The following is a 72,089-nucleotide window of genomic DNA, read 5'->3' as shown; positions in this document are numbered from 1 at the left end:
TGGGGTATCATCCTACACAGTACCCAATTGCTTTATTCCCGAAGTCCTCCTCAAGAGTTATCAGGCTCCAAAACATCCATGTTGTATTGTTTTTCCTCTGGAATCGTGTTCAATGCGCATAATAGGTTGACTGGTACAATATACATGTGGCTCAATTCACAGTGATTTCAGAGTCCCGCAATAAGAGCTACGACGCTAATGTTCTCGGAGTAGACTGATACCCCATGTGATTGATCCACAATCCATACTGTAGGTAAGACTGTACAGTGAAATAAGTATGCCCCCAATGCAATTTTAAAGTCTAATACATCCAGTGTGATTGACATACTTTTGTCAAATTAACAATTGTATTTTGTTCAATTTATATAAGAACATTCCAATCCAACCTCGTTTAGCATGGCATGATTACACTTTTTTGTGGATTATTTGAATTACTTTCATTGAGAGACTTTTATTTTGAAGGCAGCAAATTCCACTATTGTGGCTAATCCTTATTGTGCCTAGCTTCACATAGGTGGGTCCGGCCACCATTAATCAAGTAAGAACTGTCTTGTAAATTAGGAATATTTTAGATGATGACACTTATCTAGATAGTTAGCTAGCTAACTATAGCTACAGAAACAGATTATGTAGTTTTGCTATGTTTTTGGGAAAGAACATTGTTTGCATCCATCAGCTAACGTTAGCTAGCTTATTTACGGCCAGCACTGTCCAGAACTTGGGGAAGTGTTTCTGGGCTAGTGCGACAGCGACACGGGCCCCAGACAAAACTTTACCAGTATCATAGCATACGTATCGGCAAATCGTTGTGACATATGAAATACGAGTGTTAGTATAATCAAAGTTAGTGCCATTTATTTAAACTTGTCCTGTTAACAAGTACAGTGCTGTCACGTTCTGACCTTTATTTCCTTTGTTTTGTCTTTATTTAGTATGGTCAGGGAGTGAGTTGGGGTGGGCAGTCTGTTTGTTTTTCTATGTTTGGTTTCTGTTTCGGCCTAGTATGATTCTCAATCAGAGGCAGGTGTCGTTGTCTCTGATTGAGAATCATACTTAGGTAGCCTGGGTTTCACTTTTGGTTTGTGGGTGTTTGTTTCCGTGTCAGTGTTTGTCACCACACGGTAATGTTTCGTTTTTCGTTCATGTTCACATTTATTGTTTTGTATTTCTTAGTGTTCAGTTTATGTTTTAAAATAAATGATATGGGCACTTATCACGCTGCATCTTGGTCCGATCCTTACTCCTTCTCAGAAGAAGCTGAGGAATTCTGTTACAAGTGCCTTCGGAAAGTATTCAGACCCCTTGACTATTTCCATTTTTTTGTTTTAGCCTTATTCTAAAATTGACTAAATAAAACATTTTCCTCAGAAATCTACACACAATACCCCATAATGACAAAGCAAAAACAGGCATAATTCTGATATTAAGTTTGTATTTCATAGTTCTCAAAATGCCACTTGCGTCCAATTACAGTACCAGTCAAAAGTTTGGACTCACCTACTCATTCAAGGGTTTTTCTTTATTTTTACTATTTTCTAATTCAAATCAAATTTTATTGGTCACATGCACATGGTTGGTAGATGTTAATGCGAGTGTAGAGAAATGCTTGTGCTTCTAGTTCCGACAGTGCAGTAATATCTATCTAGTAATCTAAAAATTCTCCAACAACTACCAAATACACACAAATCTAAAGGGATGGAATAAGAATATATGTAAATACATATAAATATATGGATGAGCGGTGGCCGAGCGGCATAGGCAAGGTGCAATAGATGGTAAGGAGTAATGAGATTAATATTGTAACATATCTTACATTACTCAAGTGGCATTGTTCAAAGTGACAAGTGATCCATTCATTAACCTTGCCAGTGATATGAGTCTCTATGTAGGCAGCAGAGTTCGTGATTGCTGTTTAGCAGTCTGATGGCCTTGAGATAGAAGCTATTTTTCAGTCTCTTGGTCCCAGCTTTGATGCACCTGTGTTGACCTCGCCTTCTGGATAGTAGCGGGGTGAACAGGCAGTGGCTCAGGTGGTTGTTGTCCTTGATGATCGTTTTGGCCTTCCTGTGACATCAGGTGTTGTAGGTGTCCTGGAGGGCAGGTAGTTTGCCCCCGGTGATGCGCTGTACAAACCTCACCACCCTCTGGAGAGTCTTACGGTTGAGGGTGGTGCAGTTGCCGTACAAATTTCTTCAGCCTCCTGAGGTTGAAGAGGCATGCCTTCTTCACCACACTGTCTGTGTGGGTGGATCATTTCAGTTTGGGCCCTTGTGTTGAGAATCAGCAAAGTAGAGATGATGTTTCCTGCCTTCACCACCTGGGAGCGGCCCGTCAGAAAGTCCAGGACCCAATTGCACAGGGTGGGGTTGAGACTTAGGGCATGCAGCTTAATGATGAGCTTGGAGGGAACCAAGGTGTTAAATGCTGAGCTGTAGTCAATGAACAGCCTTCTTACATAGGTATTCCTCTTGTCCAGATGGGATAGGGCAGTGTGCAGGCGATTGCATTGTCTGTGTACCTGGTCGGGCTGTATGCAAACTGAAGTGGGTCTAGGGTGGCAGGTAAGGTGGAGGTGATATGATCATTGACTAGTCTCTATAAGAACTTCATGATGACAGAAGTGAGTTCCATGGGGTGGTAGTCATTTAGATCAGTTATCTTTGCCTTCTTGGGTACAGGAACAATGGTGGCCATCTTGAAGCATGTGGGGACAGTAGACTGGGATAGGGAGAGATTTCATATATCCGTAAACACACCAGCCAGCTGGTCGGCACATGCTCTGAGGACGCGGCTAGGGGTGCCGTCTGAGGCCAGCAGCCATGCAAGGGTTAACACGTTTAAATATCTTACTAACGTCGGCCACAGAGAAGGAGGGGGGGGGCATCATTTGCGGGCCGCGACTGTGGCACTGTATTATCCTCAAAGCGGACAAAGAAGGTGTTTGGTTTGTCCGGAAGCAAGACGGTGTCCATGACGTGGCTGGTTTTCTTTTTGTAGTCCGTGATTTCCTGTAGACCCTGCCACATACGTCTCGTGTCTGAGCTGTTGAATTGCAACTCCACTTTGTCCCTATACCGACATTTTGCTTGTTTCATTGCCTTGCGGAGAGAACAACTACGCTGTTTATATCCGGCCATATATCCCAGTCCTCTTTACATGGTTTCATTTTTGCGCGAATGCCGTCATCCATCCATGGTTTCTGGTTAGTGGAGGTTTTAATAGTCACAGTGGAAACAAAATCTCAAACGCACTTCCTTATAAAACTCACTCACTGCGTCAGCGGATAGATCGATGTTATTCTCTGTGGCTGTCCCAGTCAACGCAATCAAAACAATCTTGAGGCGTGGATTCCGATTTGTCAGACCAGCATTGAATTGTTCTAATCACGGGTACATCCTGTTTGAGTTTCTGCCTATAAGACGGTAGAAGCAAGATGGAGTCGTGGTCGAATTTTCCGAAGGGAGGGTGAGGGAGGGCCTTGTATGCATCGCGGAAGTTAGAGTAGCAGTGATCAAGTGTATTGCTCGCGCGAGTGCTGCAATCAATATGCTGATAAAATTTAGGTAGCCTTGTTCTTAAATTTGCTTTGTTAAAATCCCCAGCTACAAAAGAAATGCAGCCTCAGGATACATGGTTTCCAGTTCACATAGAGTCCAGTGAAGTTCCTTGAAGGCCGTCGTAGTGTCTGCTTGAGGGGGTAAAATACACCGCTGTGACGATAACTGATGAGAATTCTCTTGGGAGATAATATGGCCGGCATTTGATTGTGAGGAATTCTAGGTTGGGTGTGCAGAAGGACTTGAGTTCATGTATGTTGTTATGAATACACCATGAGTCGTTAACCTCTCTGATCTCCCCATCCCGGATCCGGGATCGTGAATACAGACTCAAGCTCATTACCATAACGCAACGTTAACTATTCATGAAAATCGCAAATGAAATGAAATTAATCTATTTGCTCTCAAGCTTAGCCTTTTGTTAACAACACTGTCATCTCAGATTTTCAAAATATGCTTCTCAACCATTGCAAAACAAGCATTTGTGTAACAGTATTGATGGCTAACGTAGCATTTAGCGTAGCATTTAGCGTTAGCATTCAGCAGGCAACATTTACACAAAAAAACATAAAAGCATTCAAATAAAATAATTTACCTTTGAAGAACTTCAGATGTTTTCAATGAGGAGACTCTCAGATAGCAAATGTTCAGTTTTTCCTGAAAGATTATTTGTTTAGGACAAATCGCTCCATTTTCTGCGTCACGTTTAGCTACGAAAAAAACCCTGTATCCAGGATTGTGTAAATCTATCAGCAAGCTCATTAGCATAACACAACGTTAACTATTCATGAAAATGGCAAATGAAATGAAATGAATCTATTTGCTCTCAAGCTTAGCCTTTTGTTAACAACACTGTCATCTCAGATTTTCAAAATATGCTTTTGAACCATAGCTAAACAAGCATTTGTGTAAGAGTATTGATAGCCTAGCATTGCATTAAGCCTAGCATTTAGCATGCAACATTTTCCACAAAAACCATAAAAGCATTCAAATAAAATAATTTACCTTTGAAGAACTTCAGATGTTTTCAATGAGGAGACTCTGTTAGATAGCAAATGTTCCGTTTTTACAAAAAATATTATTTGTGTCGACTAATCGCTCCGTTTTGTTCATCACGTTTGGGTAAGAAAAAAAAAAAAAAAAGTCATTAAAACGCAAACTTTTTTCCAAATTAACTCCATAATATCGACAGAAACATGGCAAACGATGTTTAGAATCAATCCTCAAGGTGTTTTTCACATATCTATCGACGATAAAATCCATCGTGGCAGTTTACTTTCAATTCTGAAGAAATGGAACATGCATGGACCTACAGATTACGCACACAGGACACCGGGCGGGACACCAGGTAAATGTAGTCTCTTATGGTCAATCTTTCAATGATATGCCTACAAACACATCACAATGCTGCAGACACCTCAGGGAATAACAGAAAGCGCAGGCTCATTCCTGGCGCATTCACAGCCATATAAGGAGACATTGGAACACAGCGCCTTCAGAATCCGGGGCATTTCCTGTATGAAACTTCATCTTGGTTTCGCCTGTTGCATTAGTTCTGGGGCACGCACAGATAATATCTTTGCAGTTTTGGAGACGTCAGAGTTGTGTCTTTCCAAGGCTGTCAATTCCATGCATAGTCGAGCATCTTTTCGTGACAAAATATTGCGCTTAAAACGGGCACGTCTTTTTATCCAATAGACACAGCGTCCCTATAGGTTCAACAGGTTAATCATGAAGCATACACCCCCGCCCTTCTTCCCAGAGAGGTATTCATCTCTGTCGGCACAATGCATGAAGAAGCCTGATGGCTGAACCGACTCCGACAAGGTATCCCGAGAGAGCCATGTTTCCGTGAAACAGAGTATGTTACAATCTCTGACATCTCTCTGGAAGGCAACCCTTGCTCTAATTTCATCTACCTTGTTGTCAAGAGACTGGACATTGGTGAGTAGTATACTCGGAAGCAGTGGGCGGTGTGCACACCTACGGATTCTGACCAGGAGGTCGCTCCGTCTGCCTCTGCTGGCGACGTTGTTTTGGGTCAACTTCTGGGATTAGATCCACTGTCCTGGGTGGTGGTCTGAACAAAGGATTTGCTTCAAGAAAGTCATATTCCTGGTAGTAATGTTGGTAAGTTGGCGTCGCTCTTATATCCAATAGTTCTTCCCGGGTGTATGTAATAACACTTAAGATTTTTTGGGCTAACAATGTAAAAGATAATACATTTAAAAAAAATACTGCAATAGTTTCTGAAGGACCCGAAGCGAGGCGACCATCTTTCGGCGCCAACCTGCAAAAAATAAGTACAAATTAATTTACAAACAAATGTATATATTTTTAAATGTAAAACAACTAAGAAAAATAGTTGAATTATAATTTTGTTATTTTTTATTTAACCAGGTAGGCCAGTTGAGAACAAGTTCTAATTTTCAACTGCGACCTGGCCAAGATAAAGCAAAGCAGTGCAACAAAATAAACACAGATTTACACATAAACAAATGTATAGGCCATAGAGGCAAAATAATTACAATTTAGCATTAACACTGGAGTGATAGATGTGCAGATGATGATGTGCAAGTAGAGATACTGGGGTGCAAACGAGCAAGAGGATAAGTAACAATATGGGGATGAGGTTGGGTGTGCTATTTACAGATTGGCTGTGTACAGGTAAAGTGATCAGTAAGCTGCTCTGACAGCTGAAAAATTAGCCTCAGTGATTTTTGCAACTTGTTCCAGTCATTGGCAGCAGAGAACTGGATGGGAAGGTGGCCAAAGTAAGTGCTGGCTTTGGGAATGACCAGTGAAATATACCTGCTGGAGCACGTGTTATGGGTGGGTGTTGCTATGGTGACCAGTGAGCTGAGATAAGGCAGGGCTTTACAAAGCAAAGACTTATAGATGACCTGGAGCCAGTGGATTTGGCAACAAATATGTTGTGAGGGCCAGGCAATGAGAGCATACAGGTCGCAGTTGTGGGTAGTATATGGGGCTTTGGTGACAAAACGGATGGCACTGTGATAGACTACATCCAGTTTGCCGAGTAGAGTGTTGGAGGCTATTTTGTAAATGACGTCGCCGAAGTCAAGGATTGGTAGGATTGTCAGTTTTACGAGGGCATGTTTGGCAGCATGAGTGAAGGAGGCTTTGTTGCGAAATAGGAAGTCAATTCTAGATTTAATTTTGGATTGGAGATGCTTAATGTGAGTTTGGAAGGAGAGTTTACAGTCTAACCAGACACCACAAGTATTTGTAGTCCACATATTCTAAGTCAGAACCGTCCAGAGTAGTGATGCTAGTCGGGCGGGAGGGTGCGGGCAGCAATCGGTTGAAGAACATGCACTTAGTTTTACTTGTATTTAAAAGCAGTTGGAGGCCACGGAAGGAGTGTTGTGTGGTGTTGAAGCTCATCTGGAGGTTTGTTAGCACAGTGTCCAAAGAAGGGCCAGATGTATACAGAATGTTGTCGTCTGAGTAGAGGTGGATTAGAGAATCACCAGCAGCAAGAGCAACATCATTGATATATACAGAGAAAAAGGGTCGGCCTGAGGATTGTACCCTGTTGCACCCCTGACGGGATGAGGTCAATATCCTTCCAGGATACCCAGGCCAGGTAGATTAGAAAGGCCTGCTCGCTAAAGTTTTTTAGGGAGCGTTTGACAGTGACGAGATCCTGGTTGAAGACAGCAGAGGTGTATTTAGAGGGCAAGTTGGTCAAGATGATATCTAAGAGGGTGCTCATGGTTACAGATTTAGGGTTGTACCTGGTAGGTTCCTTGATAAATTGTGTGAGATTGAGGGCATCTAGCTTAGATTGTAGGATGGCCGGGGTTTTAAGCATGTCCCAGTTTAAGTCGCCTAACAGGGGCGATCAATTCACTTATGGCGTCCAGGGCACAGCTGGGGGCTGAAGGGGGTCTATAACAAGCAGCAACGGTGAGAGACTTGTTTCTGGAAAGGTCGATTTTTAAAAGTAGAAGCTTGAATTGTTTGGGCACAGACCTGGATAGCATGACAGAACTCTGCAGGCTAACTCTGCAGTAGAGTGCAACTCCGCCCCCTTTGTCAGTTCTATCTTGTCGGAAAATGTTATAGTTAGGGATGGACATTTCTGGATTTTTGGTGGCCTTCCTAAGCCAGGATTCAGACACGGCTAGGACATCCGGGTGGGCGCAGTGTGCTAAAGCAGTGAATAAAACAAACTTAGGGAGGAGGCTTCTAATGTTAACATGCATGAAACCAAGGCTTTTACAGTTACAGAAGTCAACAAATGAGAGCACCTGGGGAATGGGAGTGATGCTTGGGTTTGCAGGGCCTAGGTTAACCTCTACATCAACAGAGGAGCAGAGGAGGAGTCGGATAAGGGTACGGCTAAAGGCTAAAAGAACTGGTCGTCTAGTGTGTTCGGAACAGAGTGTAAAAGGAGCAGATTTCTGCGTGAGGAAGTATAGATTCAAGGCATAATGTACAGACAAGGGTATGGTAGGATGTGAGTACAGTGGAGGTAAACCTAGGCATTGAGTGATGATGAGAGGTTTTGTCTAGAGGCACCATTTAAGCCAGGTGAGGTGACCGCATGTGTGGGGGGTAGAACAAAAGGACTAACTAAGGCATATTGAGCAGGGCTGGAGGCTCTACAGTGAAATAAGACAATAATCACAAACCAAAACAGCAATAGACAAGGCATATTGACATTAGGGAGAGGCATGTGTAGCCGAGTGATCATAAGGTCCCGTGAGTTGCTAGGCGAGCTGGAGACACGGCAATTCAGACAGCTAGCAGGCTAGCAGATGGGCCTCCGGGGGACGTTGAAATGGAAGAGCCTGTTGAAACCGCCTCGGACGGTTACGTCAGCAGACCAGTCGTGATGGTTCGGCAGGGCTCCGTGTCGGCAGTAAAGGGTCCAGGCTAATTGTAAAAATAATAGTGAAGACATCGAAACTATGAAATAAGACATATGGAATCATATAGTAACCAAGAAAGTGTTAAACAAATCAAAATATATTTTAAATTTGAGATTTTTCAAAGTAGCCACCCTTTGCATTGATGACAGCTTTGTACACTCTTGGCATTCTCTCAACAAGCTTCACCAGGAATGCTTTTCCAACAGTCTTGAAGGAGTTCCCATATATGCTGAGCACTTGTTAGCTGCTTTTCCTTCACTCTGCGGTCCAACTCATCCCAAACCATCTCAATTGGGTTGAGGTCGGGTGATTGTTGAGGCCAGGTCTCCATCACTCTCCTTCTTGGTCAAATAGCCCTTACACAGCATGGAAGTGCATTGGGTCATTGTCCTGTTGAAAAACAAATTAATGTCTCAATAAGCACAAACCTGCAGAATGCTGTGGTAGCCATGCTGGTTAAGTGTGCCTTGAATTCTAAATAAATCACAGACAGTGTCACCAGCAATGCACCCCCACACCATCACACCTCTTCCATGCTTCATGGTGGGAAATACACATGTGGAGATCATCCGTTCACCTACTCTGCGTCTCACAAAGACACAGCGGTTGTAACCAAAAATCTAAAATTTGGACTCATCAGACCAAAGGACAGATTTCCACCGGTTGAATGTCCATTGCTCATGTTTCTTGGCACAAGCAAGTCTCTTCTTCTTATAGGTGTCCTTTAGTAGTTGTTTATTTGCAGCAAATCGACCACGAAGGCCTGATTCATGCAGTCTCCTCTGAACAGTTGATGTTGAGATGTTACTGTTGCTTGAACTCTGTGAAGCATTTATTTGGGCCACAATTTCTGAGGTGCAGCAGAGGTAACTCTGGGTCTTCCTTTCCTGTGGGGGTCCTCATGAGAGACAGTTTGTTTCATCACATCGCTTGATGTTTTTTGCGACTGCACTTGAAGAAACTTTGAAAGTTCTTGAAATTTTCCGGATTGACTGACCTTCATGTCTAAAAGCAATAACAGACTGTCATTTCTCTTTACTTATTTGAGCTATTCTTGCCATAATATGGACTTGGTATTTTACTAAATAGGGCTATCTTCTGTATACCACCCCTACCTTGTCACAACACAACTGATTGGCTCAAACGCATTAAGGAAAGAAATTCCTCAAATTAATTGAAATGCATTCCAGGTGATTACTTCATGAAGCTGGTTGAGAGAATGTGCAAAGCTGTCATCAAGGCAAAGGGTGTCTACTTTGAAGAATCTCAAATCCAAAATATATTTTCATTTGTTTAACACTTTTTTTGGTTACTACATGATTCCATATGTGTTATTTCATAGTTTTGATGTATTCCCTATTATTCTACAATGTAGAAAATAGTAAAAATAAAGAAAAATCCTTGAATGAGTGTGTCCAAACGTTTGACTGGTACTGTATATCAGTGCATTTGAAACAACCTAAACATAACAAAACGTATATTCGATCAAATAGGTCTCATGCAGCAAATGAGCAATTCCATTTTTTGTTGACCTAATCCTCTCATTGACCTCCATAAAAAATTCCTCACTTCGTGGTCTTATTTTCGTGGAGAGATTTTCGTTTCCCTTCTTTCGCTTTGGTTTTAATCAGGTATTGGGTGACGTGAATATATTTAGTATAGTTTCAACTAAAAATGTTAATGCTTTAAAAGAGTTTCTCAGGTACTTCATCAGTGGTGGAAAAAGTAAATACTACTTGAGTAAAATACTACTTGAGCAAAAGTCTAAAAGTATTTGGTTTTAAAATAGACTTATCAAAAGTAATAGTAAACGCATAAACAATTTCAAATTCCTTATATTTAGCAAACCAGACGGCACCATTTTCTTGTTCAGAAATAATTTACAAACAAAACATTTGTGTTTAGTGAGTCCGCCAGATCAGAAGCAGTAGGCATGACCAGGGATGTTCTCTTGATAAGTTTGTGAATTGGACCATTTTCCTGTGAAAATGTAACGAATACTTTTGGGAGTCATTTTTAATGTATGGAGTAAAAAGTGCATTGTTTTCTTTAGGAATGTAGTGAAGTAAAAGTAATAGTTGATATAAATAGTAAAGTACAGTTACCCAAAAAAACTACTCAAGTAGTACTTTAAAGTATTTTTACACCACTGCACACTCTCTCTCTCTCCCTCCCTCCCTCTTTCCCTCCTTCCAATTTAAGGGGGCTTTATTGGCATGGGAAATATATGTTTACATTGCCAAAGCAACTGAAATAGATAATAAACAAAAGTTAAATAAAAAAGGAATAGTAAACATTATGCTCACAAATGTTCTAAAAGAATAAAAACATTTCAAATGTCATATGTCTATAATGTTGTAATGATGTGCAAATAGTTAAAGTACAAAAGGGAAAATAAATAAACATAAATATGGGTTGTATTTACAATGGTGTTTGTTCTTCACTGGTTGCCCTTTTCTTGTGGCAACAGGTCACAATTATTGCTTCAGTGCTAAAAAAATAACCGTTGTGTCTACATTTCTTGGGCTGGTTGAATTGGAGGGGGGCGATGCCAGATCAATAGTAAAAGCGGTAGTTGAGTTTCTTGAGAAACTTTTTTTACGCTGCTGCTACTCTCTGTTTATCTTATATGCATAGTCACTTTAACTATACATTCATGTACATACTACCTCAATTGGCCCGACCAACCAGTGCTCCCGCGGCAGGGTAGCCTAGTGGTTAGAGCGTTGGACTAGTAACCGGAAGGTTGTGAGTTCAAACCCCCGAGCTGACAAGGTACAAATCTGTCGTTCTGCCCCTGAACAGGCAGTTAACCCACTGTTCCTAGGCCGTCATTGAAAATAAGAATTTGTTCTTAACTGACTTGCCTGGTTAAATAAAGGTAAAATAAAATTGGCTAACCAGGCTATCTGCATTGTGTCCCACCACCCGCCAACCCCTCTTTTTACGCTACTGCTACTCTCTGTCCATTATATATGCAGTCACTTTAACCATACCCACATGTACATACTACCTCAATAAGCCTGACTAACCGGTGTCTGTATATAGCCTTGCTACTCTTATTTTCAAATGTCCTTTTACTGTTGTTTTACTTACCTATACACACACACACACACATTTTAACTCCGCACTATTGGTTAGAGCCTGTAAGTAAGCATTTCACTGTAATGTCTATAACTGTTGTATACAGCGCACGTGACAAATAAACTTTGATTTGATTTGACAGATCCTGTCAAGCTTTTGGACAATCTGGTATACCTCTTAATATAAATTTGCAGCAGAGTAGTCAACCCTATGGCAAAAATGTATGTCCTGAAGGATGCCATTGATGGACATCTCAGTCCATCACTATTCCTCGCTGCCCTCTCCTTGCCACACTCAAATGCGGAGGTTGAACGGCTGTTCAGCCAAATGAGTGTGTTCAAGTCAAAGTTAAGAAATAGAATGTCACTGCACACTCTCAAGTCCATACTCCTGGTGCAGTGTGGACTGAAGCTTGCTGGTGATACCTGTTACCAGCATAAACTACCAAGTGAAGTTCTGCAGCAATTTGGCACCACAGCAGCATACAGCTTTAAGGCCACTCAGTCCTCTACTGCTGGTTCCAGCTCTGTGACAATGCATTTAGACAGTGAAGATGAAGAGGATTTCCTTGCCAATCTATGATTCATCATATTTACAGTACGTATGCAAGGAGTGGACTTTCTGAAACTGGCGGAGACAGTGGCAGTGTGCACTGCAGTGTGAGCGAGAACAGTGGCAATATCTGGAGGAAACCAGTGAGCAGCTAGCCAGCCAAGCAGCACAACAACCTGGAGAGATGCCTAGCGCACACATCAGTATTTGAGTTAAGCTGCGTGTTCAATAAGATAGCATATATACCTTGTTATTAGCTTGTACCTATAATTGTTGATCAGTTTGGTAGCATGTTAAAACTATAATTGTTCAGAATGTGTAGGTTTACTAGTTAAAAAGAAAATAAATAAAATGCAATTGTTCAATAATGTGTAATGTGTAATTGTTCAATAATTCAATGTGTTGTGTTTTAAAAAAGCAGGTAATATAAAATGTGTTGTGTTTATATTATTCATTTATTTTACCTTTATTTAACCAGGTAGGCAAGTTGAGAACAAGTTCTCATTTACAATTGCGACCTGGCCAAGATAAAGCAAAGCAGTTCGACACATACAACAACACAGAGCTACACATGGAGTAAAACAAACATACAGTCAATAATACAGTAGAAAAATAAGTCTATATACGATGTGAGCAAATGAGGCGAGATAAGGGAGGTAAAGACAAAAAAAAAGGCCATGGTGGCAAAGTAAATACAATATAGCAAGTAAAACACTGGAATGGTAGATTTGCAGTGGAAAAATGTGCAAAGTAGAAATAAAAATAATGGGGTGCAAAGGAGCAAAATTAATAAATAAATACAGTAGCGGAAGAGGTAGTTGGTTGGGCTAAATTATAGAGGGGCTATGTACAGGTGCAGTAATCTGTGAGCTGCTCTGACAGCTGGTGCTTAAAGCTAGTGAGGGAGATAAGTGTTTCCAGTGTCAGAGATTTTTGTAGTTCGTTCCAGTCATTGGCAGCAGAGAACTGGAAGGAGAGGCGGCCAAAGGAAGAATTGGTTTTGGGGGTGACCAGAGAGATATACCTGCTGGAGCGCGTGCTACAGGTGGGTGCTGCTATGGTGACCAGCGAGCTGAGATAAGGGGGGACTTTACCTAGCAGGGTCTTGTAGATGACCTGGAGCCAGTGGGTTTGGCGACTATGAAGCGAGGGCCAGCCAACGAGAGCGTACAGGTCGCAGTGGTGGGTTGTATATGGGGCTTTGGTGACAAAACGGATGGTACTGTGATAGACTGCATCCCATTTATTGAGTAGGGTATTGGAGGCTATTTTGTAAATGACGTCGCCGAAGTCAAGGATCCGTAGGATAGTCAGATTTACGAGGGTATGTTTGGCAGCATGAGTGAAGGATGCTTTGTTGCGAAATAGGAAGCCAATTCTAGTTTTAACTTTGGATTGGAGATGTTTGATGTGAGTCTGGAAGGAGAGTTTACAGTCTAACCAGACACCTAGGTATTTGTAGTTGTCCACATACAGTGCCTTGCGAAAGTATTCGGCCCCCTTGAACTTTGCGACCTTTTGCCACATTTCAGGCTTCAAACATAAAGATATAAAACTGTATTTTTTTTGTGAAGAATCAACAACAAGTGGGACACAATCATGAAGAGGAACGACATTTATTGGATATTTCAAACTTTTTTAACAAATCAAAAACTGAAAAATTGGGCGTGCAAAATTATTCAGCCCCCTTAAGTTAATACTTTGTAGCGCCACCTTTTGCTGCGATTACAGCTGTAAGTCGCTTGGGGTATGTCTCTATCAGTTTTGCACATCGAGAGACTGACATTTTTTCCCATTCCTCCTTGCAAAACAGCTCGAGCTCAGCGAGGTTGGATGGAGAGCATTTGTGAACAGCAGTTTTCATTTTTTTCCACAGATTCTTGATTGGATTCAGGTCTGGACTTGGACTTGGCCATTCTAACACCTGGATATGTTTATTTTTGAACCATTCCATTGTAGATTTTGCTTTATGTTTTGGATCATTGTCTTGTTGGAAGACAAATCTCCATCCCAGTCTCAGTTCTTTTGCAGACTCAGGTTTTCTTCCAGAATGGTCCTGTATATTGCTCCATCCATCTTCCCATCAATTCTAACCATCTTCCCTGTCCCTGCTGAAGAAAAGCAGGCCCAAACCATGATGCTGCCACCACCATGTTTGACAGTGGGGATGGTGTGTTCAGCTGTGTTGCTTTTACGCCAAACATAACGTTTTGCATTGTTGCCAAAAAGTTCAATTTTGGTTTCATCTGACCAGAGCACCTTCTTCCACATGTTTGGTGTGTCTCCCAGGTGGCTTGTGGCAAACTTTAAACGACACTTTTTATGGATATCTTTAAGAAATGGCTTTCTTCTTGCCACTCTTCCATAAAGGCCAGATTTGTGCAATATACGACTGATTGTTGTCCTATGGACAGAGTCTCCCACCTCAGCTGTAGATCTCTGCAGTTCATCCAGAGTGATCATGGGCCTCTTGGCTGCATCTCTGATCAGTCTTCTCCTTGTATGAGCTGAAAGTTTAGAGGGACGGCCAGGTCTTGGTAGATTTGCAGTGGCCTGATACTCTTTCCATTTCAATATTATCGCTTGCACAGTGCTCCTTGGGATGTTTAAAGCTTGGGAAATCTTTTTGTATCCAAATCCGGCTTTAAACTTCTTCACAACAGTATCTCGGACCTGCCTGGTGTGTTCCTTGTTCTTCATGATGCTCTCTGCGCTTTTAACGGACCTCTGAGACTATCACAGTGCAGGTGCATTTATACGGAGACTTGATTACACACAGGTGGATTGTATTTATCATCATTAGTCATTTAGGTCAACATTGGATCATTCAGAGATCCTCACTGAACTTCTGGAGAGAGTTTGCTGCACTGAAAGTAAAGGGGCTGAATAATTTTGCACGCCCAATTTTTCAGTTTTTGATTTGTTAAAAAAGTTTGAAATATCCAATAAATGTCGTTCCACTTCATTATTGTGTCCCACTTGTTGTTGATTCTTCACAAAAAAATACAGTTTTATATCTTTATGTTTGAAGCCTGAAATGTGGCAAAAGGTCGCAAAGTTCAAGGGGGCCGAATACTTTCGCAAGGCACTGTATTCTAAGTCAGAACCGTCCAGAGTAGTGATGCTGGACGGGCGGGCATGTGTAGGCAGCAATCGATTGAAGAGCATGCATTTAGTTTTACTTGTATTTAAGAGCAGTTGGAGGCCACGGAAGGAGAGTTGAATGGCATTGAAGCTTGTCTGGAGGGTTGTTAACACAGTGTCCAAAGAAGGGCCAGAAGTATACAGAATGGTGTCGCCTGTGTAGAGGTGAATCAGAGACTCACCAGCAGCAAGAGCGACATCATTGATGTATACAGAGAAGAGAGTTGGCCCGAGAAATGAACCCTGTGGCTCCCCCATAGAGACTGCCAGAGGCCCGGACAACAGGCCCTCCGATTTGACACAATGAACTCTATCAGAGAAGTAGTTGGTTAACCAGGCGAGGCAATCATTTCAGAAACCAAGGCTATCGAGTCTGCCGATGAGGATGTGGTGATTGACAGAGTTGAACGCCTTGGCCAGGTCAATGAATACGGCTGCACAGTATTGTTTCTTATCGATGGCGGTTAAGATATAATTTAGGACCTTGAGCATGGCTGAGGTGCACCCATGACCAGCTCTGAAACCAGATTGCATAGCTGAGAAGGTGAGGTGGGATTCGAAATGGTCGGTAATCTGTTTGACTTGTTTGTTGGCTTGTTTGTTGGCTTTGGAAGACCTTAGAAAGGCAGGGTAGGATAGATATAGGTCTGTAGCAGTTTGAGTCAAGAGTGTCCACCCATTTGAAGAGGGGGATGACTGCAGCTACTTTCCAATCTTTGGGAATCTCAGATGACACGAAAGAGAGGTTGAACAGGCTAGTAATAGGGGTTGCAACAATTTCGGCAGATCATTTTTAGAAAGAAAGGGTCCAGATTGTCTAGCCTGGCTGATTTGTAGGGGTCCAGATTTTGCAGCTCTTTCAGAACATCAGCTGACTGGATTTGGGAGAAGGATACATGGGGAAGGCTTGGGCGAGTTGCTGTGGGGGGTACAATGCAGTTGAGTTTAGGTAGGGGTAGGGGTAGCCAGGTGGAAAGCATGGCCAGCCGTAGAAAAATGCTAATTGAAATCCTCAATTATAGTGGATTTATCGGTGTTGACAGAGTTTCCTATCCTCAGTGCAATGGGCAGCTGGGAGGAGGTGTTCTTATTCTCCATGGACTTTACAGTGTCCCAGAACTTTTTTGAGTTTGTGTTGCAGGAATCAAATTTCTGCTTGAAAAAGCTAGCCTTGGCTTTTCTAACTGCCTGTGTATATCTGTTTCTAACTTCCCTGAAAAGTTGCATATCACGGGGGCTGTTCGATGCTAATGCAGAACGCCATAGGATGTTTTTGGTTCTAAATTTCTTGAATGGGGCATGCTTATTTAAGATGGTGAGGAAGGCATTTTTAAAAAAATAACCAGGCATCCAATACTGACGGGAGGAGGTCAATATCCTTCCAGGATACCCGGGCCAGGTTGATTAGAAAGGCCTGCTCGCTGAAGTGTTTCAGGGAGCGTTTGACAGTGATGAGTGGAGGTCGCTTGACCGCTGACCCATTACGGATGCAGGAAATGATCACTGAGATCTTGGTTGAAAACAGCAGAGGTATATTTAGAGGGCAAGTTAGTTAGAATGATATCTATGAGGGTGCCCGTGTATACGGCTTTGGGGTGTTACCTGGCAGTTTCATTGATAATTTGTGTGAGATTGAGGGCATCAAGCTTAGATTGTAGGATGGCTGGGGTGTTAAGCATGTTCCAGTTTAGGTCGCCTTGCAGCACGAGCTCTGAAGATAGATGGTGGGCAATCAGTTCACATATGGTGTCCAGAGCACAGCTGGGGGCAGAGGGTGGTCTATAGCAGGCGGCAACGGTGAGAGACTTGTTTTTAGAGAGTTGGATTTTTAAAAGTAGAAGTTCAAAATGTTTGGGTACAGACCTGGATAGTAGGACAGAACTCTGCAATCTATCTCTGCAGTAGATTGCATCATCGCCCCCTTTGGCCGTTCTATCTTGTCTGAAAATGTTGTAGTTAGGGATGGAGATTTCAGAGTTTTTGGTGGTCTTCCTAAGCCAGGATTCAGACATGGCTAGGACATCTGGGTTGGCAGAGTGTGCTAAAGCAGTGAATAAAACAAACTTAGGGAGGAGGCTTCTAACGTTAACATGCATGAAACCAAGGCTATTATGGTTAGTGAAGTCCTCAAAAAAGAGCGCCTGGGGAATAGGAGTGGAGCAAGGCACTGCAGGGCCTGGATCCACCTCTACATCACCAGATGAACAGAGGAGGAGTAGGATAAGGGTACGGCTAGAAGCTATGAGAATTGGTCATCTAGGACGTCCGGAACAGAGAGTAAAAGGAGGTTTCTGGGGTCGATAAAATAGCTTCAAGGTATAATGTACAGACAAAGGTATGGTAGGATGTGAATACAGTGGAGGTAAAACCTAGGCATTGAGTGATGATGAGAGAGATATTGTCTCTAGAAACATAATTGAAACCAGGTGATGTCATCGCATGTGTGGGTGGTGGAACTGAAAGGTTGGATAAGCAGGGCTAGAGGCTCTACAGTGAAATAAGCCAATAAATACTAACCAGAATAGCAATGGACAAGGCATATTGCCATTAAGGAGAGGCATGCTTAGCCGAGTGATCATAAGGGTCCAGTGAGTAGTGAGGTTGGTTGGGGTCACGGCGATTCAGACAGCTAGCCGGGCCATGGGTAGCAACCTGGCAGAGGACGGAGGTCTGTTTTTAGCCACCTCGTGCTTTTGCGGCGGTAGATTAGTGGGGTTCCGTGTGGTAGAGGGGACCAATCCAATTGGCAAAATAGATATAGTTATAGTGACCCAAGAAAATTGTCCGATAGACCTATTCAGATAGCAGCCGATAAGACAGCTAACGATTAGCGGGCCGCAGATGGGCGTAATTCTCTCGGGCGGATAACGTTGGTAGTCCAGTCGTGAAGGCCTGGTGGGGCTCCGCATCGGAAGTAAAATGGGTCCGGATAGGTGATTGTAGCCCAGGAGTGGCTGATAGAACTCTTCAGCTGGCTAGCTCCGGAATAATTGATGTTTGCTCCGGGACCAACATAAGCCAATAGTCACTCGGATAGCAGCTAACTAGCTGCAAGAACCAAGTGTAAATGTCCAGAGCTTGCGGTAGAAATCCGGGGATATGGAGAGAAAATAGGTCCAGTATGCTCCTGTCTGAGTTGCGTGGTACAAAACTGGCGATAGCTTTTCGAGCTAAAGGATAGCTGATGACCACCAACCGTGGCTAGCTTCTATTGTGGATTTCAGATTTGAGGTGAATAATACTTTTTTTTTGTTTAAATTGGTGAGGTGAGGAAAATATGTAAATATATATACATGGGTCAAGATTTTACAAATCAAAATATGTGACAATAAACAAACAAATCTAAACTAACCAATGTCAAATCATATTTTTCGCTGAGATGGCCAGTCAATTTGAGTAACGTCATTGTGTATTTACGTAACGACGCGGTTTTCGTTATTACGCAATGACATCCCAACGTAATTTAGCAACTTTTAGCAACAAATCGACCTGCCTCTAGCAATTTCCCCTTAAAATTTGTTGGCAACACTGACCAGCGAGCAGTGTGGGTGCAATGATTGAATAACATGTATGTGTAAATGTATTTTGCAACGCTCGCGCGCGACGTATCCGGTCTGGTCAGCATGTCAGTCGCCAAAGTACCCAATTGTCTTACCTCAATAAATGTAATACCTTAATTAAGTATTTCAAGGTCTCAGACGGAGTGACGTCACCAATTGAATCGCTACTAGTGCGCACCGCTAACTAGTTAGCCATTTCACACCGGTTAAAAAGGCAACATATTTTTTTTTATGTCAGGTGGTCGCTTTCATCTTTCTGTAGTGTTCTTTCCAACTCCACTGAAGCAAAACAGGACTATGTATCATGGTCTTATTGTTTAGCCTAGTCTGCAAAACCATGGTGGCCAAGGTTTGACCTTTTGCACATTCATTCATCCTAAATAGGAACCTATAGACTAGTCCCTACATAGTGCACTACTTTTGAATTGAGTCCTACCCTGGACAAAATTAGCTAATGCATAGTGGGAATTGAGTATCTTTTGGGAGTGCAACCTTTTACTTTATTGCGGAACGAGGAGCTGCTGTGACTCATTTTTATAACATGGAACTTGTCATTTTTACTGTAGGGACGAGGTAATGATGCGTTATACTGACAAACATGTGACTCCTCTGTAAGACTTCGATAACTTGTTATACCTCCTATAGGCTAATTGTAGCTAGAGTTACCTTGTCTTTTGCATTTCTGTTACGCCAGTCGTGTTTGCACTTGCAAGAGCGACTTAACAACAATATGTCAACATGGGGACAACGGGTCAGAACATTCGTTACCGTGGAGCCGGTCATTTTTTTCTACATGACCAGCACGTTCATCGTGACGCCTGCGTATCAACAGCTGGTCATCGCAAAGGTACAGTGGGCCAACGATCTGCTCGCGGCATTATCAAACACACCTATTTACTTACACATGTTCGCGAATTAGGCTATTCATTAAACTATCAGAACTATGGTTGATATTTTCAGTAGCATCGGCTATACTCGATTTTTGTTGCTTATACATGTTCAACTAGACCAATGTTTCGACCAAAATGAGGTGAAACAGTCCTGTCAGTTCCAGTGACATATGAACAGTAAAAGTCTAAATCAATCAACCTGACATTGAGATTAAAATAGTAGGCCTACCATTAGATATGATATCCCGAAATTTAGAGTAGAGTGTATACAATTTGGGCACAGTTAATTATTATTTTTTTTCAATGGAACTCAAAGCAAATGTAAAGCTCAGACATAGGACTGAACCGATATAGGCTACTGTATGCTTGTGGGTTACAAATAGCATAGACATGCAAATATCTGATTCTCACAGCTCCTTGCCTTTTTATTAATACACAGTCTACTCCCTCCTCTCTCTCCTACTTCTGCTGAACACAATTCAATATCCATGTATAGGTGAGGCAGCACATACATATAATACACTACAGAGTTCAACCATCAAACAACTTCTGTATGTACTGTACATAAAACTCTGTAGACAATGTGCCTCTTGCAGCGAGGGCCATCATTTCTCTGTGTCGTTTTTCTCTGTTTTTATGGTTTATATTGTCCAGATTTATTTAATAATTTCAGACTGACATCTTATCTGTCTGTTTGGGCTCATTAATGCTGCAGCACTTTTCATGTTGCAATAGCATGCATAGCAGATGAAATGGTTCCCCAAGAGTAAGTTCAGCTCTGCAGGTTCGGTTTTATCCAGTAAAATGTGAATGATGAATGTAGACAGGGAAGCAGAAGTATGGTTTGAATTAAATGTGTTCTTGAGTCTGTGCAATGGGAACCGTGGGATTGACTAAGGTCATTTTACATGCCTCAACACTGCATAAGTATTTTGAGCTGAAGCCTAGGCATTAGCTCTGGGAGTCATTATGAAATTATATTATGAAAAAAGTGTATAATAGCAATAGTCTCTAACATGAGTACCTAATAAATTAGGGAACAATTCCTGTGTCCAGATTACGCCTTTTCCTGGACAAAAATGGATTAAATAGATTCTCTATTGTGCACGCTTTCTATTCGAGGACTAGGCTTAATCTTGATCTGGAAACCTTAAAGTGTCTGTTCCTCTGTCCAGGTGTGCTATGAGCTGTTTCAAGACTCTTACATCTGCAGCAGCCCGGCGCACCATAAGGATGAGGAGGAGCTGATTGAAAGTCGTTCCTCCTACATCCTCCTGATCTACACATGTGTGACCAGCCTACTGTCCATCCTTCCAGCCATGCTGCTAGGCTCCTGGTCTGACCGCTCCAGCCGCAAGGCTGTCATGCTGCTGCCTTGCCTTATGTCTCTGGTCAGTGGTGGTGTGCTCATAGCAATGTCTCTACTGGAGGACATTAGTGTGTACTGGTCTCTAGTCGCCGCAGGGGTAACGGGCCTCTCTGGAGGATACGTCTCAGTATTCCTTAGCTCGTTTAGTTACTTAGCAGATGTCACAGCCGGGTTGGGGAGTAACCGTACTCTGCGTATGGCGGCGGCAGAGTCGATGATCTACGTAGGAGGGATGGTGGGGTTCTTGTTAGTTGGTTTCTTGATACAGGAGTTTGGGCTGATGTCTGCATTTGTGGCATACTGCTCCTGCCATGTTCTCTCAGTGCTCTATATTCTGGTTTGGTTACGGGATCCTGAACGCTCAGTCCCACCTCCACCCTCAGGGGAAGATGGAGACAGACTGCCATGTGAAGCTGGTGACACTGACACTGAACCATCATTCAACCTGTTGTGTCTGTCTGATGTCAAGAGGTCCTTCAAAGCCATGTTCAGGAGGAGGCCAGGACAGCAGAGGCAGAAACTCCATCTTCTTATAGTCTGCACATTCATCAACAACCTGGTAGCTGTAGGTGAGTAAACTCCATCTGTTGTTTGATCATTATTGTCTCAACACAGCTGTTCAACTGAGGGTTTGCAAATGAGCTATTAATGCCATTGTTTTCCTATTTGAAACATACAGTATGATAGACCTTCACAGTATAAGCAATACAGCATCTGTGCACTCAACAATGTTGAATGTGGTTAAAGAGCTCAGAATCCAGATCGAAGAGGTGATGCTTTCCCATTTAGTCTGTGTCGGCTCGCTGCTCCGCATGGTGCCACAGGGGCTCTCAGAACGTTCTGCTGCCTTTTGTTCGGCTGACTCTGAGGCAGGCAGCGGCATCGATTTGGAGGAGGAGGTGTATTAAGTCCGTAGTCTATGGGGGATGTCTGAGTGTTGCTTCTTGCCCTGAGGGTTTTCAATCGAGCTGTCATATTGTTTTCTTATTTGACACATACATTATGGTAGGCCTTTACAGTATTAGCAGTACAGCATCTGTGCACTCACTGTCACCAAGAAACAATTTTGAATGTGGTTCAGTGTTTACATTCCCTGTCTCATGTCATGTAATATTTTCTTTTGAATACTGGAATATGTAAGCCTACTTCCTGCATGTTAGATAATGTTTCTTAAACACCATTGAGTACCTCAATGTCAATGTATAGTTTGTCATCCATACATGAACACATGATTTTTGAATTCATGTACAGTTATGGTACACTTCATAATAAACCCAATCCATTTTTGAAATGGCCAAGACTGTCAGTTATATAGTCACCATTATAGTAATTCATACTTGGTTATGAATACATTACAAATGTACTTCAGAGCTCATGTCTATACATGCAAGAGGCCATGAGTTCAAGCGATGTCCTAGAACCCTAAATAGTGAATAAAATGCCAGTATCTCAAATGTCTTATAGAATCATTCCTAGCAATTATTTTATGAAATGGAAAATGAGATGTACCATTTCAGTGACAGTCTGTATTTACAGAAGTATGTGATTGCCCTGTACACCTACATGTAAAATTACCCATTTAAAGACAGTCATGAAAATCTATGGTTCACGTACAGTACCTGTCAGACGTTTGGACACACCTACTCATTCCAGGGTTTTTCTTTATTTTTACTATTTTCTACATTGTAGGATAATAGTGAAGAAATCAAAACTATGAAATAACACATGTAATTATATAGTAACCAAACAAGTGTTAAAAAGATCCAAATATATTTGAGATTCTTCAAGTTGCCACTCTTTGCCTTGATGACAGATTTGCACACTCTTGGCATTCTTTCAACCAGCTTCATGAGGTAGTCCCTGGAAGGTATTTCAATTAACAGGTGTGCCTTGTTAAAAGTGAATTTTCTTAATGCGTTTGAGCCAATCAGTTGTGTTAAGGTAGGGGTGGTATACAGAAGATAGCCCTATCTGGTAAAAGACCTAGTCCATATTATGGCAAGAACAGCTCAAATAAGCAAAGTGAAATGACAGTCCATGATTACTTTAAGACATGAAGGGCACTCAATCCGGGAACATTTCAAGAACTTTGAAAGTTTCTTCAAGTGCAGTCGCAAAAATCATCAAGCGCTATGATGAAACTGTCTCTCATGAGGACCGACACAGGAAAGGAAGACCCAGAGTTTCCTCTGCTGCAAAGGATAAGTTCATTAGGGTTACCAGCCTCAGAAATTGCAGCCCAAATAAATGCTTCAGAGTAAAAGCAACAGTAACATCTCAACATCAACTGTTCAGAGGAGACTGCGTGAATCAGGCCTTCGTGGTCGAATTGCTGCATAGAAACCACTAAATGACACCAATAAGAAGAAGAGACTTGCGTGTGCCAAGGAACATGAGCAATGGACATTAGACCGGTGGAAATCTGTCCTTTGGTCTGATGAGTCCAAATTTGAGATTTTTGGTTCTAACCACCGTGTCTTTGTGAGACGCAGAGTAGGTAAACAGATGATCTCTGCATGTGTAGTTCCTACCGTGAAGTATGGAGGAGGAGGTGTAATGGTGTGGGGATGCTTTGCTGGTGACACTGTCTGTGATTTATCTCACATTTAACCAGCATGGCTACCACAGCATTCTGTAGCGATACGCCAACACATCTGGTTTGCGCTTAGTTCCACTATCATTCTGATTTTCCACAGGACAATGACCCAACACACTTCCAAGCTGTGTAAGGGCTATTTGACTAAGAAGGAGAGTGATGGAGTGCTGCATCAGATGACCTGGCCTCCACAATCACCCGACCTCAACCCAATTGAGATGGTGTGGGATGAGTTGGACCGCGGAGTGAAGGAAAAGCAGCCAACAAGTGCTCAGCATTTGTGGGAACTTCTTCAAGACTGTTGAAAAAGCATTCCATGTGAAACTGGTTGAGAAAATGCCAAGAGTGTGCAAATCTGTCATCAAGGCAAAGGGTGGCTACTTTGAAGAATCTTAAATATAAAATATATTTTTATTGAACACTTTTTTTTGGTTACTACATATTCCATATGTGTTCATAGTTCTGATGTCTTCACTATTATTTTACAATGTAGAAAATAGTAAATTAAAGAAAAACCCTTTGAGTTGGTGTCTAAACGTTTGACTGGTACTGTATATATAACTGACATGTAATATTCCACCACAATTACTGCATTACAACTCTATATGAACCTTTCCTCTATATCTTAAACCCGCTCTAAACATTTATTACGTTTGCAATAATTCTCTGTGTGTGTGTGTGTGTGTGTGTGTGTGTGTGTTTCCTCCCTCCAGGAGAGCAGGCTATCTCCCTGCTCTATTTGAAGTACGAGCCAAGGGAGTTCACAACTGAACTGTATGGCGTGTTCAAATCAGCCCAGATGCTGCTGTTAGTAAGTGGCTCTGCTTCATCAAAGGTCATGATTGTGATTTAGATGCACCAAAAGGCAAACATCAATTGATTTTCCCAGCAACTAAAGACTCAAATCACTGAGAAATGCATTGACAATTCTACTGTAATAAGACAGTAATATGTAAAGATTTGGATGATATGGTGCAAAGTCTGATCCACATAACTAGAGGTCCAGCTCTGTACTGTACACTTCAAATGGAAGCTACATTTGTTTGCATTACCACTTGCAGCTATGGGTTTATTTGTTCAGCTGATTCAATCATAAAACAAAATCTAGCTGAAAAAAATGACGATCCCATGGCCTTTGGCTTAATATGTTCCTAGAGTACTGCCAATGGTCATTGCATAATGTTTTGAAAACATTTGCACATGACTCAGATCACATGATTACTGTTCCTCTGTCTGCGTACTGGGGTTAGTTACCCACGTGCGACTTTCCACACCAAGGTCCACAGGTCTCCACTTGACTGGCCATGGATTGAATGATAGTTAATGATATGCACTAGCTATGTCCCATGGCTCGGAGCAAGAGTGCATAGTACCATCCGGTCCCCACACATTTACAATGACACATTCTTACCGTTTCACCTTGTTTTAGAAATCCAAAACCACATAACGGCAAAACAGAAACAAAAATAGTTTAAATAAAAATAGCTGAAACCACACAAAAAACATCCAAACAATGTACACAAGACCTTTACTGATCTGAACCAATAGCAACCATAGTTTTAATATGTTCACAGCAGTTACAACTCAGAGGCTGTATGTATTTCAAGGGACCCTTTGGGGGTGTGTATGATTGTGTGTGTTGGGGGGGGGGGGTGCGGTGCGGGTACTTGAGTGTGTCTCTCTTCGTCCTTCGTGATCTCATGAATGAGTCTGGGTCGATGTCTTGCCTTGATGTGACACTTAAACAAAGACTGCTTGTTAAAGAGCTCAGAATCCAGATCGGAGAGGCGACGCTTTCCCATTTAGTTTGTCGGCTCAACTGCTCCGCACGGTGCCACAGGGGCTCTCAGAACGCTCTGCTGCCTTTTGTTGGGCTGACTCTGAGGCAGGCAGCCGCATCGATTTGGAGGAGGAGGTGTATTATGTCCGTAGTCTATGGGGGATGTCTGAGTGTTGCTTCTTGCCCTCTGCTACAAACATACTTTAATTACCAACAGATGAAAGACTTTAGAAGGGGGAAAAACTACAGGGTTTGTTTTTAGCTCTCGGGATTCAAACAGGGAAAGTTGAAAAAACAAGGGAGAGCTCGGGGAATTAGGAAGAGAAAATGAGCAGCTTGTAGCCTCGGCTAAACTAACACAGGTAATCCATCCCCAATATTAATGTTAGTTACATAATAGAATATCAAAGGGTTATGGAATTGTCAATAATGTATTACTTCTCCTCCATAGCAGGTCTGGGAGGGCAGCAGGGGTGGGTTCACGGCTCCTCTCCTTGAGGTAGCTTTTAATAATTGGCTTAAAGGTTGAGAATGAGATTGACTTGTAATTAGGGCAGAGCAGAGTTCCCTAAGAATGATTAAACACCACAAACGCCACAAGCTGTAATGAGTTGATTGAAGTAAAAACATAGAGAGCTGACCTTCTCAGGGAAACGTTTATGCATTCCTATTATGTTTCCTAGTGTAGATTTGAGACTGCTGGTGAGGGAGGGGGGATGAGGACACTGGCAACTTGTCACCCTGAGCTGGACGGGATAATTAAATCAAATCTGTCAGCTTTTAGACAAAGAGGGCAAATGAGTCACATTACACACAGGCACTCTGACGGGCGCACACACACACTCTGGCGTGAAGTGTATGCACGCACATATATAGCCTACACACACGTACATAAATATCCATGTTTGTTTTTTTGACACAATCTCTAAAGGTTAATTGATGCAGTGTTTTGGCTAACTAAGGAATGCGGTTCAAACATATAATGACTCGTTGTAGAACAAAAGCCAAACAGCAAACTTTCCCAAATTACCCCAAATTGTGTTTTTAGGAGCGACCAGTAAATTGATTGCCCAACTGTAATTGCAGATTGTTAATTGTTAGGAATAATAGACTCTATGATCCCATCACTCAATGTATCCAATTCATTCAACTTCCAATCAAGCATTAAACAATCATTAATATGCAATAAGAAGTAAATAATGTCTAAAGGTATGTAATGTTTTGTCCTAGGGGTTTACCCTGCTGGGGATCTTCCCACTGCTTATGAGAGTGGTAGGAGAGATGACTCTGGCCAAAGTGAGTGTTCTCTTCAGGACAGCAGGCTTAGTTCTAATGGCCTTCTCCACTAACACATGGATGGTGTTTTTAGGTGAGGGGACCTATGCACGGATTGATGATGTACTGAACTAATATGAAATTCTGGGCCGCTATTCACAAAGTGTTTTAAGAATACGGATAGTTCAGCACTCCTACTCTGAGACACTATGAATAAAATCCCTGACGTTTTCTCAAATATAAAAGTTTTGGTGCCTTACCGTCCCCCTGTAGAGTTACCGTCCTCCTGTAGAGGTACCCTCCTGCAGGCTTTTGCTCCAACCCTAATCTAACACACTTGATTCTAGGAATTGGCTACCCACCAGGACCCTGATTGGCTGTATCAGATGTGTTACAGCAGGGTTGGAGTAAGCATGTAGATGCAGGGCCTCTCCCTCTCTGGGAGGAGGGTGGCCACCCCTGGTATAAAATAAAAAAACATTTGAAAGGTTTCATGCAGAGACCTTCGTAACTGATGAGGTTAAGACTGCAACGTTACAGTACAGGCTGGATTGGATTTTAGCCAGGAGTTGTTGTGATGATGTAACACACTTAGACACTCCTGTGCTTTAATTTAAAAGAGACACAAATCCTTTTGCCTTGGAATATGTAAAGTTGTCATTTTCCTGACGAGCTGCTTAAACACGGACTCCTTTAGGATAACAGTGCATTGTGCCAGCCTAGTGGTCAGACAGGCTTTTGAGACCGAGGAAGATGTACAGGATGGGTATTGATATCCTTAATTAAATAAATAGTTGTGGAAATTGTTATTCTAATCAACGTGGAGGTGGACTAAATCATTTTAGAGGGGAGATGAGTGGTGTGACCACACACACACACACTTAAGCATTATGTGAATAATTAGCTGCAACCTCACCAGATATCTGCATTCTGCTCTCTTCCTTTGTCTGGAATAATGAGGGTTAGCACGCTGGTACAGCTTCAGAGTCATCACCCCCATTTCCATAGCCAGGCAGGAGTTGGTTCGTCTGACTGCATGTTTTAAAGCTGCAATATGTGACTTTTTGGGGGTGCTATTTCTATGCTTCCCATTCTTTATCTTTTACTTTCGGTTTTGTACACCAGCTTCTAACAGCTGAAAATACAAATGTTTGGTTATGGTAAATTAGGCCAACTATTTGAATTTTAGCCACCAGGAAATGACAGAGCCTTTTCTGCGTAGTGCACCTTTTAAGTAACAAACATAATAAGTACATATACAGCACACTTACATGCGCGCACACACACATCCTCATTTGTGATGATTAGGCTTTAAACTGTATTCTAATAAAGGAGAATGCAATACCTTACCCTCACCTCCCCTTTAACGAGCCTGAGCTTAATAACATCAACCTTATCTCATAGATAATGCAGTTTATTGGCTAATATGTCTCATAGTTTTTTAATGTAACTTTTGTCTTGTTCTGCTCTATCCTGTCTGTCCTCCTCTGTGCTGTCGGTCCTGTCTGTCCTTCTGTCCCGTCTGTCCTCTTCTGGGTTGTATGTCCTCCTTTCCTGTCTGCCCTCATGTCATGTTTGCCCTCTTGACCTGTCTGTCGCCCTGTCCTGTCTGTCCCCTGTCCCATCTGCCCATTTGTCCTGTCCTCCTGTTCTGTCCTCTCTGTCCTCATTTTGTTCTGTCTGTCCTCCCCTGCCATTTCCTGTCTCTCCCTTCCCCCCAGTGGCTGTGGTGTCTGCCCCTGCTGGCATCACTCAGGCTGTCATTCGCTCTCTGTCCTCCACCATCGTAGAGCCAGACGAACAAGGTGGGTCTTGAGCTCCACCACATTTGCTCCATCACATTTGACTTATAAAGCCCTTTTACATCAAGTGTTCACAAAGTGCCTCACAGTAACCTGACCTAGCCCCCTAAAGAGCAAGCGGAATAAGTTGCAAGGCGTACCTTACATTACACTTCAACGTGACTGAAATGAAGAGACAGTTTAACATTGGACTTTTGACCCAGAATGTTCCCTGTTCCTCAAGTCCAACTCCTGAGAGAAATCTGCATGTTATTATATTTTGATGAACCTTGACATCCTCAGCATAGAGAAAAGGGCCAGCAGCCTCGTGGATATTCCGTGTTCTCCGTAAGTCCATCATGGCCACATCAGAGAATGGTTGGATGAACAAATGATGCACAGTAACATTTTGTTATTCCTTTCTCTTATTCAGTCATTTTATTGAAACAATACTATGTAGAATGTATACCTGCATTGAAAGATTGGTAACATTTGTATTATTTCTCAAATCATTGCACCACTAGTAATGATACTGTTCTTGCAGGCAAAATAACATTGAATAGCAATCAAGATTTTCAAGAGTTAAATAGCTACCTTGTCTAGATACTTAGCTACTGAAATGCCCCTGTATAATTATGTGAAATGCAAAGCCTGCTGTTGCATTTATGTACAACCTGTACCGTTTGTTCATGTAAGAAACAACATGTTTTGTTTTCCCATTGTTTTTATTCTGAAGGAAGGTTGCACTGCCACTTTTAAGTTGACATGAAAAAGTACGTAGCTAGCAGCCAGTCTCTCTCGCTCTCTCTCGCTCTCTCTCGCTCTCTCTCGCTCTCTCTGATCAATAAGTATTCCATGTTGGAACCACTTAAGATTTCCCTCCCTCCCTCTGCTCCATATTCATCTTATGTATCTCTTGTTGGTACTGTAAGCACAGTCACAACATCACAGAGCAATACTATGTCATTCATGATGGCGCCGGAGGGTAGGGCTGCCATCTTATCGACTCTCAACCAATCATGCTATTTATTTATTTTTGCGCTGTTCGTAACTTGTTTTGTACATAATGTTGCTGTTATGACCGAAAAGAGGTTCTGGACATCAGAACCCGGGATTATTCACCTCAAATTGGACATAAGCAAACAGGAAAAAACTCATCCAGAGGCGGCTCTCTTAGTGGCCGGTGACTTTAATGCAGAGAAACTTAAATCAGTATGTTAAATGTGCAACCAGAGGGGAAAAAATTCTAGACCACATTTACTCCACACACAGAGACGTATACAAAGCTCTCCCTCGCCCTTCATTTGACAAATCTGACCATAACTCTATCCTCCTGATTCCTGCTTACAAGTCAAATTAAAGCAGGACGCAAAAGTGACTCGGTATATAAAAAAAGTGGTCAGATGAGCAGATGCTAAACTACAGGACTGTTTTGCTAGCATAGACTGGAATATGTTCTGAGATTCTTCCGATAGCATTGAGGAGTATACCACATCGGTCACTGGCTTTATCAATAAGTGCATAGAGAACGTCGTCCACAGAGAGACTGTACGTACATACCCCAACCAGAGGCCATGGATTACAGGCAACATTCGCACTGAGCTAAAGGGTAGAGCTGCCGTTTTCAAGGAGTGGGACTCTAACCCGGAAGCTTATAAGAAATCCTGCAGGGCTTGCAAACTATTACAGACTACAAAGGAAAGCACAGCCGATCACTGCCCAGTGGCACGAGCCTACCAGACAAACTAAACTTCTATGCTCGCTTCGAGTCAAGTAACACTGAAACATGCACGAGAACATCAGCTGTTCCGGATGACTGCGTGATCATGCTCTCTGCAGCCGATGTGAGTAAGACCTTTTTAAATAGGTCAACATTCATAGGGCCGCTGGGCCAGACGGATTACCAGGACGTGTACTCCGAGCATGCGCTGACCAACTGGCAAGTGTCTTCACTGACATGTTCAACCTCTCCCTGTCTGAGTCTGTAATACCAACATGTTTTAAGCAGACCACCTAAATGACTACCAAACCATAGCAATCGCGTCTGTAGCCATGAAATGCTTTGAAAGGCTGGTCATGGCTCACATCAACACCATTATCCCAGAAACCCTAGACCCATTCCAATTTGCATACCGAACCAACAGATACACAGATGATGCAATCTCTATTGCACTCCACACTGTCCTTTCCCACATGGACAAAAGCAACACCTATGTGAGAATGCTATTCATTGACTACAGCTCAGCGTTCAACACCATAGTGCCCTTTAAGCTCATCACTAAGCTAATGACCCTGGGACTAAATACCACCCTCTGCAACTGGAACCGAGACTTCCTGACGGGCCGCCCCTAGGTGGTAAGGGTAGGTAACAACACATCCGCCACGCTGATCCTCAACATGGGGGCCCCTCAGGGGTGCGTGCTCAGTCCCCTTCTGTACTCCCTGTTCACTCATTACTGCATGGCCAGGTATGACTCCAACACTATCATTTAAGTTTGCTGATGACACAACAGTGGTAGGCCTGATCACCGAAAACGATGAGACAGTCTATAGGGAGGAGGTCAGAGGCTTAATCGTGTGGTGCAAGGACAACAACCTCTCCCTCAACATGATCAAGACTAAGTAGATGAATGTGGACTACAGGAAAAGGAGGACCGAGCACGCCCCCATTCTCATCGATGGGGCTGTAGTGGAGCAGGTTGAGAGCTTCAATTTCCTTGGCGTCCACATCACCAACAAACTAACATGGTCCAAGCACACCATGACAGTCATGAAGAAGGCACAACAAAACCTATTCCCCCTCAGGAGACTGAAAAGATTTGGCACGGGTCCTCAGATCCTCAAAAGGTTCTACAGCTGCACCATCCTGACTGGTTGCATTCCTGCCTGGTATTGCAACTGCTCGGCCTCCGATCGCAAGGCACTACAGAGGGTAATGTGTACGGCCCAGTATCGGGGCCAAGCTTCCTGCCATCCAGGACCTCTATACCAGGCGATGTCAGAGGAAGGCCCTAAAATTGTCTAAGACTCCAGTAGCCCTAGTCATAGACTGTTCTCTCTGCTACCGCATGGCAAGCGGTACCGGAGCGCCAAGTCTAGGTCCAATAGGCTTCTAAACAGCCTCTTCCCCCAAGCCATAAGACTCCTGAACAGCTAATCAAATGGCTACCCAGACTATTTGCACCCCTCTCTACGCTGCTGCTACTCTGTTATTATCTATGTATAGCCACCTTAATAACCCTACCTGCATGTACATAATTACCTCGATACCGGTGGCCCCGCATATTGACTCTGTACCGGTACCCCCTGTATATAGCCCTGCTATTGTTATTTACTGCTGCTCTTTTAATTATTTGGTTTTCTCTTTTTTTTTGTGGTATTTTCTTAACTGCATTGTTGGTTAATCTCTTGTAAGTAAGTATTTCACTGTAAGGTCTACTACACCTGTTGTATTCAGTACATGTGACAAATACACAATGATATCAAATCAAATTTTGTCTTCATGTTCAAAGTTATTCAACCTGGACTGTGTGTACTTAAACAATGCTTTCAATGAAAGTACAGACATCTGAAAACATTACATTTTTAAACCTCTGTTGGTAGTCTAAACTCTTATTTTCTAGGGTAGTCAACTATTTGCTTTTACAGTCACACCAAAAAAACTAATTTGTAACACAGAAATCAATGCTTAGAATAATTTGTGTCTTCAAACTTAGAACAACTGAAAACTCAGAGCTTTATATTTGGAGAGTTTCAACAACTATTGCAACGTTCATGAGTTCAGTTGATGGAACTCTGTCAACGTAAGGCTCTGCATAAACCCGTGTTTCTTTTGTGACCCTGCAGGTGCAATGTTCTCCTTCTCTGCGTCTGTGGAGACCACATGTATTATGTTTGCAGCGGTGATGTTTAATGGCCTGTTCCCTCTGACCCTGCCCACCTTCCCTGGCATGCCCTTCATCGTCATGGCAGGCTTCACACTCATCATCTTCATCTTAATGCAGTAAGTCACCTGCCTGTTGTCTTTATATAACTTATTGATAACCATTTAACAAAAAAATGTTACAATGAAATACCATGGTTTAGCAATCAGAATTCTTCAAACTTCTTCAGTTGTCAGAAAGTGTCTGTCTTTGACACGCGATGATTCAAGTCTTTGCATGGACGTGCAGTCTATGAGAAGAATAAAGATCGATAAGGAGTCATGTATAGATGTAGGATCTTCATTTAATCACCCTGTTGCAGGAGAACTTTCCTGCAATGCAGGAAATGTAAAACTTATAGTGCATTTGAGGTTTAAAAAGGCTTTAGAAGTTTGTAATTTCCTCTTCAGAAATTTTACTTAATTCTCCCTTATGAAAAATGTGTCAACCCATACAAAACTGCACATGAATTATAATCCACGTAATAATTCACAGTTCCTATTGTTGCAGGTTTAAATTGGCTCAAATGAAGATCCTACATGTGTACTGAAAGTTTTCAGACCCCTTGACCTTCTCCACATTTTGTTACATTACAGCCTTATTCTAAAATGTATTAAATCTTTTTTTATTTTCAATCTAAACAGAATACCCCATAATTAAAAAATCTAAAACATGTTTAGACATTTTTGCTAATTTATTAAAAATAAAAACCAATCACATTTTACATAAGTATTCAGACCCTTTACACAGTACTTTGTTGAAGCACCAAGCGATTACAGCCTCGAGTATTCTTGGGTATGACGCTAAAAGTTTGGCACACCTGTATTTGGGGAGTTTCTCCCATTTTTCTTTGCAGATCCTCTCAAGCTCTGTCAGGTTGGATGGGGAGCATTACTGCTCAGCTATTTTCAGGTCTCTCCAGAGAGGTTAGATCATGTTCAAGTCCGGGTTCTGGCTGGACCACTCAAGGACATTCCGAGACTCCTGCGTTGTCTTGGCTGTGTGCTTAGAGTCGTTGTCCTGCTGGAAGTCGAACCTTCACCCCACTCTGAGATCCTGGACCCTCTGGAGCAGGTTTTGATCAAGGATCTCTCTGTACTTTGCTCCATTCATCTTTGCTTCGAACCTGCTAGTCTCCCATTACCTGCCAGTGAAAACCACCCCCACAGCATAATGCTGTCACCACCTTGCTTCACTGTAGGGATGGTGCCAGGTTTCTTCCAGACGTGACGCTTGGAATTCAGGCCAAAGAGTTCAATCTTGGTTTCATCAGACCAGAGAATCTTATTTCTCATGGTCAGAGTCCTTTAGGTGCCTTTTGGCAAACTCTTAGCGGGCTGGTTGTACTTCTGGAAGGTTCTCCTTTTTTGGCCAGCTCCAGCAAGAGTCTTTGCGTTTCCAAAGTTGTTCCATTTAAAAATGTTGGAGGCCACTGTGTTTCTAGGGGACTTTCAATGCTTTCAATCCATCCTGTGATCTGTGCCTTGACACAATCCTGTCTCGGTGCTCTACGGACAATTCCTTCAACCCCATTGCTTGGTTTTTGCACTGACATGCACTATCAACTGTGGAACCATATAGACAGGTGTGTGTCTTTTCCAAATCATGTCTAATCAATTGAATTTACCACAGGTGGACAAGTTGTAGAAGCATCTCAAGGATGATCAATGGAAACAGGATGCACCTGAGCTCAATTTTGAGACTCATAACAAAGGGACTGAATACTTATGTAATGAAGGTATTTTGTATATTAAAAAAAAGTTGTATATACATTTGCAAAAATGTCTAAACCTGTTTTCGCTTTGTCATTATGGGGTTTGTTTGTATATTTTAGAAAAACGTATATATTTAATCAATTTTAGAATAAGGCTGTATAGTAACAAAATGTGGAACAAGTCAAGGGGTCTGAATACTTTCTGAATGCACTGTACGTAGTAAAAAAATGCAGGTTTAGCTGTAGTCACTTTGGTTGAAGGGGACATAAAGGCAATTAACATTTTCAAAAGGTTAATTGTTCAAGGGTTTCTCAAAATTGTATGATTATTACTCCAAATGAAAGTATTTTCAAAAGGGCAATAAGGAATTAAGATTACATTTACTAACATAACATGCCGCTAACCGATAGTTTTGTGGTCAATTTGGTCTTTTAACTTTTTTTCAGACACTTAAGTAATCTTCACTTGAATAGACTTTTGATTACTTCAGTAATTCATTTCCTAGAATGTGTGTGTGTGAGATTTGAATTAACAATGGAGAAAGTAATCATAGTACAATATGGTATAATTGTAGTGAGGAGGAATCATCGCTACTGGATGAATGTAATTTAATTTCCTGGGTGTGGGTTGCTTGCTGATAGGTATTAGGTTTCTATTCATGGGGAGTGAACCGTTTAGTCTGAAGCTGAGATGGGTATCCACTTTTAAATAGATTTTATTGATTTTGTAATTTAATTGATTAATTCTATTCACTTACTTTTGAGCTGTTACTTGAATGTTGAATTCCATACAGGACCGTTGGTCTCCATGCCTGTACCTTTCTATTCTATGCATGGACATGAAGTAAATGGCTATAAATGAAAGCCTGTAGTCTGTTTAGCTCTTTCTATCTGCCACAATACCAGGGAACAGGGTGGTCCAACATATATCACTATTTTGCCCTACCATGTTGTTCAACATCAGCCATAGGTTTTGCTTTAGTGTAGCAACACAGTACAGAAACGTAATATAATTTGATGGTGTCAACACAACGTCAAACTCATGTAAGGAAATGTATGAATCATACAGTAGTATACCAATTACATTTAACATTTGAGTCATTTAGCAGACTCTCTTAGCCAGAGTGACTTATGGGAGAAATGGCCTTTCTCAAGTGCACCTCAACAGATGTTTCAGCTAGTTGTGTTCTTCGGCTTGCAAGCCTCCCACTTTTTCCCCCAAACATAACGATGGTCATTATGGCCAAACAGTTCTATTTTTGTTTCATCAGACCATAGGACATTTCTCCAAAAAGTATGATCTTTGTCCACATGTGCAGTTTGAAACCATAGTCTGTTTTTTTTTATGGCGGTTTTGGAGCAGTGGCTTCTTCCTTGCTGAGCGGCCTTTCAGGTTATGTGATATAGATACTTTTGTACCTGTTTCCTCCAGCATCTTCACAAGGTCCTTTGCTGTTGTTCTGGGATTGATTTGCACTTTTCGCACCAAAGAGCGGTATGACGGCTGCCTGGTCCCATGGTGTTTATACTTGCGTACTATTGTTTGTACAGATGAACGTGGTACCTTCAGGCATTTGGAAATTGCTCCCAAGGATGAATCATACTTGTGGAGGTGTACAATTTTTATCTGCTGTCTTGGCTGATTTCTTTTGATTTTAACCATGATGTCAAGCAAAGAGGCACAGAGTTTGAAGGTAGGCCTTGAAATACATCCACAGGTACACCTCCAATTGACTCAAATTATGTCAATTAGCCTATCTTCTAAAGCCATGACATCATTTTCTGGAATTTTCCAAGCTGTTTAAAGGCACAGTCAACTTAGTGTATGTAAACTTCGGACCCACTGGAATTGTGATACAGTGTATTATAAATGAAACAATCTGTCTGTAAACAATTGTTGGAAAAAGTACTTGTCATGCACAAAGTAGATGTCCTAACTAGTGAACAAATCACTGATGTAGGGTGCTGTGCTGTGGAATTTTCTTTTGTAATTTGATGTTGGCTGTGTTGGAATTCTAGAAGTAGAAGTAATGACAGGTTATGGATGATCAGCGGTTTCCCTAGGCGCCGACCAAATCGAATCAAACTATTTGTCACATGCACAGAATACAAGTGTAGACTTTACAGTGAAACGCTTACTTTACAAGCCCTTAACCAACAGTGCAGTTCAAGAAGAGTTAAGAAAATGTTTACCAAGTTGACTAAAATAAAAAGTAATAATAAAAAGTAACACAATAAGAATAACAGTAATCGGCAAAACGGCCATTAACAGATCAATTGGCAATCGGATACTTTTTCCACTTCATAAATTAACTTGGCTTCTTTTCATGTATTTAAAAGTTTCAATTCTCTAGTCAGAAAAGTCCATATAGCCTTCTCCCCCTAGAGTGAATGAAATTATGCATCTTCTAGTGATCTATTGACAGGGCTTATACAAATGGAGCGATGACAGGGAAACTCTGCTGGTTTGTCAATCTGCTGCCTGTCCCGCCTCTCGGTACCTGTGTTATTTTTGTGCACTGTGGTTGGCTGCAGTCAAATTTATTTTCAGAGAGAAGAGAAAGCATGATGCTTCTTCGTCTCCTGTGAGTCAATTTATACGTCCCATGTAATGTAAGTGGTAACGATGAGTTGAAATCCACTTAATTCTCGTTTTGTGGCACATTCATTTATTTTGCGTGTTTAATTTAGCAAGCCACAGAGTTGGGCCACATAGGCTATTTACTGTGTTTACTGTGCTTTGATTGTGTTGACTAGATTATGAAAGGTGCCGAACTGAATAAAGTCAAACTCCTATATCCCTTTGCTATTCATAAATCAAACAACGTAGTTATATGTCCATGGTATCGCGTCGGGACAAGTAAACTAAAGATCTTGTGTGTATTTTCTTAGGATTCAAGCTCATGTCGAGATTTTCCAGTGACCACTAAAGTGACGTCAGTGTAGCCTAGTGATGGGTTGTTTGTGAACGAACAGCTATTTTTGAATGTCTCTTTTAGGTGAATGTCAGGAACCGAATTGCATAGGTGAGAGGACCATTAGTTTGGCTCCCTAATTTGCATAATGGTAGGCTATTACTGTTTTTCAGTGATTATCTGTAGATAAATTATGAAAACATTCGAGGAAGATGTTGAATCCTCACTGAAGGAACAATAGGTAGTGGAGAGAGCCTCATTCTGGACCAAAATATGATTTAAAAAAACATAACATTGACGGTTATAAAAGCTAATGATAATTATATGGTATTATTAAAGATATTGATATAGGCCTACTGATTTGAATGAAGTGCTGACTATGGAGTTGTCAATTGTTGCTTTCTGTGTAGCAAAGCCCATGTTTAACAACTGCTTCTTTCTTCATTCATACCTGTAGGTCTATTCATGAAAGCATGACTTTGTATAAAAGTGTGGGTGCAACACTATGGTGGGAGTCTGGGGGTCACCCCCTGAAAACCAGTTTCCTGCAGTTCTATATTGTTTTGTAAACACGGAATGTATGTTTACTTGATTGAATACAGCCTAATTTCTTAGGTTTTTGCCTCAATAAATGTAATTATTGTAATTATTATGATTATTATTATTATTATTTTGGGGGGGGCTATTCCCACCCACAATAATTGATTGACGGGTCTGAAACCATACCAACTCTGTGACTGACAAACATCCTGCCCCCTCCCCTGACAATCCCAATCACAGTGATTGATTGACAGGTCAAACTGATTGACAGGCCAAAGAGAGAGTTCACCCAAATAAAAAAAAATGACACATTGGTTTGCTTACCCTTAGTGTCCACAGCCACAGAGCCTATAAAATACAGAATTTGAAAAACAAACATCATTGAGGCAATTCATAACTTGCAATATAATGGTAGATATGAATATCTTGAATATCAATAGAAGACAGGTTTATTGTTAAAAAGGGTTATCTTACTTAGAAAATAGTCCTGATCATACAGTATAGATGTAGGCAATATCCCAAACAACTAACAACACACTGAATTCATGCATTTTCAGTCATTTAAATGTTTGTCTTTCTACACAATACCACAATTAATTTTACCAAACTGGGAGATTAAGTTGTTCAAGCATTCAATCATTTTGCTGTGTATTTCAGATGGAATCATGGCATTATAATGTATCAGAGGCCACCAAAATAGGGCTGTATACCTTGTGCAGTGTGCATGCATGGGTGGGTGACTAGCTGGAGACCACATTTTGAGAGACGTGCTGACAAAAGCAGGTTGTAATTTTCTTTGGATTTGCAATACAAATACAGAAATGTTCTTTGTTGAAATCAACATGTTTCATAATCAAAATATTGAATCCCATGGAGAGAGGTTAATTTCTAACAAGACACAATACACCATTTATAGACAATGCATACAATGAAGCAGCTTGTACTGTAGTATTCTTCCAAGATGTTGTGTTAGTGAGAGAGAGAAAGAAACAGTGAGCGAGGGAGGGAGCAAAATAAAGAGTGCACATGTCTTCCTAGTTTTGACCCCTTGGAATACTGATGAGAAAGAGGAGGACGATGAAAGGGAATCAGTGAAGACGATGACAAATTCAGTGGAGAAGAATGAGAGACCATGCAGTCTGTCTGGTATTGGGTGCACGTAACAACATGCACTGATATGAGAGAGACCGAGAGACAGACAGAGGGAGAGAGCGATTTAATCCAACCATCAAAGACTGTCTTCTATTGACTCTGAATGTATTTTCGATTTTAGATGGAACCAAATTAGATATTGTAATTCTGAACCAGCTTTTTGAGACCTGTTTTGGTGTCTAGCGTGATCAGACGAGGTTGGTTTTGTTGTGAAAGTAAACGGGAGGGATGGAGTTGGTATGAAATGTGTGTTTTTACCACTCAGAAAAAGACTGAACCAACCCGCAGTATACGGTGCATTCGTAAAGTATTCAGACCCCTTGGCTTTTTCCACATTTTGTTACGTTACAGCCTTATTCTCAAATGGATGAAATTGTCCCCCCACCCCATCAATGTATACACAATACCCCATAATGACAAAGAAAAATAACTGGTTTTTAGACATTTTTGGAAATGTATTTAAAAAAATAAAATAAAATGTTTAACATTTGCATAAGTATTCAGACCCTTTACTCAGTACTTTGTTGAAGCACCTTTGGCAGTGATTACAGCCTCAGGTCTTCTTGGTTATGACTCTACAAGCTTGGTACACCTGTATTTGGAGAGTTTCTCACATTCTTCTCTGCAGATCCTCTCAAGCTCTTCGGTTAGATGGGGAGCATCGGCTGCACAGCTATTTTCAGGTCTCTCCAGAGATATTAGATTGGGTTCAAGTCCGGGCTCTAGCTGGGCCACTCAAGGACATTCCGAGACTTGTCCCGAAGTCTCTCCTGCGTTGTCTTGGCTGTGTGCTTAGGGTCGTTGTCCTGTTGAAAGGTGAATCTTCACCCTAGTCTGAGGTCCTTAGCGCTCTGGAGCAGGTTTTCATCAAGGATTTCTCTGTACTTTGCTCTGATCATCTTTGCCTCGATCCTGATTAGTCTCCCAGTCTCTGCCGCTAAAAAACATCCCTACAGCATGGTGCTGCCACCACTATGCTTCTCTGTAGGGATGGTGCCAGGTTTCCTCCAAACGTGACACTTGGCATTCAAGCCAAAGTCTTCAATCTTGGTTTCATCATACCAGAGATCTTTGTTGCAAGATGGCGTCGATAAAGATGGCAGCTTCGCTTCAAGTCCTTAGGAAACTGTGCAGTATTTAATTTGATATGTATTATTTATGACATTGTTAGCCCAGAAAACTTTAAATGTTATTATATACAACTGAGAGGAACTATTGGATATCAGAGAGACGTGAACTTACCAGCACAACCAGCACTACGACCAGGAATACAACTTTCCCAAAGCGGATCATTTGTCTGTATCTTCCACGGCATTTGAACTGATTCCAGAGGCCGACCCAAAACAACGCCGCGGAAGAGATTGTCCCAGAGCGGTCTTCTATTTAGGCTTCGGGATGCGCACACACCACCTACCGCTCCCAAGTATATTACTCACTATTGTCCAGTCCCTAGTTAACAAAGTCGACGTAATCTGGGTAAGAGTTGCTTTCCAAAGAGATTTCCGGGATTGTAATATACATGCTGTCGGAGTCCATACAGCCAAGTAATTTTAGTGCATCGCACCGACAGAAATGAACATCTCTCCGGTAAGGGGGAGGTGTATGTTTCATGATTAACTACTCACGGTGTAATTGTAACAGCATACAGGAACCCAAGTCCTTTTGTTCACCTGACCTAGAATTCCTCACAATCAAATTCCAACTGTATTATCTCCCACGAGAACTGTCCTCGGTTATTGTCACGGCTGTGTTTATCCCCCCGCAAGCGGATACCAAGACGTCCATCAAGGAACTTCACTGGACTTTATGCAAACTGAAAACCATATATATTGAGGCTGCATTTATTGTAGCTTGGGATTTTAACAATGCTAATTTGAGAACAAGGCTACCTAAATGCTATCAGCATATCGATTGTTATTCACGAGCAAGTAACACACTCGACTATTGCTACTCTAACTTCCGCAATGCATACAAGGCCCTCCCAGCCCTCCTTTTGGCAAATCTGAAAAATATTCCATCTTGTTGCTCCCCTCCTATAGGCAGAAACTAAAACAGGAAGCGCCCGTACTTAGGTCTATCCAATGCTGGTCTGACCAATCGGATTCCTCACTTCAAGATTGCTTCGATCACGTGGACTGGGATATGTTCCGTGTAGCCTCCAATAATAACATTACGTATACGCTGACTCGGTGAGCGAGTTTATAAGGAAGTGTATAGGAGATGTTGTACCCACTGTAAGGATGGGTATCGTTAAGATTTTAACGGTATTACTACTCTTACCAATACTGCTTATCGATCCGGTACTGTAACGGTATTCTTATTGGTTTGTTTTCCGTAATTTTTTACGGAAAAAAAACGAAACATTAAGAACAGAATTAACATAGCTTTTTTTCTGAAATGTAAAATAACAATTATTTACAGCTAAAGAAACAGGAATGGTTCGAATAAATCACTATTAAAGACTAATGTTGTGATGTGTAACGGCAGATTTCCTCTTCATCTGAAGAGGTGTAGCAGGGATCGGACCAAAACGCAGTGTCCATATCGTTTATTATAAAACATAAACTGAACACTAAGAAATACAAAACAATAAATGTGAACATAAACGAAAACCAAACTGAAACAGTCCCGGGGGGTGACAGACACGGAAACAAGCACCCACAAACCAAGAGTGAAACCCAGGCTACCTAAGTATGATTCTCAATCAGAGACAACTAACGACACCTGCCTCTGATTGAGAACCATACTAGGCCGAAACAGAAACCTAAACATAGAAACACAAAACATAGACTGCCCACCCCAACTCACGCCCTGACCATACTAAATAAAGACAAAACAAAGGAAAATAAAGGTCAGAACGTGACATGATGATGGAAATGTAAAACAAATTAAATGAAATTTTCCTGCGAAAGAAAATAGTGGTATAGAGCAACACGGGTGGAGCTTGAAGGTAGGCTGCAAAAGGACTAGCAGTTCTTCTGGAGAATTTCAGAATAATAATTTAATAGATTGAACTGGCTTCTTACCAAGGAGCTGCCGCATTTCCTTCAAGACTGTTTTGGACATCGATCACTTGAACTACACGACCACTGCTCTGATTTAACAATGGAATTCATTTTGTAGATTTTCTGCACTGCCAGATTACATGTGTGCACAAAGCATCCTATTTTTTAGGATGTGTAACCTTTTGATGGCAACATCTATATTGCCAGCATTATTAACAGTCACAGCTACAATCTTGCTCGGCTCTATCTCAAACTCTTCCAGAATGTCTGAGATCTCCTCTGCCACTACTTCGCCAGTTTGCGATTTGTACTCTGCCCTGGTGTGGAGGACCTTCTGTTTTAAACTGTCCAGGCTTGTGTAGTGCACTGTAACAGTGAGAGAGTGGTCCTGACAGAGGCTGGTGTAGAATGTGATGACCAGCTTTGGCAGGTCCTTCAGCTCAGTGATCATATTGGCCTTTTCTACACCATACCAGGTAGGAATGAATGTGTCACTGAGGTAACTCCTGGAGGGAGGGGTATATTTGGCGTTGTGCCTTGTCATTGTGTTGTTGTGTATTGTGGAGTGATGGGACTAACATACAACCCTTTTATACTACTATAACCTAAAAATGAATACAACTCAATATTTACTGACTGACTGTTACCTAAAGGCCTTGGACTCCACTGTGTCAAAGGGGTCTAGGCCTTTCACTATGAACTTGGTAACGGTTTGGTGGCACTCATTCACCCTCTCCTCAGTCATCCTCACACTATCTGCCAGCGTGAAGGGGCTTTGGGCTTGTCTTTGGCTTGGACCAGCGGTATTAGAGGGAGGAGTGGGTTGGTTCATTGTAGCTGGAACTTTAACAAAAAAGTAGCAAAATCTTTATGGGTGATTATTTAGCTATTGGTGCGTACATAAATTAAATCAGCTGGCTAATGGTTACTTTTGATCATGACCCCATGTTTCTCATAATTGAGTTAACTCCGTGTGTGGGCTCCAGGCTGCTAGCATATATACCGAAAGTAGATCGGGCAACGAGGGATGAACTACGAGCTAGGCAGTCGAAAACTGCATTTCTCTGCCTGTACATGATGCACTTTCCATAGATGTTTGGACAGATTGTTTGTGTTTCCGCCCTTACAAGCAAAAATCTTGTTGCACTTGTGGCCTTTTGAACGTTTAGTTCTCTCCGCCATCGTCGCTAATTAAGGTGTGTGTGTGCGAGACACACACAGGCTCTGCACGAGAGAAGTCTCTCTTCTGGATTGGGAATAGCGAAAATGCTTCATAGACGAATGTCTTCATCTTATTGCAAATTAGAAACGGTTGGTGAGATAATGTGCAAGATAACGTTTATGTCGCAATAATAAATAGGAAAGGTATTTTCTTAATTTCTCCAGTACCAAAAGCAGAACAGATCACATCGGAGCTTATCGTTACTACAGTCTTTCATAATTTAGCCCTGGGGACTGTTTAATACCTGTGACTATCAAAACCTTCCCTAACTAGAAACGGTGGATTGATGGTAGCATTCGCGCAAGATGAAAGCACGTACCACCATATTCAATCATGGCAAGGCGACTGGAAATATGACTAAATACAAACAGTGTAGTTATTCCCTCCGTAAGGCAATCAAACAAGCAAAGTGTCAGTATAGAGACAAAGTGGAGTCGCAATTCAACAGCTCAAACACAAGACTATTGTGGCAGGGTGTACAGACAATCACGGATTACAAAAAGAAAACCAGCCCCGTCGTGTACATAGACGTCTTGCTTCCAGACAAATTAAACAACGCTTTGAGGAATACACATTGCCACCGAGGCGGCCCGCTACCGAACACTGTGGGCTCTCCTTCTCTGTGGCCATCGTGAGTAAAACATTTTAACCCTCGCAAGGCTGTCGGCCCGGACGGTGTCCCTAGCCGCGTCCTCAGAGCATGCGCAGACCAGCTGGCTGGTGTGTTTACGGACATATTCAATCAATCCCAATCTGCTGTCCCCACATGCTTCAATATGGCCACCATTGTTCCTGTTCCCAAGAAAGCTAAGGTAACAGAACTAAATGACTACCGCCCCGTAGCACTCACTTCTGTCATCATGAAGTGCTTTGAGAGACTAGTCAAGGATCATATCACCTCCACCCTACCTGTCACCCTAGACCCACTTCAATTTGCTTACCGCCCCAATAGGTCCACAGACGATGCAATCGCCATCACACTGCACACTGCCAAATCCCATCTGGACAAGAGGAATACCTACGTGAGAATGCTGTTCATTGACTACAGCTCAGCATTCAACACCATAGTATCCTCCAAACGTATCATTAAGCTTGAGACCCTGGGTCTTGACCCTGCCCTGTGCAACTGGGTCCTGGACTTCCTGATGGGCCGCCCCAGGTGGTGAAGGTAGGAAACAACATCTCCACCGAGCTGATACTCAACACTGGGGCCCCACAAGGGTGTGTTCTCAGCCCCCTCCTGTACTCCTTGTTCACCCACGACTGCATGGCCATGCACGCCTCCAACTCAAACATCAAGTTTGCAGACGATACAGCAGTGGTAGGCATGATTACCAACAACGATGAGACAGCCTACAGGGAGGAGGTTGTGGCGGCCCTGAATTTTTCTGAACCGTCTGTGCTTCTCCTTCCAATAGGGCGCTTCCCCTTTAATTCCCAATTAAATAGTGCTTCTCCTTCCAATAGGGCGCTTCCCCTTTAATTCCCAATTAAATAGCCAGCATCAGCTGCGCAAAAGTGGGGTTGTGATGGAGACGTGAATGAGGATGTGTTCAACCCTCAGTTCCAAAGCTTCTCTATTCCGTTTGTTTTGTTGCCTTTTAAAAGTGTGTTTTGTAGCCTAATAGCAAGTTTAGGATCGGATCCACTCTTTGCCTCCGTGGACTACACCTCTCCGTTGTTCTTCGTGGCCTTTCTCCGCTGGAGATATATTGGCGGATTGGATTGTCTGACTGACCGACTGACTACAACCTTTTTGTATACGGTATTTCATTTGTTTTGGAGTGATGTATCTCGTGATGATTTTATGTAGTTAGTTGTAGTTGAGGACTTAAGAGTTGAAACGCTTGATGGTTGTGTGGTAAAATAATTGTTATTTTGATTGTATGATTTGATACTGGGTTTACGCTACACTTGTATGAACGGACAAACATTGCGTGACTAAGGTCACTTGAGTTCCCTGAACTTCTTTACCGGGCTGGACTCTTATTAGGCCTGAGGTACAGGACATTTCTGGAGGAACCAGAGCTCATTGTTTGTTATATTGTTATGTGTATGTGATCATTTATGTTTGTAATACAACCCGCGCAAAATAATACAGTTGTTTTTGAAGTTCTTTACAATGTTTTAAGGGTTTATGAAAAGTGTATTTCCATCCGTTGGAGACTTTTACATGAGTCCTTTGTATTGGTGTAGACTTGACGGACTAGATGGGACTCATTCCCTCCCAAACCAAAAGGAGAAACCAATGTTTTCTCTGGTAGGCACAAACTACCTGGCACCCCTATAAATAATAACCTCAAGTCAAAACCGTTACAGGGTGAGGGCCCTCGGAGTGTGGTGTCAGGAAAATAACCTCTCACTGAATGTCAGCAAACCAAAAGAGATGATTGTGGACTTCAGGAAACAGCAGAGGGAGCACCCCCCTATCCACATCGATGGGACAGCAGTGGAGAAAGTGGAACGTTTTAAGTTCCTCAGTGTACATATCACCGACAAACTGAAATCGTTCACGGGCACAACAGTGCCTTCAACAGCGCAAAAACAACAGCATCCTGTCGGGATATCTCCAGAGGGTGGTGCGGTCTGCACAACGCATCACCGGGGGCAAACTACCTGCCCTCCAGGTCAGAGAGAGAGAGAGAGAGAGAGAGAGAGAGAGAGAGAGAGAGAGAGAGAGAGAGAGAGAGAGAGAGAGAGAGAGAGAGAGAGAGAGAGAGAGAGAGAGAGAGAGAGAGAGAGAGAGAGAGAGAGAGAGAGAGAGAGAGAGAGAGAGAGAGAGAGAGAGAGAGAGAGAGAGAGAGAGAGAGAGAGAGAGAGAGAGAGAGAGAGAGAGAGAGAGAGAGAGAGAGAGAGAGAGAGAGAGAGAGAGAGAGAGAGAGAGAGAGAGAGAGAGAGAGAGAGAGAGAGAGAGAGAGAGAGAGAGAGAGAGAGAGAGAGAGAGAGAGAGAGAGAGAGAGAGAGAGAGAGAGAGAGAGAGAGAGAGAGAGAGAGAGAGAGAGAGAGAGAGGCCACTTTTTAATAAATGGAACACTAGTCACTTTAATATTGCCACTTTAAGAATGTTTACATATCTCGCATTACTCATCTCATATGTATATAATTCACTAGCTATTCTTTACTATCTATTGCATCTTAGCCGCTCTGTCACTGCTCATCCATATATTTTATACTTCTATATTCTTGTCCCATTCCTTTACTGGATTGTGTGGAATTTGTTAGATATTAGGTTTTGTTGTGGAGTTGTTAGATATTACCCGTTAGATAATGCTGTATTGTCGCATCTAGAAGCATAAGCATTTCGCTACACTCGTAATAATATCTGCTAACCATGTGTATATGACCAATAAGATATGATTTGGGATTTGTTTTTCATGGTCAGAGTCCTTTAGGTGCCTTTTGGAAAACTCCAAGCGGGCTGTCATGTACCTTTTTACTGAGGAGTGGCTTCCGTCTGACCACTACCATAAAGGCCTGATTGGTGGAGTGCTGCAGAGATGGTTGTGCTTCTGGAAGGTTCTCCCGTCTCCACAGAGGAACTCTGAAGCTTTGTCAGATTGACCATCGGGTTCTTGGTCACCTCCCTGACCAAAGCCCTTCTCCCCCGATTGCTCAATTTGTCCGAGGTGCCAGCTATAGAAAGAGTCTTGGTGGTTCCAAACTTCTTCCATTTAAGAATGATGGAGGCCACTGTGTTCTTAGGGACCATCAATGCTGCATACATTTTTTTGGTAACCTTCCCCAGATCTGTTCCTCGACACAATTCTGTTTCAGTGCTCTACGGACAATTATTTCGACCTTATGGCTTGGTTCTTGCTCTGACATGCACTGTCAACTGTGCGCTTTTCCAAATCATGTCCAATCAAATTAATTTACCACAGGTGGACTCTAGTTGTAGAAACATCTCAAGGATGATCAATGGAAACAGGATGCATCTGAGCTCAATTTCGAGTCTCATAGCAAAGGGTCTGAATAATTATGTAAATAAAGTTTTATGTTTTAATACAACCTCTTTTCACTTTGTCATTATGGGGTATTGTGTGTAGATTGATGGAAAAAATGTTTAATCAATTTTAGAATAAGGCTGTAACGTAACAAAATGTGGAAAAGGGGAAGGGGTCTGAGTACTTCCTGAATGCACTGTACATACATTCCCCACAATAAATCAAAATGGATGAGGTTAAGACAGCCTGCCATGTTGTACAGCCTGGAAATCAAACTCTGTTTATTGGTTGAGCAGGTTGGGAAATTGAATGCAAATGTGGTATATTCCACTAGAGATTTACATTTATCATAAAGTAGTGAGCTTAGATTATAATTAATGACTGTGGAAATGGTACAGAATGCCGTATAATACATGACAAAATATATTATATTCCAATGATATTTTTCACAAACAATCAAAGGGAAGTTGCAGAAAACGGAACTGAGGTGATGACAGACAGAAGTCCAAATGTGTCCAAACTGATGAAAAACATTTGCAAGAGACTGATAATTTGAAGGATTTATTTGTCATCTGTTAGCATGGTCGTAGTACCGTCTGGTGAAGGCAGATATGAAACAGATTACTGTCTTTTTGTGGTGTTTGTCTGTCTGTTGATGCGTGGGAACAGTCTGTTACTCCTACTGTTGCTGAATGGAGATTTGTTGAAGCGACTGCATTGATTACGACAGTGGATTGATCCAGTTTGTTAAAGACACACAAACCAGAAACACACTTGCTAGAAAGATGCTGCTACTGCTCAGATTCAAGGCAAAATAAGCATGTCTGTTGATTTAATTAGGTATACATTTACCTTCCTTCTTATGTTCCACTCAATGGCTAAACTGTCTGACTGGTACAATGGTAATAACTGGTGGCTGTAAGACCAGGGTTGTTTCCATAGCTGTCTCTCTCTTTCTCTGTCTCTATTTCGCTCTCCCTTTTTTTCCCCTCCCTTTCTCTTTCTATATTTATTGATTCCCTGGATTTTTCTGTGCTAGACATGGACAAAGCAGAGCCAGACTGGCACCCTACTGTAGGTAGATGAGTGACAGTCCACTCTGAATGGGCAAATTGTGCAGGAGCTGAAGATACTATTAATGACTTTAACCACGTTTCCATCCACAGTTTTTAGACGAGTGAAGTCATCTTATTAAAAGAAATCACGACAGCTATGATACAATTTTATAAATACTGACATAATTTGTTCGTTCGACATGGTCGGATCTTTTTGTCGGTAAAATTAATTATGCGATAAATGTGGGTGGAAATGCCTTTATGCATAAATGTTGATATAATAACCATCTCAAAGTAAACTTGGAGTCACGCGATACGACTTGGGGAAACCATGTAGTTTATTAGGCCACTTCACAGGGTGGTGAAAGTGCAAAGTGATCTTGATGCTCCTTTCCTATAAATATTTTTTTTTATGTTATTTTTTATTTCACCTTTATTTACGCAGGTAGGCTAGTTGAGAACAAGTTCTCATTTACAACTGCGACCTGGCCAAGATGAAGCATAGCAGTGTGAGCAGACAACAACAGAGTTACACGTGGAGTAAACAATAAACAAGTCAATAACACAGTAGAAAAAAAGAGTCTATATACATTGTGTGCAAAAGGCATGAGGAGGTAAGCGAATAATTACAATTTTGCAGATTAACACTGGAGTGATAAATGATCAAATGATCATGTGCAGGTAGAGATACTGGTGTGCAAAAGAGCAGAAAAGTAAATAAATAAAAACAGTATGGGGATGAGGTAGTTAAATTGGGTGGGCTATTTACCAATGGACTATGTACAGCTGCAGCAATCAGTTAGCTGCTCAGATAGCAGATGTTTAAAGTTGGTGAGGGAGATAAAAGTCTCCAACTTCAGCAATTTTTGCAATTCCTTCCAGTCACAGGCAGCAGAGAACTGGAAGGAAAGGCGGCCGAATGAGGTGTTGGCTTTAGGGATGATCAGTGAGATACACCTGCTGGAGCGCGTGCTACGGGTGGGTGTTGCCATCGTGACCAGTGAACTGAGATAAGGCGGAGCTTTACCTAGCATGGACTTGTAGATGACCTGGAGCCAGTGGGTCTGGCGACGAATATGTAGCGAGGGCCAGCCGACTAGAGCATACAGGTCGCAGTGGTGGGTGGTATAAGGTGCTTTAGTAACAAAACGGATGGCACTGTGATAAACTGCATCCAGTTTGCTGAGTAGGATATTGGAAGCTATTTTGTAGATGACATCGCCGAAGTCGAGGATCAGTAGGATAGTCAGTTTTACTAGGGTAAGTTTGGCGGCGTGAGTGAAGGAGGCTTTGTTGCGGAATAGAAAGCCGACTCTAGATTTGATTTTAGATTGGAGATGTTTGATATGAGTCTGGAAGGAGAGTTTACAGTCTAGCCAGACACCTAGGTACTTATAGATGTCCACATATTCTAGGTCGGAACCATCCAGGGTGGTGATGCTAGTCGGGCGTGCGGGTGCAGGCAGCGAACGGTTGAAAAGCATGCATTTGGTTTTACTAACGTTTAAGAGCAGTTGGAGGCCACGGAAGGAGTGTTGTATGGCATTGAAGCTCGTTTGGAGGTTAGATAGCACAGTGTCCAAGGAAGGGCCAGAAGTATACAGAATGGTGTCGTCTGCGTAGAGGTGGATCAGGGAATCTCCCGCAGCAAGAGCAACATCATTGATGTATACAGAGAAAAGAGTCTGCCCAAGAATTGAACCCTGTGGCACCCCCATAGAGACTGCCAGAGGACCGGACAACATGCCCTCCGATTTGACACACTGAACTCTGTCTGCAAAGTAGTTGGTGAACCAGGCAAGGCAGTCATTAGGAAAAACCGACGCTACTAAGTCTGCCGATAAGAATATGGTGATTGACAGAGTCGAAAGCCTTGGCCAGGTCGATGAAGACGGCTGCACAGTACTGTCTTTTGTTGATGGCGGTTATGATATCGTTTAGTACCTTGAGCGTGGCTGAGGTGCACCCGTGACCGGCTCGGAATTCAGATTGCACAGCGGAGAAGGTACGGTGGGATTCGAGATGGTCAGTGATCTGTTTGTTGACTTGGCTTTCGAAGACCTTAGATAGGCAGGGCAGGATGGATATAGGTCTGTAACAGTTTGGGTCCAGGGTATGGAGGGTCTTATTCTGGTGACATGATGATTGATTCTAGGCTGACATTTTAAAAATGTTCCCGCTCTTATCCATAATAATCTCAACATGTAGACCAGTGCTTGATTTGGGAACTTTAGTACCGGCACCTCAAATCTTCTACTGCTTGAGCTCATGTTTATCTTATAGAATATTAGCTCAAAGGTATTGTGGAGCTCCTGCACCTTAATATAAATACTACCGGCACCCAAAATGAGTACCGGAACCTATATCAGTCCAAGTCGAGCACTGATGTAGGATAGTGAAAATTCAGTTTGTCTGAGGATGACAGAGAATGTGTGTAGGGGTCTCTGACCCTACTATGATATGCCATCTAACTTCATTATCATATGAATGCTATAGGCCCATAATCGTATACAGTGGGAATAGCCAAGGTTGCGAGCCTTATGTCACCGCTCGAAATACTATAAGATGCACGTGTCTAGGGTTACAATGCAATTATTAAGAGGCTAAGGGACATGTAGTTAATGTCTTGCAATCAGTGTCCTATCATTAAATGATTGAGTTAACCTTGACTCAGAGATGTATAGTTAGAGACCAAGCATGTATGTGACTGACCGCCTAGATTCGGTCATACACTGCAATTGAAGAACAATGGGAAAGTAATTCTGCCTTTGAATTTTGATCAACTTGTAACCCCACTTTTGAGAAAATGATCCTTGAATATTTTGGTACACATACTGGAGAGCTCTTCTTTGTCTACACCCATTCAGCATCGTTCACACCTCAAGCCCTAGCCCCATCCATCTCTTTAAGGATTCACATGAGGCCATTTGGTGAACACACGCTATATTAAATGAAAGGTCATTTTATTTGTGACATGCACAGGATACAGAAGGTGTAAACGGTACAGCGAAGTGGTTACTTGTATATTAATATCAAAAACAGAAAGTGTCCAGAAAAAAGTATTGTATAAATATTTTATCATTATTAGACTATGCTTACCCAACACTTGTCTAAATTGATGGGTCATGTGAAGTAAATGCTATAAGCACCCCCCAGCCACATCTAGCTAAGTGGATGGGTCACTGTTGTTTAGACATTGTACACATGTTCATGAAATTCAAATAGATGGCCGTAATCACACCCAGACACACCTGGCTAATTTGATGGGTCATGTAATAATGCGGCCGAAGTGGAGTCTTTTGTTTAGACATGTAGCTAGCTAGTTATGAACTGGGATAATTCCAACTCGTACTACTACCAATACAAACATTATCATAGCTGTAGTATGAATCTGCAGGTAGCTGAAGCTAACAAACTAGGTTCAATGTTAGCTAGCCAACGTTAGGCTGTAACTAGCAATGCAAATGGATTTCTGATTTAAATAATATTACTGCACAGATCATACACGTAATGTTAGCTAGCAAACCAGCAAGCTAACGTTTGCTAGCTAACAGTACAGTTTATCTTGCAATAAAAACAACTTTCTGACAATATTAGAACATTTTGTTAGACTCTGACTTGCATACATGGATGAATGCTTCACAGCAGACTGGAACCATTTAACTCTGTTTTGTTTGTAGCTACATCTTGTTTGGTCAGGTCACTCTGGTTCACACTGACCGTGGCATGTGCAGAAAGTAGCCCATCACTTTTTACCAGCTGATCTGTCGATAGCGCCTGGTAAATTCAGGGTATCAATGTTGTTGAGAAAAGTAGCAAAACTTTTGTAGTTCTCGATGGCTAACGTTATATCTTTAAAAAATGGCGCTGTTGAAAAGATTATCAACACATACTGAACAACTCACTTTACAGACAGAAGCATGCTACATGCACACCAATCCAAACTCATCTCCCGTCATGTCCAGCCCATCTTATCTCAGCCAATCATGGCTAGCGGGAAGGCTTCTAACTTTTTCTGTGGCTAAACCAACTAGGCTCATTTTAACAATTTTATTCGGATTTATGGATCAAATACAAGTTTGTTATTAAGGCACATGAACGTTCACATGTTCCTGAAGGTCTTTCTGCCAAAAAACTCATTTTGATAAAAAGTCAATGTTTATGTTCAAATGCAGTTCCTGTGAAGTAGTGACATGCGACATAGGCCTAGTTTCCTGAATACGAACCACATATGCTATATGTATTGTGAATAACATTTACCATTAGACATTTCACCAAATAATAATTAAAGGAATATTACTCAGAAATGTTAAAAGTAATCATATTTATTGCAGTTACGCAATAAGAATTCAATAAGCAAATGGTACATACCAGAAGTCTTCACGATATAAAGAATACAAAATATCCAAAAGTCTTAACAGCATAGAAATTCACCACTATGACATACAAATGTACATCAAGAGATCGGTTTACCATTGACTCCCTGATCTAAATTTAAGCCCAGCTTTTATTTTTCCAAGATCACTAACTCCCAGTATCTCCTATCGTCTAATTAACATCACTTTGCATGACTCAAAACATTAAAACAGAGGCATGAAAACAACACACACATTCTTGGATCTAATCATCGCAACTCTTATCTAAATTATACGGGTGCACCCCTGTGTCACTCCTCTTTGAACTATCCGCCATCCGACAATTAGAATAACAGTTCCTCTGTAACGATAAATCCATACCACTTACAGTACAATGTAACATATCAAAATTCTTAGCTCTTTATGAACTCTTGAAACAATCCAAACATGACTATTTTAATTCACTAACATTAATGTAGTCGATTCAAGTTTCATCATTCTTCACATCTCTCCTGGCTTCAGTGACCCTATGACTTCTGTGGGAATGGCTCTTCCTCGTGCTTACCACAGATAAGGTGTGTTTGACCCCTGTGATAGTACACAGATGACAGGCCACCCAAACAATGCCATAAATCGTGATTGAGTCATCAAGCTGGTCCCCAGCAAGTCGCTAGACGCATCTTCATCACTGGCCTTCATCATCGTTCACATTTATTCACTATCTCTATTTTCAACTACACTAGCGTACCCTCACAGCCGATCCGGACTGTATCTGCAAGCCATTGACTAGAGCACACGTGCCAAGACCAGAGTAGGCACATTTTCTATTTAATGCAACTGTTTTTGTGACAAAACGGTAGAGTTCCAAATGCGATGGAAACCCATTGAACTTTAGATTTTTATTTGTGAACATTAAATTGTAGCAGAAAAAGTGTACAAAATGATTCTTCAATTGAATATATCCACATGAACAGTCACACTGGTATTCAGTATAGTATTAATGGCATGGCCCTAAGGCTGATTGGACTGTACAAGAGTAAGTGCATCTCTGCAAAGGTCCCCCTTAGACTTGTACATTTGCAAGTTAATATTTGTCTGTATCCTTTTCTAAAAAGTCACTTGAAATGTTTTTCAAAAGATGCTTTATTTATTTATTTCATTAACATAAGTATTCCCGCCCCTGAGTCAATACATGTTAGAATCACCTTTGTCAGCGATTACAGCTGTGAGTCTTTCTGGGTAAGTCTCTAAGAGCTTTGCAAACATGGATTGCACAAACAATTCTTATTCAAGCTGTGTCAAATTGGTCTTTAATCATTGCTGGACAGCCAGTTTTAAGTCTTGCCATAGATCTTCAAGCCGATTTAAGTCAAAACTGTAACTAGGCCACTCAGAAACATTCAATGTCGTCTTGGTAAGCAACTACAGTGTATTTTTGGCCTTGTGTTTTAAGTTATTGTCCTGCTGAAAGGTGAATTCATCTCCCAGTGTCTGTTGGAAAGCAGACTGAACCAGGTTTTCCTCTAGGATTTTGCCTGTGCTTAGCTCTATTCCGTTTATTTTTATCCCCCAAAAAAAACTGCCTAGTCCTTGTCCATGACAAGCATATCCATAACATGCTGTATCCACCACCATGCTTGGAAATACTCAGTACTCAGTGTTGTGTTGGATTTGCCCTAAACATAACTCTTTGTATTCAGGACATAACGTTGATTTCTTTGCCGCAATTTTACTTTAGTTCCTTATTGCAAACAGGATGCATGTTTTGGAATATTTGTATTATGTACAGGCTTCCTTCTTTTTACTCTGCCATTTAGGTTAGTATTGTGGAGTAACTACAACGTTGTTGATCCATCCTCACTTTTCTCCCATCACAGCCATTTAACTCTGTTTTAAAGTCACCATTGGCCTCATGGAAAATCCTTGAGCGGTTTTCTTCCTCTCTGGCAACTGAGTTAGGAAGGATGCCTGCATCTTTATAGTGACTGGGTGTATTGATACGCCATCCAAAGTGTAATTAATAACTTCACCAATACAGTACTCAAAGGGATGCCATTCTTTGCGAGGCATTGGAAAACCTCCCTGGTCTTTGGTTGAATCTGTGTTTGAAATTCACTGCTTGACTGAGGGACCTTTACAGATATTTTTATGTGTGGGGTACAGAGATGAGTCATTCAAAAATCCTGTTAAACACTATTGTTACACACAGAGTGATTGCATGCAACTTATTTTGTGACTTGTTAAGCAAGTGTTTACTCCTGAATTTATTTATGCTTGTCATAACAAAGGGGTTGAATACTTTCAAGACATTTCAGATTTACATTTTTAATAAAACATAAAAATGTTCTGAAAACATAATTCCACTTTGACATTATGGTATATTGTGTGTAGGCCAGATACAGTACGTTGTAAAAACAACAGTGTTGTAATGCACCTGCAAAAAAAATCCAGGATGTTTCAAAGTCAAAGGTATAACCAAGAACTCCAAACCAAGCTGGTAATTGGACCGGTGATGATAAACATGACACTTCCAATTGTCTCACTCTCAATGACAAGGATGGGTATATTGCATAATCCCACTGGACATTCCTTCATCAGCACCAACTAGACTCTCTGCAGGGATCAGACTCGGAGAGCATTGTAGCGTGCCGACACATCCGACACAATTATATATTTTTTATTTTCCAAAATTACAGGTTTAATTTGGCCTCAGCTGCGCTCGTGTTATTACAGTGAAGGAACGCCAACAGAGAGAAGGCTGTTTGGATTAGTTGTGGCTGCGGCACCCTAAAGCTTTTCTGTTCCGCATGTACACTCTCTCATTAAGACTGAAATGAAGGCACATCGTTGGGGCCTGTCACAGAAATGAGCCCGCAAGCAAAGAATGAATGCAAGCAGTCACCGGTGTATACACATCTGACAGCAGCAAGTAGTTATCAATTCAGTCACCCGCGCCAACCTTGGCTCTGACAACAAGCAAATAGTTTATTAGCCAACACTTCTAAATTTGATTTCATCCAGGTGATGGTCTTTTGTATGAGTAGGTGTGTAATGGTCAAGTGTAATACACACTGTGATACCCTCTAGTGGTTTTACTACACCCATTGTTTTCTAAAAATAAACATGCTTAGAATGAGAATATGGCTGTTACATTTCATCTTATGTTATATTATCAAGTCATCAATGATGCTACATGCTGTTTTTCAACTCAAACATCCCTTATGAAATTAGTTTATTTCCAAAATGCTATATGTGCATTTTCAGAAATGTTGGTAAATTAGCTTTTGTTTAATTTAAAGATCTTATGAAAGAGAGTGAAGAAACACAATCTAATCATGATATGGGGTTGTATTTGTTTAAAATCTATCATGGTGTCATTTCAAAACGCTATTCTGTGCATTCTATAAATATTCAGACACCTCGACTTTTTAAAACTGTTAGACAAAATTGTATGAAATCGTTTTTTTCCCCTTATCAATCTACACACAATACCCCATAATGACAAAGCAAAACCTTTTTTTCCCAAAATGTTTGCAAATGTCTAAAAATAAATAAATAAATGGAAATATGACATCTACATACGTATTCAGACCCTTTACTCAGTACTTCGTAGATGCACCTTGGGCAGTGATTACAGCCTCGAGTCTTCTTGGGTATGACGCTACCAGCTTGGCACACCTGTATTGGCACACCACACTCTTCTCTGCAGATCCTCTCCAGCTCTGTCAGATTGGATGGGGAGAATCGCTGCACAGCTATTTTCAGGTTTCTCCAGAGATGTTCGATCGGGTTCAAGTCCAGGCTCTAGCTGGGCCACTCAAGGACATTCAGAGACTTGTCCCGAAGCCACTCCTGCGTTGTCTTGGCTGTGTGCTTAGGGTCATTGTCTTGTTGGAAGGTGAACCTTCACCCCAGTCTGATGCCCTGAGTGCTCTAGAGCAGGTTTTCATCAAGGATCTCTCTACTTGCTCCATTCATCTTTCCCTTGATCATAACTATTCTCCCAGTCCCTGCTGCTGAAAAACACGCCCACAGCATGTTGCCACCACCAAACTTCACCGTAGGGATGGTGCCAGGTTTCCTCCAGACATAACTCTTGGCATTTAGGCCAAACAGTTCAATCTGGGTAATCAGACCAGAGAATCTTGTTTCTCATGGTCTGATAGTCTTTAGGTGCCTTTTGGAAAACTTTAAGCGGGCTGTCATGTGCCTTTTACTGAGGAGTGGCTTCCGTCTGGAATTTGTATTTTTTAAAACGATTATAGAATAAGGCTGTAACGTAACAAAATGTGGAAAAAGTCAAGAGGTCTGAATACTCTCCGAGTGCACTGTATATCTACAGTATCATTTTGCTTTATGTATTTTTAGATATAGGCCTATTGTAAATGTGTATTGTTTTTGCATCACCATCTTTATTGCAAAAATAAATACAAGTACAAACACAACTTTAAGCCTCACATTCTTTTGACAGAGATAATGAACTGTCCGTTGATCCTCAAAGCAATTGATAAAACAAGGCCATGTTTGAAAGGCAAGTGGTTCTGAGCCTATGTCATTATTACACAGGTGAGCTAACAATTACAGAAATCAGGAATGCATCTATCTGATCTACTGAGTCCAACACACCACCACCTTTTTGTTATGTTGGGCACCTACTGACTAAAAATGTTTCTTATTATGACATATTTGTTTCAATGACATGTTTTGCTAAAATAAAGGTTTAAGGAAATACAGGCATGCACCAACTTACAGTCCTGTAAGTATAAAATCAAAGCGTGCTTTCATTTAATAAAAAAAAGCATGTAAAGATAGTGTCTTACTGTGGTGTGTGAAGAATCCAAAACTTTACCTTGCATGCGGTACTAATCACATTATTGTGGAAGCACCTTCTCTAAGAGTGTGAATTAGGCTGTTTGAGAAGGTTTGAACCCTAAGCAACCTGTCTACACATAGTTTGGAGTACAATACCAACATAGCTACTGTAGTAGGTCAAAGCTGTGTGCTAGAAAACCTTGTTTAGAGTATTGGTGGAATTGGCATTGTGGTGCTCATGTGAATTTCTTTTTCGGCTTTAGACCAATGCCTATTCTCACTTAAAACATATTTGTTTTGTTTTTAAGAAAGAACTGTTCAAATTATACATTTGTGACATCAATATTTATATATTTTTTGTATAATTCAATACAGTAATATGAGAGCTGTATGTAAAACATGTACATTTGCATTTGAGTCATTTAGCAGATGCTCTTATCCAGAGCGCCTTACAGTTAGTGCATTCATCTTAAGATAGCTCGGTGAAACAATCACATATCAGAGACACATATACAGGATACGAACAATCCATTCCAGCTAAACAATGGATATTCAACCAAAAACCTATGAATGAAAAATCTGAGAATAGTCATATTTTACATCCAAATGAAGGTACCCATAACAATCATTTCTGATGAAAAAACACAAGTGAAAAGTGTGTGTATATAGTTTTTAATCCCTTCAGATGTAGCCTACTAGCTACAGGGTTATATTATGTTCATGGTGGACATCATAGATAACATGTTGCTGATATGATATTCCGGGAAATTTCAATAAATTCCATGGTTTTCCCAAAATCCCAGTTGGAGGATTCCTGGAATTGGGAAGGAGTAAGCAGGAAATCCATAATCCTCCAACCAGGATTTCTGGAAAACCAGGGAATTTATTGAAAGTTCCTGGAATTTTGCGACCCTATCCCTGACTCTATTTCAAACTCACTTGGACGACCAAACGTTGCTGTATTGTTTCCAGCAGGATGATGGCTTGGAACAGCTCTAGCAATGCATTATGGTCGATACAACACAGGGTCCCACCTGATGACCGTAGTCTTTAGATTATGTTATCTATAATAGATTACCATATTATAAAGTGTTTATCTGTGGACTTCTCCCTACTGGTATATCCTTTAATAATTCATATATCCATAAAACCCCAATTTGACGAAATTCTTTCCGGATATGAGATTCATAGGGCTAGGTTGGGAGAATAGGGAGATCCCTCAGGAGAAATACAAACTGAAGCGTTTCATTGGTGGATAATTTGGTGTGATGAATAGGTCAGTTTCTCCAGTAAACAATGTATTTCTCTCTGTGTCTCTTTCTCTCACTGTCTCTTCAAACAGGTGGATCAGTGAGATGCCAGCCACACAACCTCGCCTGGTCATACAGGACTAAATCCAGTCCTATAGTACACCTAGGATGTGTCTCAAATGGCATCCTACTCCCTATACAGTGCATAATATACGGTAGATCAGGGCTATTCAACTCTTACCCTACCAGGTACGGAGTTTTCTGTTCTACCTGATAATTAATTGCACCCACCTGGTGTCCCAGGTCTAAATCAGTCCCTGATTAGATGGGAACAATTAAAAAATGCAGTGTAATTGGCTTTGATGTCCAGAGTTGAGTTTGAGGGCAGTAGATGGTACATTATACAGGAAATCATATAGATTTTTTTTATTTTATATTTATTTTCCGATAAATTAACTGTGAAAATGGGACAACCCCGTTGCATTTGAGTAACCTATAATGCATGTGTTTAAGTTATTCTCATCACACATGTTCTGATTCTGCTGTGCTCTGCAGGAAATGGGTAAATGTAAATGGATAATATCGCCTCTTCTACCCATTTCTGTTATTTCAATCAACACATATGTTTCTTCACACCTGTAAAATGATTGCAGCAGAATTGCTTTTATGAATAAAATTGCATTATCATAATAAAAGCCTATGCCGCTTGAGAGAAAGACAAACATCTCAGATCTCCATGGTATCACTATGCATTCCATTATTATTTTTAATTTGACATGGGAAAGGGAAAATATGGAGAGAGAAATCCAAAGGCAGAGAGGGAAAGACCGATTTGAGGGAGAAAGATTGGGAGATGAGTGAGACGAAAAGAGGGAAATGAGGGGAGAGCGAGACAAAGAAAGGCAGAGAGCGAGAAGATGAGAGATTGTTGAAGTTGTTTTACAGAATGGAGAGTTGTGATTGAGCTGATAAAGGAAGTAATAATAACCGTTTAATAAAATTAGAAGAGTAAAAGGTCAGACTCCATATCTGGAAAGGTCATTGAGAAAAGCTGTATTAAACCTCTCTCTAGTCTCACTGATGAGGCTCTTCACACACACACACACACAGGCTCTCATACGACGCACTACAATTAGAGCTGAGAGCAAGCATTCTGCAGCTTTTTTCCCTTTTACGAGCCAAATATCATCCTCCAATTAAGGAGATACGATTTAAAAACAACATTCCTCCTATCCAACTGACTGCTGTAACAGTACAGCACATACAGACGCTCCAGTACACCCTTTACCTTAGATGGTCTACAGTACCGAGCAGAGAGCTTTTTGTTGGTTTCAAGTTTTATTGTTGAGGACACAAGTACAGTGAAATGTCTTTCTTGCAAGCTCTTTCGCAACAATGCAGTAATCAATATCAGTAGTAAAAATATTATACTTAAGCAATAAGGCAGGAGGGGGTGTGGTACAATATATGGTCAATATACCACGGCTTAGGGGTGTTCTTATGCACTACGCAATGTACAGTGCCTGGATACAGCCATTAGTTGTGGCATAATGGCCATATACCACAAAACCCTGAGGTGCCTTATCGCTATTATAAACTGGTTACCAATGTAATTAAAACAGTAAAATAATGTTTTTGGTCATACACGTGGTATATGGTTTGCTATACCACAGCTTTCAGCCAATCAGCTTTCAGGACTCAAACCACCCAGTTTATAATAGAAAATTAGTAAAGTAGAACAAAAACACATTATAAATTGATGGAAGAACACAAGAAATTAAGTAAGCTACAGTATACAGGGTCAGTACCATTTACGATGTGCAGGGATACTGGATTGGTAGGGGTAAGTTGACTAGGCATCAGGACATATGATAAACAGAGTAGCAGCAGTGTATATGATGACTGTGTGTGAGTAGAGTCAGTATGAAAGTATGTGCGTGGGTGTGTGAGCAAAATAAGTGTGTGAGTGTCTGTGTTGGAGTGTCAGTGTGTATGAGTGAGTGTGTATAGTCCTGTGAGTGTACATAGAGTCAGTGCAAAATTGTAAATAAAATAAAAGGGTCAATGCAGATAGTTTGTGTAGCCATTTTGTTAGCTATTTAGCAGTATTATGGCTTGGGAATAGAAGTTGTTCAGGAGCTTTTTGGTGTCAGACTTGGTGTTCCGGTACCGCTTGCCATGCGTAAGCAGAGAAAACTATGGCTTGTGTGGCTGGAGTCTTTAACAATTTTCCGTGCGTTCCTTCCACACCGCCTGATATAAAGGTCTTGGATGGCAGGGAGCTCGGCCACACCACCCCCTGTTGCTCCATGCGATCAAGGTGCAGTTACCATACCAAGCGCTGATGCAGACAGTCAAGATGTTCTCAATGGTGTAGCTATAGAACTTTTTAAGGATTTGAGGGCCCATGCCAAATCTTTTCAACCTCCTGAGGGGGTCCCAACTGTATGTGTGTGTGGACCATTTTAAGTCCTTACCTACTGGGCACAAACTGGTTGAATCAATGGTGTTTCCACGTCCTATCATTGAAATTACATTGAACCAAAGTGGAATAGATGTTGAATTGACGTTTGTAGTAGTAATTTGGTAGTAATTTGGACACCGAGGAACTTGAAGCTCTCGACCCGCCCCACTTCGGCCTCGTCGATGTCTTGTTACTTTATAGCTGTGGTATGACAATGTTTTAATTTCCTGTCACATGCCTTCTAGAGCAGGGAGCCCTTTCATCTCTTGAGAAACTATTTCAAAAAACTATTTCAACTGCAGTATCATGTACATATTGAATTACTAAAGGGATTTTGTTGTTAACGCTACAGATGATCTATGCATTTTAACATAAATTTGCAGCCGTATCCCTGCACTTGTTTTATCGACAATATAAGTAGATAAGTAGAGTATTATGTAGTTTATCTGTACATCAGCAGGCCCATTCCTCATTTAATTGTCATTCATTGTGTTCTAGGTCTAACCAGACCTTATCACGGAGGTAGTTATGGTACCAGAAAACAATTCAAGGATGTATTTTGAGGACAGAAAACGCTGAGTGTCAGCGCCAGTACATTTAGTTGCTAGGCTCTTAATGCTCTCTTAGTGCTGTTCTTTTGTCAAATTGAGTTTGACAGCAGTCAACAAAGGAATAACTCCTTCCTAAGATGCTTTTTTCCCCATCACTTACTTGAACACAAAAGATCTTCAGCTAGCCCTGTAAAGGCAATGGCCCATGATATTTGGAAACCGAACAACCCCAAGGTTTTTATTTGAACTTCACATTCTTTTTTGTTGGAAGCACAAAAACATGTCATAATTGACATCTCCTGCTGCAATACCAGCCAGTCAACATTACTGTGCTTGATGCAGTAAAAAGCGAGCCTAGGGGTACTTGATATTGTCCAATCCTTGCTGAACCAGTGAGGGGTCTTGTTTGGTCTTTGCCCGTTGTTTTCTCCCTCTCACTCTGTACTGTTAATGGTCCACACTCTCAGACACACACACACACCACACAGGGAGCTGTGGCTTTGCCAAATCCGCACCACTTGGAAGCAGTGTGAATACAGAACAGTGAGACTGCTGCATATGGACACCACGTACAGAACACAGACACTCCAGCCAGGTCGCTCAAGATCCACTGCAAAATTTGACGTCTGTTCAGGTAAGCAGGACATCTGAAGATTACTTCAAAACCGGCCCCTACGGGCAACGGTGAGCACTATTACCATCAAGCCGCGAGCTCTGGCACTGAGGGTTGTGTGTTCAATCCTAGTGCTAGAATTTATGCCTAAACTTAACAGTGCAGTTGCTTTGTTTTAACCCAAACCATAACCCCCTAGAGTCAACTGATGCACCAGTGCGTTAATCTAAGTAACATAAAAGAATCCCCATCCAAATCCATCAGTTTACGCTATCTGTTTTTTTGCTTTGGATGTGTCACGATCCACCACATCCGCCGATGTCCCGTGGATCAACAGTAACAGAGGAGACAGCCCCTCAAAGAGATCATAATGCCACAGTGTGTGTGGGTGAGTGTGTGTGTTGAGACCCCCACCCCATTCACAGCTTAGACTCGTATTAACCCTTAATTCAGAATGAAAGCCTAAACTTAATTTAACTTAGAAATTTGACATTTATGGACAAATGTCAGATTCTTCAGTGGTACTGTGAGAAATTGTTGCACACACAGAAATGTGTATGCTCAAATATTTTAAGAGATGACCTTACACTACAGCAACAGTCATGTGTTAAGAAATATTTTAAGAGATGACCTTACACTACAGCAACAGTCATGTGGAAGCTTGAAGTCAATTAATAACGGATGTTTACTAAGGGGATTTATTTTTGTTCATCTCAGCTCTCATGTAGTAGCCCTGTTATGAGGGATGCTCCGGTGGCTCAACAGTAATGCCGGAGAGAGAGCCCGTCAGGGAGCTCATAATAACACTGTGGGTGTGTGTGTGTGTGGAGACCTCATTACACCTCGGCAGACTAGAAGACTGACTTCAGAATGTTTTCTGGCCCTTGAGCCCCGAGGAACAGATAAACAGATGATAGTCCAAGATAATGAGTAATAGAAGATGTCACTAATGGCCCTATCGTTATAGATCCTCCAGTCTGTGTTTCAAAAAATAATCCAATCTCACAGATTATTTCTCCCAGCAATATCTGCTCATCTGTACAGAAGGAATCATTATTTCCAATTGGCTCTTCTTATTACCTGCTGAGATCAATACATACCAGTCCAGTAGCATGGTCGAATGGTCAGTGAGTTTCCCTCCACCAGTTACTCCCTGACTCAATGGTGCCGGCCCTAAAGACACCCTATTCCGTAGAGTGCCCACAGGGCTCTGTTCAAAAGTAGTGCTCTATTTAGGGAATAGGGTGTCATTTGGGACACATCCAATGTGTTAATTAATGACTCTGATGCCGCAGCTGACCAATGCAGTTGGAAAGAATCTTGAGGAAATTGAAAATAACTTACTCTTAGCTTGGCTAAAAATGTTTGTTGTGTTGCAGGTTAAGTGTGTGTATAGTGATCATAAAGCACAGGTTTGTCTGAGTAACTGCACCATCACTCACCTCTTTGTCATTCTTACACTCCAGTGCTGAAGCTATAAAGTGTGGTCCATGAACGGTGCTATTTCACCCAAATATAATCAGATGATATTGAGGTGATATTGTTCACTGTACTGTAACACGTTAGTTAAGTTTGTGTGTGAGTGTGTGTGTGTGTGTGTGTGTGTGGGGGGGGGGGGGGGGGGGGGGTATGCATGTGTGAGAAAGAGAGAGTGAGAGAGAAAGAGATGGACAGATTCCCTCAACATCAACCATCCCATGTGACATGCGATCATTCTTTGGCATGATGTTCCTCAGCCGTCTGTCAGAAAGAGACTAAATGAGAGTAGACATGCCTGTGGAACTCTTACTGATGTGTAGTCTGACATGTGTTCTCAAACAGACTGGGGCCCAAAGGCTGCTCTCTACTTTCAAAATCCCAGTCTGATGCCTCCCTCCTCACAGAAGCCAAGTTTAAACCTGGGGCTAACAAATGTCCTTTGTCTGCAGCAAGTTCTCACAGTACCACTGAAGAATCTGATTCTGATTGTGCCCACATTGTAGCTCCCGGGTGGCACAGTGGTTTAGGGCACTGCATCGCAGTGCTAGCTGTGCCACCAGAGACTCTGGGTCCCCGCCCAGGCTGGGTTCGCGCCCAGGCAATGCACAATTGGCCTAGCGTCGTCCGGGTTAGGGTTTGGCCGTTGGGGATATCCTTGTCTCATCGCGCACTAGCGTCTCCTTTGCCGGGCGCAGTGCACGCTAACCAGGTCGCCAGGTGCACAGTGTTTCCTCCGACACATTGGTGCGGGTTGGATGCGCGCTGTGTTAAGAAGCAATGCGGCTTCTTGTGTTTCGGGTTGTGTTTCGGAGGACGCATGGCTTTCGACCTTCGTCTCTCCCGAGACCGTACGGGAGTTGTAGCGATGAGACGAGATAGTAACTATTAACAATTGGATACCACAAAATTAGGGAGAAAAAGGGCTCAAATTAAAAAAATAAAAAATAAACGTCCTGTGTTTATTTTCAGCAAACTTAACATCTGTAAATATTTGGATGAAAATAACAAGATTCAACAACTGAGACATAAACTGAACAACTTCATGTGATGAATAGAAATGGAATAATGAGTTTTTTTCACTCTGGTTGCACACTTCCTGACGGGTCGCCCCCAGGTGGTAAGGGTAGGTAACAACACATTCGCCACGCTGCTCCTCAGGGGTGCGTGCTCAGTCCCCTCCTGTACTTCCTGTTCACTCCTGACTGCACGGCCAGGCACGTATAAAACACCATCATTAAGTTTGTTGATGACACAACAGTGGTAGGCCTGATCACTGACATCGACGAGACAGCCTATAGGGAAGAGGTCAGAGACCTGACCATGTGGTGCAAGGACAATAACCTCTCCCTCAACGTGATCAAGACAAAGGAGATTATTGTGGACTACAGGAAAAGGAGGACCGAGATTGCACTCATTCTCATCGACGGGGCTGTGGTGGAGCAGGTTGAGATCTTCAAGTTCTTTGGCGTCCACATCCCCAACAAACTAACATGGTCCAAGCATACCAAGACAGTCGTGAAGAGGGTATGACAAAACCTATTCCTCTCAGGAGACTGAAAAGATTTGGAATGGGTCCTCAGATCCTCAAAAGGTTCTACAGCTGCACCATCGAGAGCATCCTGATGGGTTTTTTTATTTTATTTTTTTTTATTTCACCTTTATTTAACCAGGTAGGCTAGTTGAGAACAAGTTCTCATTTGCAACTGTGACCTGGCCAAGATAAAGCATAGCAGTGTGAACAGACAACACAAAGTTACACATGGAGTAAGTCAACAATTAACAAGTCAATAACAAGTAAAAAAAAAAAAAAAGGGGGAGTCTATATACATTGTGTGCAAAAGGCATGAGGAGGTAGGCGAATAATTACAATTTTGCAGGTTAATAACACTGGAGTGATAAATGATCAGATGATCATGTACAGGTAGAGATATTGGTGTGCAAAAGAGCAGAAAAGTAAATAAATAAAAACACTATGGGGATGAGGTAGGTAAAAATGGGTGGGCTATTTACCGATAGACTATGTACAGCTGCAGCGATCGGTTAACTGCTCAGATAGCTGATGTTTGAAGTTGGTGAGGGAGATAAATGTCTCCAACTTCAGCGATTTTTGCAATTCGTTCCAGTCACAGGCAGCAGAGAACTGGAATGAAAGGCGGCCGAATGAGGTGTTGGCTTTAGGGATGATCAGTGAGATACACCTGCTGGAGCGCGTGCTACGGATGGGTGTTGCCATCGTGACCAGTGAACTGAGATAAGGCGGAGCTTTACCTAGCATGGACTTGTAGATGACCTGGAGCCAGTGGGTCTGGCGACGAATATGTAGCGAGGGCCAGCCGACTAGAGCATACAAGTTGCAGTGGTGGGTGGTATAAGGTGCTTTAGTGACAAAAGGGGATGACTGTGGCAGCTTTCCAATCCTTGGGGATCTCAGACGATATGAAAGAGAGGTTGAACAGGCTGATAATAGGGGTTGCGACAATGGCGGATAGTTTCAGAAATAGAGGGTCCAGATTGTCAAGACCAGCTGATTTGTACGGGTCCAGGTTTTGCAGCTCTTTCAGAACATCTGCTATCTGGATTTGGGTAAAGGAGAACCTGGAGAGGCTTGGGCGAGTAGCTGCGGGGGGGGGCGGAGCTGTTGGCTGAGCCTGGAGTAGCCAGGCGGAAGGCATGGCCAGCTTTTTGAGCTGTTAACAGAACAAACTCTGAAGCTAGATGGGGGGCGATCAATTCACAAATGGTGTCCAGGGCACAGCTGGGAGCTGAGGGGGGTCGGTAGCAGGCGGCAACAGTGAGAGACTTATTTCTGGAGAGAGTAATTTTCAAAATTAGTAGTTCGAACTGTTTGGGTATGGACCTGGAAAGTATGACATTACTTTGCAGGCTATCTCTGCAGTAAACTGCAACTCCTCCCCCTTTGGCAGTTCTATCTTGACGGAAAATGTTATAGTTGGGTATGGAAATCTCAGAATTTTTGGTGGCCTTCCTGAGCCAGGATTCAGACACGGCGAGGACATCAGGGTTAGCAGAGTGTGCTAAAGCAGTGAGTAAAACAAACTTAGGGAGGAGGCTTCTGATGTTGACATGCATGAAACCAAGGCTTTTTCGATCACAGAAGTCAACAAATGTGGGTGCCTGGGGACATGCAGGGCCTGGGTTTACCTCCACATCACCCGCGGAGCAGAGGAGGAGTAGAATGAGGGTGCGGCTAAAGGCTAGCAAAACTGGTCGCCTAGAGCGTTGGGGACAGAGAATAAAAGGACCAGATTTCTGGGCATGGTAGAATATATTCAGTGCATAATGCGCCGACAGTGGTATGGTGGGGTGCGGGTACAGCGGAGGTAAGCCCAGGCACTGGGTGATGATGAGAGAGGTTGTATCTCTGGACATGCTGGTTGTAATGGGTGAGGTCACCGCATGTGTGGGAGGTGGGACAAAGGAGGTATCAGGGGTATGAAGAGTGGAACTAGGGGCTCCATTGTAAACTAAGACAATGATAACTAACCTGAACAACAGTATACAAGGCATATTGACATTTGAGAGAGACATACAGCAAGGCATACAGTAGTCACAGGTGTTGAATTGGGAGAGCTAGCTGAAACAGTAGCTAAAACAGTAGGTGAGACAACAACAGCTAATCAGCTAGCACAACAACAGCAGGTAAAATGGCGTTGACTATGCAGGGGGCGTCGGATTAACTACACACCCGAGTGCCTAGAGCCTGAGTGCAGCTGGGGCCGACAGATAAAACATAAACAAGCAGAATGGAGTACCGTGATTAATGGACAGTCCAGCATGCATCAGCTATGTAGCCAAGTGATCAGTGTCCAAGGGGCAGCGGTGGATGGGGCAGGGAAGCTGGACTGGCGAGTATTATCCAGGTAAGGTAAAAGCCGGTTAGCTTCTGGAGGTTCTTGAGTGTGTTCTAAAAATTTAAAATAATAGCGATTCCGTATCACATTGGGTGAGGCAGGTTACCGGAAGGTATAAACAAATTAAAAATCGAAAAGAGATTGAAAGTAAATATGGATCCAGTGAGTGTTTGGGACGCGGCGATTCAGACGGTTAGCAGGCCTGTGCTAACAAGCTAACAGTTAGTAGGCCTGTGCTAACAAGCTAACAGTTAATAGGCCGGGGCTAAACAAGGTAGCAGTTAGCGGACCGGGGCTAAACAAGCTAGCAGTTAGCAGGCCGAATTAGCAAGCAGGGAGATAGCAAAGGCTAGAAAGTTAGCCTTTGGGGGGCGTCGCGATGGGGTGAGTCTGTTTATGCCTCTTCATGCGGTGACATCGATAGACCGGTCGTGGGTCCGGATATTGTAGCCCAGGAGTATGCTTCGGTGGTAGCACATGAGCTCTGGCCGGGCTGGCTTCAAGCTAAGTGGGTGGAAACGCTAGCCAGGAGTAATCATCCAGGGTTGCGGTTAGCTAGTTAGCTAGTTGTGAAGATCCAGCTGAAGATGTTCCGTTTACGGTGGGAATCCGGGGATAAAAAAATATAGGTCCGTTATGCTCTGGTTAGAGTCGCGTTGTTCGAACTGGCGAGAGCTTTCCGAGCTAAAGGTTAGCTGAGTTGCATCACTGCCTGGTATGGCAACTGCTCGGCCTCCGACCGCAAGGCACTACAGAGGGTAGTGCGTACGGCCCAGTACATCACTGGGGCCAAGCTTCCTTCCATCCAGGACCTCTATACCAGGCGGTGTCAGAGGAAGGCCCTAAAAATTGTCAAGGACTACAGCCAACCATGTCATAGACTGTTCTCTCAGCTACCTCAATGCAAGCGGTACTGGAGTGCCAAGTCTAGGTCCAATAGGCTTCTAAACAGCTTCTACCCCCAAGCCATAAGACTCCTGAACATCTAATCAAATGGCTACCACAGACTATTTGCATTGACTCTGTACCGGTACCCCCTGTATATAGCCTCACTATTGTTATTTTACTGCTGCTCTTTAATTATTTCTTACTTTAATTTCTTAATTTTTTTAGGTATTTTTCTTAAAACTTCATTGTTGGTTAAGGGCTTGTAAAGTCAGCATTTCGGCGCATGGACAAATAACATTTTATTTGATTAAGCTAGTATTTTGCTGTAAAAGTAGGTACAGAAAAGGGCATTGAAATGGCATTGTATTCCTGGACAAAATATGTTCATGAACAAAATACAAAACATGTAATGCTCATTTATAGATGTAAAAATTAAGCTGACCTGATAACACACATTAGACTAGCAACCATCAAGCTGGTATTGTCCTTTTACTGAACACTCTGAATTATGTAAATCAAATTCATGTCAATGTAACCACAGAAAAGGGCTTTGTGAATGTCCATGGATAAAATACAAAACATGTAATTATCATGTATAGATATGAGAATGAAACATTGCTCTGTGGTCTGGTTTGTTATCTCATGTATGGGGCTAATGCTAATCATAGGACATATCTGAAAGTGGACATCATCCTGTAATCAGTGGTCACATGTAAGGGGCACCATTGTGTGTGAGTGCTCTCACAGTCAGAAGAGGTGAGTGGGCACAATACATATTCACTGTGATGTGATTGCTATATAATTAGGCTTCTTTAATTATTGCACTAAACATAGTTCAAATGGCTCTAATAGCACAACCTTGCCGGTATGATAATTATCTGGTTTGTTAATGCGCCAATGTGCCCATGCAACCGGCATACACTCCATACCCCACAGGACATGCCACCAGGGGTCTCTTCACAGTCCTCAACTCCAAAACGGCAAAGCACAGTATTAAACAGAGCCGTGATCACACGGAACCTTCAAAAAACGGAACGGAGATGACTGTGAGGGGATACACACAAACACACGCACACACAGGCACACTCTAACACAGAAATGTGTTGGGTGGTGGATTGTTTGTTTTCTTTTGTTGTTGTATTTTTGGTATATGTGTGTGATGGTCCTTGTCTGTCAGTGTATCAGTGTTTTGTTACTTGTCATGTTTTGTGTTTTTTTGGTGGACTCAAGGAAGAGTAGCTGCTGCTTCCACAAAAGCTAATGGGGAACCTTTATAAACACTTTTTACTCCCACCACATTTTACTCAACCCTTCGTGTCGCATGTTAATTCAGGAGCAGTCACTTCTGCAATCAGAGAAAGCAGGTCGGATCATTCATTGGACTATGGTGTCGTTGGTGGGTAAAATATAACTCTCATTCGAGGAGGGTTCTATCTTCCCATGGTTATTCATGTATTTGATTGAACGAGAACTCACGCCATTTTGACCAAAAATGTCTATTTTGTTAATGATTAATCTTATGTAGATTTGGAGTGCTCAATAATGTAGGCCTAGCAGTCTGATCTGTCAACACTGCTGCAGTTGACACATGTCGAACCACATGGGGCTGATTCAAACTGAAGGGGATGTTAGACTGTGCTGCGAGGCATTAATCATATACAAGTAGCTCATACACCACAGCTCCACAACCCTTTGGCAACGCATGTGTGTTGCATATATATAGTATATCACATTGACCAGCTATATTTACAGCTACTGCACTATGTAACCATCCATATGTAAATTCCTTGGGCCCTGTTTTCATGATCTTCTGTTCATCAAATGGAAAATGGTAAATAGTTGCATGTGAGCAATGGGCCAGAACAGCACTAAAATAGAGATTTTCCCTCCACAGAAAGTGCACCGCACATACTTAGCGAAGTATATGCAAAAAAAAGGTAATAATGAATTTGGTACATAGTTTCAGTAGATTATTTACCAAAAAGAGAAGGTTATGAGGGCAGGCGCAAATGAGGCAAGGAATTTAATTCCCTAGGGTAGTGTATGTAATATCAATTAAACTTATCAAGGCTCACACAAGGTGATGACATTTGCAATATGATACAAGAGCACTTTTTGTGTGACTTGCCATTTGAAAGTTGTATTTTCCCATTAATGTTTTGAAAGTGCTGGCTTTCAGAATCCCTGCATTTAACAAAGGCCAGCGCTCCATAGCCGTCTATACATTTCCTATATATTGCCCCTGAAGAATTAAGTTGAGCAGAGCATCTTATGAAGGCTTTATGACTTTCATGAGGATATCGAGATCCATTTTGTTTATACATCAAGTCTTCTGGTGCATGAAATTGCTTTTTTTCTCCTCGTGTTTCCTTTAACAATAAAACATAATCGCGCCGTGGCCGTGCAGTCTGTGAAAATATTGGTCAGGGTGACGAACGAACGTTAGACGAGACCATTAAAGATACGTCAGTGGCACAGAGGGAAATAATAGGAGTGACAAGGACATTACTTCAGGCCCAGTGGCATCAAGTGTGCTGTATTAACTGTAAAGCAGACCTTTCCATGTTGGTCATCAGTGAACACATCCAAGACATCACGTCTAATCCATTACGTTTTATACTTCTGCACTTCTCTTCTATTCTCATCTCCTTTCCCACCCAACTCTTTCTTTATGCTGGGTGCACTTGTTCTTCACAGTCAAGTATGGTGTGTGTTTTAGAACATAGGACATGCTCAATAAGACATGCTCTCTTACTAACCTCTTAAGTTATATAAATTACTTTGGGTGAATTTGGGTGCAGTAGCCAGGAATATCTTTTTCATACGTACAGAGAAAACACAGAGGAAGTGTTTTCAATAAGCCTACGGTGTGTTTAGCTCAAAGTAAAACACTTGAAAGTAATTTAGATTCTTCACTGACATACAGGTGAGACCAATCTGAGTAAAGAAAGAAGTTGAATAATGAGAAGGGTGCTTCAGGGTCATTATATAATGTAACTAACTACAACATCTGCATCTCCTTTGGTTTTCCTGCAAAAAACAATACGCCTGGCTGACCAAGGAGAGATGCAGAATCTCCAAAGAAATTATATGATAATTTCACATCCACATAGAGCTGAGATTGTGTATAAATAGGAATACATCTTCTGAAGGAGTTGGTAATACTCTACCACCATTAACTATGTTGATAGTAATATTACTAATTATTTATTTCAATAACAAGGTGGTTTAATTTTTGGATGATCCCCCAAATGAGTAACTTTTTGATAGGGATTTTTAATTATCTTTCTCCCATAACCCAGTGGGGAAAGTTGGTTAAAATGACATCATTACAACTATATTCTAACCAGGTTGTAATGACATAATTTCAAACAGTTTGGCCTGCTGGGAATTAGCTTGTAGGACTATATGTCATTCGGCTCCCTCTCAGTTCCATCTGCGGATATACCGACCTACATGACCAATACCAAATCCTTCCTCTCACAAGCAGAGAATGAGATATAATATTCATAGTTTTCTCTTCATCTTTGTCCCAGTTTTCGATAGGAGGGCAGGGTTTCAAAGAACATGTGTGAGTCAGTGAGCAAACCCTATTCAGTGCACCCACATCATCTTTTGTAAAACCATGATGAGCCCATGACTAAATAATTGAACTGGTATCTCTGAAAAATGGAGAACAAATGTTCACCACCAAGCAGTTAGTGAATACTGGAACACTTTGGAGACTCATCCTTTAGACCAAACAACTGGGCTATAGACTGGCATTTTCATTTCTATTGGCTTTCATTTAGAACACACACACAGGCTTGAACACTCACCCGGCATAGGCCATTCTTGTACCTGTTT

At 41.8% G+C, this 72,089-nt stretch overlaps 1 protein-coding gene across 1 annotated transcript; it reads left to right on the top strand.

The window, feature by feature from the left end:
- The first annotated feature begins 19,014 nt into the window (after window positions 1-19,014).
- zgc:174356 (proton-coupled folate transporter) lies at window positions 19,015-59,098 on the top strand. The gene is made up of 7 exons (XM_021574064.3): window positions 19,015-19,645; window positions 20,864-21,626; window positions 24,367-24,464; window positions 26,664-26,802; window positions 28,430-28,513; window positions 32,336-32,492; window positions 58,469-59,098. The coding sequence occupies exons 1-7, from the start codon at window positions 19,529-19,531 to the stop codon at window positions 58,518-58,520; spliced, it is 1,410 nt and encodes a 469-aa protein (XP_021429739.2). The 5' UTR covers window positions 19,015-19,528; the 3' UTR covers window positions 58,521-59,098.
- The last annotated feature ends 12,991 nt before the right edge of the window (window positions 59,099-72,089 follow it).

The sequence above is a fragment of the Oncorhynchus mykiss genome, chromosome 19, assembly GCF_057628025.1.
Source record: "Oncorhynchus mykiss isolate SJ-2025 chromosome 19, ASM5762802v1, whole genome shotgun sequence".
Classification (NCBI taxonomy): domain Eukaryota; kingdom Metazoa; phylum Chordata; class Actinopteri; order Salmoniformes; family Salmonidae; genus Oncorhynchus; species Oncorhynchus mykiss.
This window is presented reverse-complemented; position numbering and strand designations above follow the sequence as displayed.

Excerpts from the sequence above, each read along its gene's own strand:
- zgc:174356 (XM_021574064.3), top strand. The coding sequence starts at position 19,529 with ATGTCAACATGGGGACAACGGGTCAGAACATTCGTTACCGTGGAGCCG. Across the intron at positions 21,627-24,366 it reads CAACAACCTGGTAGCTGTAG|GAGAGCAGGCTATCTCCCTG; the intron begins GTGAGTAAACTC and ends TCCTCCCTCCAG. Across the intron at positions 28,514-32,335 it reads CGTAGAGCCAGACGAACAAG|GTGCAATGTTCTCCTTCTCT; the intron begins GTGGGTCTTGAG and ends GTGACCCTGCAG.